Raw genomic sequence first — 72,089 nt, forward strand, 5'->3', positions numbered from 1 at the left:
ACACACACACAGATAAACTGAGACAATATGACAACACACACACACACACAGATAAACTGAGACAATATGACAACACACACACACACGTAAACTGAGACAATATGACAACACACACACACAGATAAACTGAGACAATACAACAACACACGTATAAACTGAGACAATACGACAACACACACACACACACAGATAAACTGAGACAATACGACAATACACACATATAAACTGAGACAATACGACAACACACACACACAGATAAACTGAGACAATACAACAACACACACACAGATAAACTGAGACAATACGACAACACACACACACACAGATAAACTGAGACAATATGACAACACACACACATAGATAAACTGAGACAATACGACAACACACACACAGATAAACTGAGACAATACGACAATACACACACACAGATAAACTGAGACAATACGACAACACACACACACACAGATAAACTGAGACAATACGACAACACACACACACAGATAAACTGAGACAATACGACAATACACACACACAGATAAACTGAGACAATACGACAACACACACACACACAGATAAACTGAGACAATACGACAACACACACACACACACAGATAAACTGAGACAATACGACAATACACACACACACAGATAAACTGAGACAATACGACAATACACACACACACACAGATAAACTGAGACAATACGACAACACACACACGCAGATAAACTGAGACAATACGACAACACACACACAGATAAACTGAGACAATACGACAATACACACACACACACAGATAAACTGAGACAATACGACAACACACACACGCAGATAAACTGAGACAATACGACAACACACACACAGATAAACTGAGACAATACGACAACACACACAGATAAACTGAGACAGTATGACAACACACACACACACACAGATAAACTGAGACAATACGACAACACACACACACACAGATAAACTGAGACAATACGACAACACACACTCACACACAGATAAACTGAGACAATACGACAACACACACACAGATAAACTGAGACAATACGACAACACACACAGATAAACTGAGACAGTATGACAACACACACACACACACAGATAAACTGAGACAATACGACAACACACACACACACAGATAAACTGAGACAATACGACAACACACACACACACACACAGATAAACTGAGACAATACGACAATACACACACACACACAGATAAACTGAGACAATACGACAACACACACACACACACAGATAAACTGAGACAATACGACAACACACACTCACACACAGATAAACTGAGACAATACGACAATACACACACACACAGATAAACTGAGACAATACGACAATACACACACACACACAGATAAACTGAGACAATACAACAGCACACACACGCAGATAAACTGAGACAATACGACAACACACACAGATAAACTGAGACAATACGACAACACACACACAGATAAACTGAGACAATACGACAACACACACACACACAGATAAACTGAGACAATACGACAATACACACACTCACACACACACAGATAAACTGAGGCAATACAACAATACACACACACACACACACACACATAAACTGAGACAATACGACAACACACACACACACACACACACAGATAAACTGAGACAATACAACAACACACACAGATAAACTGAGACAATACGACAACACACACACAGCTATACTGAGACAATACGACAACAACACACACACAGCTACACTGAGACAATACAACAACACACACACAGCTACACTGAGACAATACGACAACACACACAGACAACTACACTGAGACAATACAACAACATACACAGACACACGCACAGCTACACTGAGACAATACAACAACATACACACACACACTCACACACACACACAGCTACACTGAGACAATACGTCAACACACACACACAGCTACACTGAGACAATATGACAACACAGACACACACAGCTACACTGAGACAATGTGACAACACACACAGACAACTACACTGAGACAATACGACAACACACACACAACTACACTGAGACAATACGCGAACACACACACAACTAGACTGAGACAATACACGAACACACACACACAACTAGACTGAGACAATACGCGAACACACACACACAACTACACTGAGACAATATGACAACACACACACACAACTGCAGAGACAATATGCAAACACACAAACACAACTACACTGAGACAATACAACAACACACAGAGACACAGCTACACTGAGACAATACGACAACACACACACACACACAGCTACACTGAGACAATACAACAACACACACACACACACAACTACACTGAGACAATACGACAACACACACACACACAACTACACTGAGACAATACGACAACACACACACACACACACAGCTACACTGAGACAATACAACAACACACACACACACACAACTACACTGAGACAATACGACAACACACACACACACACACACACAACTACACTGAGACAATACGACAACACACACACACACAGCTACACTGAGACAATACAACAACACACACAGACACAGCTACACTGAGACAATACGACAACACACACACACACACACAACTACACTGAGACAATACGACAACACACACACACAACTGCAGAGACAATATGCGAACACACAAACACAACTACACTGAGACAATATGACAACACACACACACAACTACACTGATACAATACAACAACACACACACACAACTGCAGAGACAATATGCGAACACACAAACACAACTACACTGAGACAATATGACAATACACACACACAACTACACTGAGACAATATGACAACACACACACACAACTACACTGAGATAATACAACAACACACACACACACACACAGCTACACTGAGACAATATGACAATACACACACACAGCTACACTGAGACAATATGACAAAACACACACACACAGCTACACTGAGACAATACAACAACACACACAGACACAGCTACACTGAGACAATACGACAACACACACACACACAGCTACACCGAGACAATACAACAACACACACACAGCTACACTGAGACAATATGACAATACACACACACACACAGCTACACTGAGACAATACGACAAAACACACACACAGCTACACTGAGACAATACAACAACACACACAGACACAGCTACACTGAGACAATACGACAACACACACACACACAGCTACACTGAGACAATACGACAACACACACACACACAGCTACACTGAGACAATACGACAACACACACACACACACGCAGCTACACTGAGACAATACAACAACATACACACACATACAGACAGCTACACTGAGACAATACGTCAACACACACAGACAACTACACTGAGACAATACAACAACACACACACACACACACTCACACAGCTACACTGAGACAATACAACAACACACACAGCTACACTGAGACAATACGACAAAACACACAGCTACACTGAGACAATACGACAACACACACAAACACAGCTACACTGAGACAATACAACAATGTACACACACACACACACAGCTACACTGAGACAATACGTCAACACACACACAGCTACACTGAGACAATACGACAACACACACACACACACACACAGACAACTACACTGAGACAATACAACAACACACACACACACACAGCTACACTGAGACAATACAACAACATACACACACACACAGACACACAGCTACACTGAGACAATACAACACACACTCACACAGCTGCACTGAGACAGTATGACAACACCCACACACACACACACAGCTACACTGAGACAATACGACAACACACACACACAGATGCACTGAGACAATACAACAACACCCACACACACACACACACACACAAACACACAGCTACACTGAGACAATATGACAATACACACAACTACACTGAGACAATACGACAGCACACACACAACTAGACTGAGACAATACACAAACACACACACACAACTACACAGACAATACGCGAACACACACACACACAACTACACTGAGACAGTACGACAATACACACAAACAACTACACTGAGACAGTACGACAACACACACACACACAACTGCACTGAGACAATACATCAACACACACAGACAACTACACTGAGACAATACAACAACACCCCCCCACACACACGCACAACTACACTGAGACAATATGACAATACACACACACACAGCTATACTGAGACAATATATCAACACACACAGACAACTACACTGAGACAATACAACACCCCCCCACACACACACAGCTACACTGAGACAATACATCAACACACACAGACAACTACACTGAGACAATACAACACCCCCACACACACACACACACATACCATATTCCCAAAGTGACGTACCATATTCCCAAAGCCACATACCATATTCCTAAAGCCACATACCATATTCCTAAAGTCACATACCATATTCCCAAAGTGACATACTATATTTCCAAAGTCACATATCATATTCTCAAAGCGACGTACCACACTCCCAAAGTCACATAGCATATTCCCAAAGCCACGTACCATTTTCCCAAAGCCACATACCATATTCCCAAAGCCACATACCATATTCCGAAAGTCAGATACCATATTCCCAAAGCCACCTAGCACATTTCCAAAGCCACATACCATATTCCCAAAGTCACATACCATATTCCCAAAGCCACGTACCATTTTCCCAAAGCCACATACCATATTCCCAAAGCCACATACCATATTCCGAAAGTCAGATACCATATTCCCAAAGCCACCTAGCACATTTCCAAAGCCACATACCATATTCCCAAAGTCACATACCATATTCCCAAAGCCACGTACCATTTTCCCAAAGCCACATGCCATATTCCCAAAGCCACGTACCATATTCCCAAAGCCACCTAGCACATTTCCAAAGCCACATACCATATTCCCAAAGCCACCTACCATATTCCGAAAGTCAGATGCCATATTCCCAAAGCCACCTAGCTCATTTCCAAAGCCACATACCATATTCCCAAAGCCACGTACCATATTCCCAAAGCCACCTAGCACATTTCCAAAGTCACATACCATATTCCCAAAGTGACGTACACTGTTAGCAATTTTTGTAAATCACACACACAACTACACTGAGACAATATGACAATACACACACACAACTACACTGAGACAATATGACAATACACACACACACAGCTACACTGAGACAATACATCAACGCACACAGACAACTACACTGAGACAATACAACACCCCCACACACACACACACACATACCATATTCCCAAAGTGACGTACCATATTCCCAAAGCCACATACCATATTCCTAAAGTCACATACCATATTCCCAAAGTGACATACTATATTTCCAAAGTCACATATCATATTCTCAAAGCGACATACCACACTCCCAAAGTCACATACCATATTCCAAAAGCCACATACCATATTCCCAAAGCCACGTACCATATTCCCAAAGCCACATACCATATTCCCAAAGTCACATACCATATTCCAAAAGCCACATACCATATTCCCAAAGCCACATACCATATTCCCAAAGCCACGTACCATATTCCCAAAGCCACCTAGCACATTTCCAAAGCCACATACCATATTCCCAAAGCCACGTACCATATTCCAAAAGCCACGTACCATATTCCCAAAGCCACCTAGCACATTTCCAAAGCCACATACCATATTCCCAAAGCCACGTACCATATTCCAAAAGCCACATACCATATTCCCAAAGCCACGTACCATATTCCCAAAGCCACCTAGCACATTTCCAAAGTCTCATACCATAATCCCAAAGCCACGTACCATATTCCCAAAGCCACATACCATATTCCAAAAGCCACATACCATATTCCCAAAGCCACGTACCATATTCCAAAAGCCACATACCACATTCCTAAAGCCACGTACCATATTCCCAAAGCCACATACCATATTCCCAAAGCCACGTACCATATTCCAAAAGCCACATACCATAATCCCAAAGCCACATACCATATTCCCAAAGCCACCTAGCACATTTCCAAAGCAACATACCACATTTCCCAAAGCCACGTACCATTTTCCCAAAGCCACATACCATATTCCGAAAGTCAGATACCATATTCCCAAAGCCACCTAGCACATTTCCAAAGCCACATACCATATTCCCAAAGCCACGTACCATATTCCCAAAGCCACCTAGCACATTTCCAAAGTCACATACCATATTCCCAAAGTGACGTACACTGTTAGCAATTTTTGTAAATCACACAGTATTTAACTGTAAAATGAAATGTATTTTTCTGTAGGACAGTTATACAGTATGTTAGTTGCATTATGGGAAACATCCCCTTGGTGCCATTAAAATACAGTATTTTTCATTTACTGTAAATCGAAATACAGCAAAAAAAAAACCAAAAAACAATGAGCGCGAAACCTGACCAATCACAGAAAGGCATTTGTTTCATGCCTGGAGGAAGAAGAAAACCAAGACACAGATGCAAGAACCTAACAGCTGCAAAGGTGTATTAATATAAATATTCCTGCAATACTACTATATTTCTCCTATATATTATTATTTTGGTTTAATTCATTAAAAATAACTAAATAAAACAAAACAAAACTTGCTTCTGTATGTCACTTAATGACGCACAGTGGCCCACAGTGGTTAATCATGCAAAAGAGCACACAAACATGGTGGACTTCAGGTTTTTGTGTACAGTTTCTGAATGTCCATGCACGATTCAATTCAGACTTCTGATTAGACTTGGAGTTTACGATTTGATAGTAAGCATACCTATTTTAAACCGTGCGCCAGAAAATTGTGAGATTTCAGAAACCTGAGGAATACACTAGCAGAAAGACATCAATTAATGCAAGCCTATTTGAGTGCTGGCTCCATCTTTCCTCCAAATGTGCAAGTAGGTTAAGGGGATTTGTAACAACAACTGCTACATACAAAAGAACCACATACAAAACGTCAATGGTTGCTGTGGTAGATCACACTGATGATGTGTACACATTTGGGAAAATTGACATGATTCTGATTACACGTCTTCTTTGTTGTTGAAAAGTGTGAATCAGTAACGGTTATTGACCTGGGTCTGCCCCATCTGCAACAAGAGTCAAATCCTGAATATTTGTGTGTAAACGCAGAGTATTTAGCTGATTAATACCCTCTGCCAGTGTACAAACGCTTTGACGCTAATTTTGTTACACATCACCACTCTGTTTGTCTTAGGTAAAAAGGTAAATGATGGACGCTGTCATCAGAAGTGCCCTCCCAATGCAGGATAATGATCGGCTGAATGACTTGCTATCAGAATTGATGAGAATTGGTGTGAAAACAGATGTTGACCTCCAATATGTCACCTCAGATGACGTCAAAGACTTCCTTCCACCAATAGATTGCAGAGGGCAGAGATGTTGACCCAGGCCCTGCAGCTGTCCTGTTGATAATGGCCCACTTCAAAGAAAAGGAGGAATCACTCTTCCTTTCAGCTGATGTAAGTATCCTTTTTTTTTCATTTATATAATTTATAATTGATATAACTGACAGTTAGAAAAACTGTGTGTGTCTGTGTGTTTGTTTATGCGTGTTTAGGTCACAACAACTCCGGCAGATGCAGAGACCAGGCTTTCACTTCCTTCTACAGCAAGGTTGATCATCCTTTAATTCATGAGTTAAAGGGATGGTTCATGGCTCTCCATGTGTAACATTTTGCTTAAAATCTCCTCAAAAAGTTTTAAATAACAAGGATAAGTAAATGATGGTTGTCATTTTTTTGGTAAACTTTCCCTTAATGGGATAGTTTTTTTTTTGTAGGGAATTCTACTCTATGCAGCAAAAAATGGATGCTGGCGATTGAAGGCAAAGTCTTCTTTCCTGAATCTGACCTACAAGATATGTCATCTGCAATTGCTGTTCTTTTTGGTTCCTATTACGTGCTTAACATCGAATACCAAGTGGAAGCAGCCACTACTTTGGAGTTTATATTCTTTCAGTATGCTATAACATTAGGGTAAACTAGTGTTGTCAAAAGTACTCCTTATGTTGTTCCAAACACAAAAGACTTTTGTTCATCACAAATGAAAATATTTTTAATCTCTTATCATTTTTGTTCATCCTCTGATAGTCCACTCAACCAAAATATTCCAGTTCAGAAAGTGTAGAAAGACAAAGAAGTAATCCATAAGATTTACCAATTAGGTGTCTTAAACCTCTCAAATCATATGGATTAGTTTTATGCACTTGACACTAAAGACTTTGGTTGACTGGATAGATAAAAAAAAATAAGAGAGAATATTCTTTAGAGTCTTGAGAGTGAGTAAATTATTATATTAATAGTAAATTAATTATTAATCTCTGTTAAAATGTCAGAAAAATTAAGTTTGTTTCATGGCCTTTTAAGATGTTTAAAATTTCATTTATTACTACAGTTAAAGAAGAAAAATTAAACTTGTCATTTGCTCATCCTTATGTCGTACCAAACACAAAAGACTTTTGTTCAACTGTTTTGTTATTTCATTTTTTACAATTGAATTAAAAACAATTAATAACATATTACACCATTGTCATTGCTTATGATTATTATTTACTGAGACCTGATGAAATACAGTAATTTACACTGTGTACAGTTTTACAGTAAATAGACAAATGGGCAATGAATTACAAGTACATTTTTATTGTATTAAAATATATTACTGGAGAAAAGACAGTAAAATATTGTATGTTTTACAGTAAAAAAAATATACTATACTGTAATGTACTTTACTTTTTTCAGCAGGATCAACGGTACTGTAAATATTAATACAGTATTTTGCTATAAGTGTAATTTATAGTAAGGTGCTGCCAGTAAGTTACTGTAAATTCTACAGGATGTCTGTTATATTCCCAAAGCCATGTACCATATTCCCAAAGTGACTTACCATATTCCCAAAGCTAGGTACCATATTCCCAAAGCCATGTACCATATTCCCAAACCAACTTACCATATTCCCAAAGCCACATTCCATATTCCCAAAGCCATGTACCATATTCCCAAAGTGACATACTATATTCCCAAAGCCACATGCTATATTCCCAAAGCCATGTACCATATTCCCAAAGCCACATACCATATTCCCAAAGCCACATACTATATTCCCAAAGCCACATATCATATTCCCAACGCCACGGACCATATTCCCAAAGCCACATACCATATTCCCAAAGCCACATACCATATTTCCAAGGCCATGTACCATCTTCCCAAAGCCACATTCCATATTCCCAAAGCCACATTCCATATTCCCAAAGCCACATACCATATTCCCAAAGTGACGTATTATATTCCCAAAGCCACATTCCATATTCCCAAAGCCATGTACCATATTCCCAAAGCCACGGACCATATTCCCAAAGCCACATACCATATTCCCAAAGCCACATACCATATTCCCAAAGCCACGGACCATATTCCCAAAGCCACATACCACATTCCCAAAGCCACGGACCATATTCCCAAAGCCACATACCATATTCCCAAAGCCACATACCATATTTCCAAAGCCACATACCATATTTCCAAAGCCATGTACCATCTTCCCAAAGCCACATTCCATCTTCCCAAAGCCACATTCCATATTCCCAAAGCCACATACCATATTCCCAAAGTGACGTATTATATTCCCAAAGCCACATTCCATATTTCCAAAGCCATGTACCATCTTCCCAAAGCCACATACCATCTTCCCAAAGCCATATTCCATATTCCCAAAGCCACATTCCATCTTCCCAAAGCCACATTCCATATTTCCAAAGCCATATTCCCTCTTCCCAAAGCCACATACCATATTCCCAAAGCCATATTCCATCTTCCCAAAGCCACATTCCATCTTCCCAAAGCCACATTCCATCTTCCCAAAGCCACATTCCATATTCCCAAAGCCACATTCCATATTCCCAAAGCCACATACCATATTCCCAAAGTGACGTATTATATTCCCAAAGCCACATTCCATATTTCCAAAGCCATGTACCATCTTCCCAAAGCCACATACCATCTTCCCAAAGCCATATTCCATATTCCCAAAGCCACATACCATATTTCCAAAGCCACATTCCATTTTCCCAAAGCCACATTCCATATTCCCAAAGCCACATACCATATTCCCAAAGTGACATAGTATATTCCCAAAGCCACATTCCATATTCCCAAAGCCATGTCTTTCCAAGTTCCTACATTTACAGGATCCTCTGTACCCAGAGCCCTATATTTCTCTTAACTTTTCATGGTTCTCTGTCCCACAGGTCCACATTCCCAGTGTACTGCACTGCACCGACTTCCTAAGGGTTTGTGTTTCCTGAATGAAATGTTCTAGACACTTCTCCACTGCTTCTTCAGTCTTCTGCTGTATCAGACATCATTTATGAGGAGAAGACATTTAATCTGGTCATTTAACTCAAATCGAATCATTGATTAAATGCATGCTGTTTCTTGCAAAAAAAAAAAGCTCAGATCTGGATATTTTATTGAATTGAATACAGATATTTTGACATTGAGCCTTTTTTTCTCTCTAACTCTGTTGAATCAATTGGAAAGATTAAAAAATGTAAAGGTTGCTCAGGTCACTGACTCCTTTCACCCTTCTAGCTCTTTAAAGTCAAATGTCCTGGTGTCACCTCTGCTGATGAGAGAAGCTCGTTGATATCAACACTGCTACAGAATCGATAAATCCCTCATGCACTCGGCACGTTCGTTTACAGATTTTTTAGCCCTTTCTGGCAAGTTTCTGATTAAAATTTTCCAAAGTAAAGCAAAGTAGCTGTTTAAATATTTGCTATAAGAATGTGGCCTTCAATCTTTTCATTTCTCTCTCTCTCTCTCCCTCTCTCTCTCTCCCTCTGTCACACACACACACACACACACATTCGTGATCACTTATTAAATTTCCAGGCAATACCTGAGTTACCATGATTAAAGATATTTTTCCAGTCCAACCGTCAATCCCTCCAGATTTTAGTTAGTTATTAAATTCAAATTAAATCTAATTAATAGCTGTTCAATCCTCTTTATTCAAATCCACCGGCATAATTAATTTCATTAAAAACATTCTCCGAGTGTCTGATTCAAAACGATCCACGATATTCGTTACGTTTTTTTGGATAACAATTTGCATATTTCAGATCATCACAGACATACAGGATTTAAATATGGATTCGGCTCTCGGGGCAATAACAGAAAAAAAAAAATCCCTCTCAGGGTATCTGGCAACGTATCTTTCATTTTCGAGTTCATTTTCTAGCCTCGATAATCATATTTAAACACCCCGGATACCAATTTACATAGCAATCGAGGTGAGGTGCGCTTGGTGTCCAGGGAATGTTTTTTGGCCGATCGTTTCCTTTAACGGTGCAGAATTGATTCTGTTTCACTCGTAAGACGAAGAAATAAATGTAAATGGAATGTAAATGTAAACACTTCTCGGAGTGCTAACGGACAAGCGGCATGGAAAAACAAGAAGTCTTAGGAACGCGATGGAGGAAGACGTGTTTTGGGAAGCACTCAGACTAAAAATGGCTAACAAATCAGAGACCAAAATCTCCAATCAAATCATTTTCCTGCGCTTTATGCTAAATTCACACATTTTCTGCTCCACTGAGATACATTTAGGATCAGATTTAAATGTAGATATATGAAGAAAAAAGTTTGGCTTTTGTTAAGAATAAAACATGACGGGCTGAGACAGCTAGCGGTTCGCTCGGACAGGTTTCAGACGTCATTAAAAATGAAGGAGCGGAGTAACGAGTGATGAAAGCGTTCTTGTGGAAGGACGATGCGAAAGGGAAAAAGGTGTGTGGTGTAAAAGGCTGCATCGTTCCCATTCTGTCCAAGATGATCTCTTTGTACTGTTTGTGCTTTCGCACTACATGTAGGACAGGAGCTGAGTCATTTTCTAGCTGCTAGCACTGCAGCAGCCTTGTCACTTTATTCTAATGCCTCACTAGCCTAATCATGTTAATGCTAACACTGGATCAGCCTAAAATAGCCCGATCCTTGGCGATCTTATACGCATCTGAATAATGAGCCTAGACGCCGCAGGAACCAGATTTGCCATAATTAATGTGATCATCATGACTAGGACTATTCATGAAGGAATAGATATAAACACTGCTGGGGAAAAAAAACGAAGGGGAGACTTACATCACATGCTGGATCTCGATGAACGAAATATTCAAGTTGAAAATCTTTACTTAGATAAACTGTTTAATTCAGTGAGAACAAAATGATGCGGCGAGTCAGGCATTGTCATGCATTTTATATCCAAGAAAGAAAAAAAGAAAGAAAGAAAGAAAGAAAGAACAGTACAGTTATTACAGTCGTCACTACGGAGCCCATTACAGACACTATTACAAAGTTTATTACAGACACCAGTACAGATATTGTTATGAATCTAATAAAAAAAACACTGGATAATAATTTCACCGATTTTTGGATTAGTGTCTTTGCTGTGAAGTTATAACATGGCAGGTTGGATGCGGGCTTCGTTTGTGAAACGTCTTTTAAAATGTCACCTTTTCACATCATCAGGCTGAATTGCAGCTCAGTGGTCTCGGGGTGATAAAAGTGATGATTGCAAAGTCGTCTTCCTGCTGTCACACTCAAGCCAGGATGATTAGGAAAGCTGATTCTGTGACATTTTGATTTCTTTCTTTATTTAATTATTCAGGTCTAAAGCACAAAAGCTGGAAAGACAGCTCTGGAATATGAGCGAGGATCCGGCATGAAGCGGATTCTAATCAGGAGTGACGAATTAAAGGAAAAAAGGCAGAGTGTTTGCTTTGTGTTCAGACTAATCTGTTACTGAACACACACACTGGATTAAATGCGCTCTGTACACACACTACTGCATCTACACACACGTTCTTTCTCCTGCTGTGTGCTGATTGTCCTGGGGCTCATTTTACCTGAAAAATCGTGACGTTTCGCATCTCTGAGAGAATCGCTACGCCAGCGCTTCAAAAATCCCTGGCTTTTGTCTTCAAGCATCGTGACGGTACGATGAGCTGCAATTAGATCCTGGGAGAAGTTCACAAATAATTACTGCAATTATCTGCTGATGCAATCAATTAGCATTTCTGTTGTTTCAGGATGCAAAAGAGCTCAGGGAGAAAATAACTAAATTAATACATGCACAAAAGACAAAGACGAGACGGAGAGAAAGAACCAGACAGACAGACAGAGAGAAAGACAGATAAGCAGGCAGACAGACAGAAAGGCTAATAAATAGATAGACAGACAGATAGACAGACTGATAGACAAGCAGACAGACAGACAGAAATGCTAGACAGGTAGACAGGCAGGCAGACAGGCAGGCAGAGAGAAAGGCTAGACAGGTAGACAGAAATGCTATACAGATAGACAGGCAGACACACAAAACAGACAGAGAGACAGAAACTAGACAGATAGACAGACAGACAAACAAGCAGAAAGACAGATGCTAGACAGATAGATAGACACAATTATAGACAGACAGACAGTCACATGCACACACACAAAAAAAAGACAGAGAGAAAGGCTAGACAGACAGACAAGCAGACAGACAGAGAGAAAGTCTAGAGAGAAAGATAGGCAGATGGATAGGTTGACAGACAGACAGACACACTCAAAAAGAGACAGACAGAAACAAAGACAGTCAGACAGACAGACAGAAACAAGAGACAGAGAGGCGATCAGACAGACAGACTGAAAAACAGATATACTGATAGTCAGACTCAAAGAGAGACAGACAGGCAACATAAACAAACAGACAGACAGACAGAAAGCCATACAGACAGACAGGAAGACAGACAGACAGCTGAAAGGAGGGGGTGCAGGTGAGTAGTGAGGCGCAGCTCTGTGAATCGGAACCACTCGGCTAAATTAATGACATTTTTCAGGATAATTTGACGTCTCATTAATTTTTCCCTGAATGTCCTTCAATGTCTCTGCAGTGCGTTTAGACAGAGGAAGACGGGAAGACAAATGAAGAGGAGAGAGAGAGAGAGAGAGAGAGAGAGAGAGAGAGAGATGGGACGGACAGTGCATTGTAGTAGCTGTGGAACTTTATCAGTGTGTTGGTGTTATAGTTACAGATCTCCTGCCCTCTGCTGGTTTAACACATACACACACACACACACACACACACACACACACACACACACACAAGAAAGAAAGAAAGAAAGAAAGAAAGAAAGAAAGAAAGAAAGAAAGAAAGAAAGAAAGAAAGAAAGAAGACAACAAAAGCTACCTTTAGAAAGAAGAAAAAAATTAATAATAAAAAATTAAATAATGTTTAAAAAAGGCAGAAATGAACATCCGCTAGAAATAACGTTTTACATTTCACCTTTAAACATTTGCATTGGCACTTCAGTGGCTCATTCATTGTAAACACAGACACACACACACAAATCACCGGCCACGTCCACCTCACACCCACTCAGGAGATGAGCCGTGATTGGCCGTTTCAAGCAGAAGACGCTCATGCTCGCAGCTGATTGGCTGAAGATACCAAGCCCACAGTCTCTCATGCTGTTCGGTTTCCTCTGTGCCACTTCAAATTCTCACAGGATCAATAAAGCAAACTTTATTCGAGTGGTTTGCTTCTGTAGATGCATCAAAGTTGAACAAAAAATGTAACTTTAACTTCAATTTCAACTAAAAAATTTAAGCAGATAAAACTTGACTTCTCTACCTGTATAAGTACAAATTTCTATCAGCTTATTTATTTAGCATATTACACAGTAAAACACTTAATTTAAAAAGTAATAAACAATACATTAAAAGAATTCAGGTAGCTTCATTTCTGTAGCTAGCGCAACATTTTAGCTGCTATATTTCTCTTTCAGTAGCTACATATATTGTTAGTCGCTCAAATTTCAGTAGTAGTTCTATTTTTTAGTTCGGTTTCAGTGGATAGTTCAAATTCTGCTAGTTCTGAAGGTTTGTACTGTAACTAGCTTTAAATTGAAACAGAAATAGTTTTATTTTTGTAGCTAAATATATTATTGTGAGTAGCTTTCATGTTTCATTACATACAGAAACTTAAAATGTAAGTAGTAAAATTCTTTTTTGGGGGCGGGGGGTAGTAGATTAAAATCCTGGTAGCTAGCTAGCTTTTGAGCAGCTATATTTTTACTTGAATAATTTTAAGCTGTATTACACACACACACACACACACACACACAAAGAAATACACAAAGTTCTGAATCTTTAAAAAAAAAACTCAGGAGGTGCAGTGTGATTAGTCCGCGGGTAAAGCTATAGGCTGGTTATTCCAACAAGATGCAATGTGTGACACCATACACAGTTTTTTGTTAAATCATAAAACTTTTGGTTTTTAAAATGGAAATTTTTTTATTTGACATTTTTACTTTTTTTATATTTTATTCAGGTGCAAAAAAAAAAAAAAAACCATTGCGCAATTTTCTGTCACTGAAAGTCAAAATTTTCCATCCTGGAAACCCGACTAGCGCTTGCAATCCAAACTGAAAAATTCCTCCATCTAATTTTCCACATATTATATCCGACTTCCATGACGAGCCCCAGTCAGGCAATGAAATGTCATTTTCATGCCAACTTTTTTTAAGGCCTAAATCCTGTAAAATAGGATCAAATTGGCTCTTCCTAGTAATCCCTCTCCTCAAAAGATGGGATTAGGACATATTTCCGGCATGCGGCTTTGCCGGGCGGCAGCTGAGGATGGAAGAAAGTCAAATTCCCCACATGATGAGTCAATTTATCGCTTTAGCCGCTTTGATTATTTCATCATTTGTGGTTCATCTGGGATTTCGTTTGATGTGTCATAACTTCCTGCTGCTTTGGCTTCTCTGGCTTTACAGAGAGGGAACTGCTGGTGCGAGGTGTACGGATGATGAGGTGAGCGAGCTGGATATGTAAAAGAATTCATCAGAATACATTAAAGCTCTGCCGCATCATTGTGTTAGTGAGAAATTCCATTGCACCAATATCAAACAGAAATATACTTAAATTGCCAAAAGTTTTGGGACGTCTGCCTGTACACGTACATGAATGTAATATGGAGTTGTAACCCCGCCCTTTGCAGCTATAACAGCTTCAACTCTTCTGGGAAGGCTTTCCACAAGGTTTAGGAGTGTGTTTATGGGAATTTTTTGACCCTTCCTCTAGAAGTGCATTTGTGAGGTCAGGCACTGATGTTGGACAAGAAGGTCTGGCTCACAGTCTCCACTCTAATTCATCCCAAACTTCATCCCAATCCCAGACTCTACTTCATCACCAAACTCACTCATCCATGTCTGTATGGAGCTTCCTTTGTGCACTGGTGTGCAGTCATGTTGGAACAGGAAGGGGTCATCCCCAAACTGTTCCCACAAAGCATGACATTGTCCAAAATGTCTTGGTATGAAGCTGAAGCATTAAGAGTTCCTTTCACTGGAACAAAGGGGCTGATCTCAACCCCTGAAAAATAATACCTGAATTTAGAGGGGTGTCCCAAAACCTTTGGCAATATTGTGTACAAATAACATAATAAATAGAGCTATACCTTTAACTGAGAGTTTCATTACTAAATACAGTATATCCTAACCTTGCATGGTGACTTTGGTGTTAGATATCTCAGAGAAATTTCCGGCAATTAAACAAAGATAAGACAGAAACCCTGCTTGTTAGGAACTAGCTACTGAGAAACAGTTATTGCTTATCTAATCTCTTGGTATGAAGGCCATAAATTCCTCAGTTCCAAGAATTTTCCAAACAACACATTATCACCTCAGTGATATCAGAAAAGTCTGTACATAGCCTTCATACTTCTGATAACGGATGTACACAACAGGCTCTTTATTAGTGGAGCCATAATGATGCATCACATCCTCTTAACTCCATTCTACATTTCATTTCTGGCATTTTGGCAGACGGCCTTATCAAGAGCAACTTACAATTCATCTCATTTTATACAATTGAGGGTTCAGGGTCTTGCTCAGGGGCCCAGCAGTGGCAGCTTGGTGGACCTAGAATTTCAACTCACAACCTTCTGAGCAATAGCACAACACCATAACCACTAAGCTACCACTTTTTGAATTCGTTGGCCATCTATACCTCTTTTCAATGGATTTGAAGCTAGCTATGGTCCTTTTTTTTATTTAGCTTCCTGCGGATGGACACTACAAGATGTTTAAAGTATTTTTTTCTTTTTATAAAATGAGGTGTAAATCTTGAGATATGACCTTGTACAAAAGGGCTATACATGATCTTCGCTATAAATATGCAAATTAGTTGCATGTTTTCTGTGTTTTTTTGTGCATGGCCTTGGAAATTGATGCTACACCCAATTGCTCCATGTGGTGCACTAACAGCTGAAATAGGTGGGGGTGAAAATATGCTGTCGACCTCAGTGTTCATTGCTGACATGCAAAATTAGATGAAGTAGTCAAGGAGGATGTTCTGTTGCAGGACAGGGATGGTTCATCTCTTCCCTGCCCCCTAGTGGATATAAGAGAAAGCCCAGACTGGTTTGGTTTGACCCGAGAGGAAGGATGTGGTCTGAAATAACCACTCTTTACAGCTGTGCTGAGCAGAAAAGCGTCTCAGTACGCGCACTGACCCGAACATCAAAAGTCCACTCGTAGAATCAGATGCAACAAGCAGGAGAAAATCGCAGGCAAGGGTTTTTTTCAGTAGTGTTCCTATTAAAGTGACCAGTGTGTGTACATCTCATTCAGAAACCTCCATATTTTTTTTTTTTTTTTTTTACAGAAACCGGATTTCTAATATTCAATCCACCAGCTTCAGCATCCAAACTGGCCAAATTACCATCGTTTCATTTAAGCCAGACGTCCATCAAAGCTGTCCATCCCAGTCGCTGAAATAAGAGGATGAGAAAGCATGGAAGGAACTAAAGAAAGAAGAAGGAAGGACCTGAGGGAGTTTCATATCTTGCCTTGCTCCCTCGCTCTAGAAGCTCTTATCTCTCTCACACACATTGACCAGCAATGCATTTAGAATTGCTTATACACTCACTGGCCTCACATTTAAACCATTTCTGTGTAAAAAAAAAAAAAAACAAGTCAGAGTGTCTAGGAAAATAAAAAGCAGCCCACGTTTCTCTCTCGGGTGTAAGAGCCGAGCCAATGATTGAAGGAGTAAAGGTGAGAAAATGAGTGTGCGTCTTCCTATTCCTGGGTGAAGAAGTCTTATCACGGCTTGCTTGCTTTTCCTGTAATGTAGTTGTTGTTTTTTTTTTTTAATGTCATTCTGTGTGCTGAAATGTGGAATCCCCACAGGGACTGGTTTTCAGTTTCTTTTGGGGAAGAAACGAAAAGTACCCAGTGGTCTTTTTTTTCCCCCTGTCAGATAGAATCTATCATCAGAATATATTTATGTATATAACACATATAATATCTATATGTAATTTTTGGTAAAAATTTTGTGAATAATATCTCCAGAACGAGCATAACGAATATACCCTTAACAAATCCAGTGTTCAGATAACTTGCAAAAATACACTATACTGGCAAAAGTTTTGGGACGTCTGCCTTTACATGCACATGAATGTAATATGGAGTTGTTCCACCCTTTGCAGCTATAATATATAATCTTCAACTCTTCTGGGAAGGCTTTCCACAAGGTTTAGGAGTGTGTTTATGGGAATTTTTGACCATTCCTGTGTAAGTGCATTTGTGAGGTCAGGCACTGATGCTAGACGAGAAGGCCTGGCTCACAGTCTCCACTCTACTTCATCCCAAAGGTGTTCGATCAGGTTGAGGTCAGGACTCTGTGCAGGGCAGTCACGTTCCTCCACACCAAACTCACTCATCCATGTCTTTATGGACCTTGCTTTGGTCACTGGTGTGCAGTCATGTTGGAAAAGGAAGGGGTCATCCCCAAACTGTTCCCACAAAGCATGAAATTGTCCAAAACGTCTTGGTATGAAGCTGAAGCACTAAGAGTTCCTTTCACTGGAACTTATGGGCCGAGCCCAACCCCTGAAAAACAACACCTGAACTCAATTACTGGGAGGGGTGTCCCAAAACTTTTGGTAATATAGTGTAGCTAGAGCTACTGATACGTGGAACAGTATTTCGATTCTACACGTTAATTGAGGATGCGTTAAAATCCGAGACCCGTAATTATCAGGGACGAGGTTGTTAACTGTGCAGAAATTTGAAACTTCCAGTCAAAGTGCATTGACCTGCACACGCTGGATCTACCCATGATTCCTACAGTTAAGCAAAGCACAGTAAAGTTTTTACCTAACTTAGATCTTTTTGCTAGCTAGTTTAGTGTATTAGCATAATTTGAATGTTTAATACAGATTTAATGAAATAAACAAAGGTTAAATGTTGATACTTTTTGATGCATGTAGATTTTTGCCTTCATACTTTTGATACACAATCTATACATTTACTCAAGTACAGTTTCTCTTCTTTTTCCACCCTTAGCTAAATAAGCTAGCTAGCCATATATTCCCAAAGTAATTTTAGCTCATCTCAAGCTACCACACTAGAACAATGTGCAGTTGAATCTACTTTTAACCAGAAATTAAACAGATGTTAAATATAGTAATGTTTCCTAGATTTATATCTTTACTGGAACATTTTCCGGCCCAGTTTTAGTGCCCTCGTTCAACCTTCTTCATCGGCTCATCATCACGAGATGTAATAATCACACCCAGTGACCCGCTCACTCAGGGAAGTGTAAAGGTAGCAAAAGTCACTGAAAAAAAAACAACACTGTGGGCTCAGCAGCATCAGCCAATCGGCTGTCAGAATGAGCTGGTTGTTCGTGAATCAGCCAATCATGGCTCGTCTCCTGAGTGGGCGTGAGGTTGTTGTGTTTTTTTGGGGTTTTTTTCTAAACTAAATCCTCCGTAATAAACTGAATACGTCACAAAGTTAAACTTTAACTAAGGAAATGATCAACTACGCACAAGCATGTGCTTTATTTCTGTAAGGCAAACGTTATTAGCATTTTCAAACATCATGCTAACACCTGGTCAGAACACTCGTGTTTAAACAGCATGCAGTTGTTCGGTTCTCTTTGTGTCTTTCTGTAATGCATTGCTGTAATGGAAGGAGATGCTATCAAATAACTGGATCTCTGTTATATTTTTAGAACCACGCTGTCAAAGCAAACATTAAAAATAAAACTGCTTGAAATATGTACCGAGACTTTTCACTGAGAGAACTGAGAGAACTTCCTGTGCAGGACTGAAGAAATATCATACTTCCCTCTTAGGACAGAATTAAAATTAGCACCTTCGCAACTTATTCTAGGTTTCTGGGCCACAGAGGACCTGAAGAGGAAAAGATGGAGAGAGAGAGAGAGAGAGAGAGAGAGAGAGAGGATATGTGATTCTGGGTGCTGGAGGTTCATCTTGAGAACATTCCTTCTTTGCTACATAAGACTGTATCGAGCTTCGGGCGCTCCACCTGAGACTTTCCAGGAAAGTACAATGGGAAAAAAATCTGATGTATTGAGTGAGGCATGAGCAGTGACTGATGTATGGTAAAACTATAAAGCTATATTCTACCTCAATGAATGTAATGCTAGCTAGCTAGATATAGTTAATAACTTATTTCATGAAGTGATTAACTAGCTGACTATTTACAGTTAGCTAATATATTTAGAATTTACTGCTTTTGTTGTAAATGCTAGCTGGTTTACTTCATTCCATGCTAATGTAAGCTAGCTAGCATTAAAAAAAATAGATAGAAGACAAGAAAATGTAAGTCTAGCTGGATGACAGCTAGCTTTCTGACCTTTTAATGACGAGTAAAGATAAACAAGATGAATGACATTCGGTGATTGTGTCCTACTTTTTCCAAGTAAATACAAACCCACCAGTCTGTTATCTGTCATGTGGTTGTGCAAGATGTCCTGACACACATCACTGACATTTGTATTCACTTATTTTAACCGTTATTGATCCAGGTGAATGCCCTTTAGAGTAAAGAAAACAAAAAACATTTATGTGATCCAAGTGTTATGGTAACCAGTGAGAGAGGGATTGTTATGTAATAGCTGGCCAGGAAAGGAAGTAGAAAACAGAATGGAAATCACTCAGTCAGCTGAATGGACTAAACCGCTGACTATCCTGAGGCTAGTTCTGCTGTGAAGACTAAAAAAAAACTCACAGGATACTGAGGTTAGAATCTGTTCCTGAAGTAAAAAAAAAAAAAAATACATTAACAAATGCTTGGTCTGCTGTTTAACAACATGCTAATTGCTAGGTAAAGCCTAACATAAGCTCCTCAAACATGCATTTAAAAAAAACTATGGCACCCATTTTGATTACAAAACCGCTCCCCTTAACTTTCCCACTCAAATGTTAAAGATGACCTGAAAAATGGTTCCCCTGATGTAATTCCAACGCTCTACACCAAAAGCCCACAAGGGCAACCTGGTAGAGCTAAAAAAAAAACACAAAAAAAAAACAACAAAACAAACAACTATAGTGTATACGTGCCATTTCAGGCTACATCAGGGTCACGCGTTCCGTGATAACGCTCGACTTGGCACGTCGGGAAACTTCGCCTACATGACTTTGCACATATCTCTCTGTGAAAAAACAGAGCAGCTCCATATGTTTTACGATAGCGATAAGATGTGCCGCGTAGGTACTTCACAGGACACAACACACAGCAAATACCTAATACACTCTCATACTTTTTAGTACTATCACACTGATACCGTAGCTGACATGAACTAGATTTAACATATATCCACACACACACACAATACGTGGCCATGTAGTTTACACACTGTACTCTTAAACCGACTAGTTTGGTCTTAATTAATACTCATTTTTCACACCCTGTGTCTCGTTGTTACTATTTTACCTCAGAAACTCACATATATTGGTATGTACTAGCTTTACCTCACACAACACTCCCTTTTGGAAGCATTCTGAGGTAAAACTAGCTAAAAGTGTTTTTTTGGTGCACAAACGTTTTTTGTGTACGTGACAGATACGTGTGTGTGTGGATACAGTGTGTGAGGACAAAATGTAAACGTCAGTGGGGGTTTTTTTTTTTTTTTTGGTTTGTTTGTTTCAGCATGTAGGTTACACGAGGTAAAGTTATATGAGGTAAAGTTTATGTTTTCTACGCCATCTCAGGCTCCTCGTGCAGGAAAGGGGGAAGGAGGTGGCGTGGGGTGACGTCGTATGAGCTGCTGCCTTCTGATTGGCGCTGTGCGACTCACCAGACATCAGCGCGCGCTCGACTTCTGCCCGCCGCGTTGCCAGATTGGTGCGCAGTGTCTACAAAAACGTTTATTAATTTATTACAGGTGTCAGAAATGGCAATTTGTCTCAGATAGATTTTTTTTTCTGTTTACGTGAACGTTCCTGACATTTAAATGTCGCGGTAAATTAATAACATTTTGCGGAATTGTGGCGCGTTCGAGGGAAAAACACAAGGGGAGGGATTTCGCGGAGAGTCACAAATCTGGCAACCCGTAGCGTTGACTCACGTGAACGGTGGGAAGGCAAAGCTTTGAGATGATGATGATGTGAGCACGTGGGGGGTGAAATAAATCAGCTGGAACCCCATTCACTGGCTTTATAAGGTGCAAAAGTGCAAACGTGGACAGAAGTGGGTTTTTAGCTTTTAAATCTGGACAGAAAAGAACTACGGGACGTCTTGTTACCAAGGTCTGAAATGTAAAAACAATCTTGCTTTCTATTTTTATGTTGAGTTTTCGATTATTATTATTATTATTTATTATTTATTTATTATTTGTCTTTCCAGTGCCAAATGCCGAGACTCGAGGACCGCTGTTGGAGCTGCACCGGGGTGAAAGCGAAAGATTTGACAGATTTGTGGATCTGGATGGCTTTGAAAATGGGTGAAATGATGTCCGTGGTCACGTCAGTGCTGCTCCAGCTTCGCTCTGCTAACTTAATCCGTCGTGGACTTGTGTTATTTGCTGTCGGCGTGTTATTAGCCTTAGTGCTTTATTTCCTGCAAATACAACGCAAGGATGCTTTATTGCCCGGTGAAGTGCTGGACACTTTGTTTTCTTCAGCTTGGTGGATTCCTCTGTGCTGCGGAACAGCTGCCGGTGAGTTCGATTATAATCAATATCATTTATAGTGTGTTTTTTGGTGTTTTGTTTGAGCCTCTGATGGGGCTGGGGTTGTTTTGTTTTTAACGCCTCGAGCTCTGATTGTAAGAAAGAGAGGAAAAAAAAACACAACCTAAAGGAAGCAGCTGTATGTCGGTCCGCGTGCGCTGCTCTCTGATTGGCTCGCCTGAAAAACGGGTGAGCGGCGCAAACGCACGCTATTGGCCGACGGCTCGAACACGCCATTTAACGACAAAGAGAAACAAGGAAGCGTGCTCGCGCGCCATATAAGCGCTACGTCACTCGGTCACGCCCACATTCCAATTACCTCAGGCAGGGATGAGGTCTGAATTTTGCCTCTCAAATTATTCACATTAAAATGTTTACACACAAATAAACTTAACACTTTGTTTTAAATATGTTTTATAAAACATGATCATCACCAGGTTTTTATGGTTTTGATGAAGGGTTAGTGAAGTTAATATTCATGTAAACATTTATTTGGTTTCTCTTTAAATAAAATGAGACTTGTTTTAAAATGTTAACTAGTCTAATTCTGTTTATCATCACTTTCATCTCAGTCACCGAAATCACTCACTAGGTGTTATTTTAAAGCGTTAATATGTTTATTGTTCCTTTAATATAGTAGAATCGAGGGACACTTGCCTCGGAGTGAGCGCTGTTAAACAGAGGAAAAACACACTTTACCTCAAGCGAATATTCTGTCATATTACACGATAATAACATGGTAATAGTTATGATAATACCATTATCGAATGTCAAAACACTGAACAATACAAACATTACGACTTTAGTCATCCGCAGCCACAGATAATAAGTCCGAAATCTGCCATCCAGCTTGTTATTGATGAGTAGATCTGTAATTTCAGAGGGTTGGCTTTGTGCTTTAAAAAAACCAAACAAAAACACTTTGTGATGTCATAACTCGTGTTTTCATCTCCTGAATAGTGTTTAATTTTCACTGTCGTGTTTCACTGTAACCATAGAAACACGTGGCATGTAGACGGAGATCCTGTGGGATTGCTTCAACATTCCTGATCATTTTCTCATGGGGGTCGTGATTCGTCTCCTAAATCTTTTCTTCAGTTCTAGCAGATTTGTTAGCACCATTAGCGTCTCCGTAACTGACCCGTTCTAATGTTTTCTGTGTTGACATGTTTCCGCAGCTGTGGTCGGTTTGTTGTATCCGTATCTGGACAGCCACCTCGGAGAGCCGCACAAGTTTAAGCGCGAGTGGGCGAGTGTCATGCGCTGCATCGCCGTGTTTGTCGGCATCAACCACGCCAGTGCCGTATCCTTACCAAACCCCGCCCACTACACACACACACACACACACACACACACACACACTGATCATACCTGAGAGCTACACTGATAAATATCGCAAAAGCTTTTTACGTCTTTCTTCAGATTTCTATTATTTACTTCAAAATTCCTCATTTAATGTTTCAGATTTAAATTGTTTTTTGTTTTTTATTTTATTTTTTTTAATTTTCCAGACACATTTTCAATTTTTACTTTCCAGAAGTTTCTTTTCTTTCCTTTACACCTGACTTTTTAGTGGTTTTTTTTCTTCTTCATTTAAATATTTTCCATTTATATTGAAAATGTCATTTTTATTTTTTTGTAACTTTTTTAAAATTATTTTTTTGTTACTTTATTTTTTTACTTTTTACATTAACTTTATTGAATTTTTATTTAGAGATTTTATTTTTGCTCGTCTTATGACTCTTTTTTTTTTTTTTTTTTTTTTTTTTTTTTTTCTTTTTTTATTTATTCATTATTATTCTTAATTTGTTTTTGTTTATTGCTTGTACTATTTGTTACGGTCAGTTTTTAATTTTTATTATGGCTTCTTTTTTTAATTATTTCCTCTCGTCGTTTAATTTTTTTTTTCCTCTTATTTTATTTTATTTTGGTTGATTTTTTTACATCTTATTCCGGAATGTTCTGGAGCTTCAGACGAGTCTTTCATGGCCACTTGTCCTTAACTTTAGCTGTTTATCAGAAGCTGGACTTTGTGAATAATGTGCAGCTGTGTCTTACCCTGGCGGCTCTATCTCTGGGTCTGTGGTGGACGTTTGATCGCTCCAGGAGTGGATTTGGGTTGGGTCTGACCACCGCCTTCTTCGCCACACTCATCACACAGCTGTTAGTCTACAACGGCATCTACCAGTACGCCATCGCCGTCTGTTACACACTGATCTCACTATACTTTTTGTTTAAAGAAAATTTGTATTAAAGGTTTGTCTGATCTTTCTCCACAGGTTTCCGTCTCCACAGCTGGGCTACGTTCGCTCCTGGCTGCCCTGCATCTTCTTCTCTGGAGGGGTGACGGTGGGGAACATCGGCAGGCAGCTAGCCATGGTTAGACCTCTCTTTAACTAGCGTCTGTTCAATTAGCATCTGTGTCTTTTTATGCTAAAACGTCCTTAAACCATAATCATGCAATATTACGCAGTTTCTCTCATTTCCACTTTTGTGAGCATTTTGTAATGAAACTTTCCTCTTCTTCGTCTCTTCAGGTTACGAATGAGAAACCTCACAATGACTAGCGAGCAGCAGGGAGGGACCCTGAATACTACAGTGAGGAGGAATGAGACGCTTCCTGTTGCATTTCCACTCTAATCTCATAAGAGAAAATGGCGGGCGGGCCATGTGTGTGTGTGTGGACACAAGGCTGGACTACACAGAGCTCATCGTTGACTCATGGCGACGGTGTGTGAGAGACTTTTACTTCCTGTCACAGATCCAGTGGCTAAATCTGTACAGTATTTTTTCCCACTAAGCCCCGTCTCTCTCATCTTCCTAAAACCCCGCCCCTTTCCAAAACTCTACTGCCATATCCGTCTGTTTCCGCCTCCTCATCATCCACGTGCCATCCACGTGACTCCACCCCTGCCTGGCTCTGCCCCCCTTTAAATGTTACAATCAGGAGTTTTCACTCCAGAAGTTTCTTGCGATGTGATTGAGGATTCGCGGCAAGGATTTCGGACTCACGGAGGGATTTGTGAACTCCTGACCTTGTCATCGCGGTTACTTTGTAAAAGAACTCCGTGCAGTTATGTAGCACAACTGGGTTCAGTTGTTCACTTCTACAGTGTGTTAGACTCTAAAGTGTGTGTGTGTGTGTGTGTGTGTGTGTGTGAGCTATATACCGAATTCTGAAGGAGAAAATATGAGTGCATTAATTGTGTGTGTGTGTGTGTGTGTGTGAGTGTGTGAGATGGTGGCCAAAATACTTGCTTGATTGTTTGGATTTTTGTGCTGGAAAATGACGAAAGGGAAACGTTTCAAGGCTGCACAAAAAATGTCCGCCATCCAAACAAGCAGCACGGACTTTCTCTAATAATCTTGTTGTTATTATTAATAACAACTAGAACTAGTGTTACTTTACTGCGAGACTTGTTTGCCAAATGAAATTTGTCCACTTCTACACGACGTGTCGCCTGATGTCGATCAGCCTGCACGTACACTTCGCTTTTATGAAGGTTCCTTCGATTGGTTTGTATTGCAGCCTTGAAGATTTTGCAATCCGTGATTGCCTTTTGTATTATAGAACGAGTGCTTTTGTCACTTTTATGTTTTTTTTTCCTTCTTTTCATCCACAATTGTTTTTTTGCTCACCGCATGTTAATCCATTCTTCGTCTAATCGCACAAAAATAACGTGCCGTGTTTTCCAGGATAACTTGATTCAAATTCACTCTGGGCTCTGCCCACACGGGCTCTGATTGGCCAACGTGGTTGAGGTGTGATATAAATACATACGTTATATTTCCAAAAGTTTTGGGACATCTGCCTTTACATGCACATGAATGTAATATGGAGTTGTCCCACCCTTTGCAGTTTCAGCTCTTCTGGGAAGGCTTTCCACAAGGTTTAGGAGTGTGTTTATGAGAATTTTTGACCATTCCTCTAGAAACGCATTTGTGAGGTCAGGCATTGATGTTGGACGAGAAGGCCTGGCTCGCAGTCTCCGCTCTAATTCATCCCAAAGGTGTTCTATGGGGTTGAGGTCAGGACTCTGTGCAGTTCCTCCACACCAAACTCACTCATCCAGGTCTTTATGGAGCTTGCTTTGTGCACTGGTGTGCAGTCATGTTGGAACAGGAAGGGGTCATCCCCAAACTGTTCCCACAAAGCATGAAATTGTCCAAAATGTCTTGGTATGAAGCTGAAGCATTAAGTAAGGGGTTGAGTCCAAGCCCTGAAAAACAACACATTAATTCAATGATTTGAAGGGATGTCCCAAAACGTTTGGCAATATAGTGTATATAAATAATTTGTTGGCAAGACTTTGCAAGTAATTGAGATTCAGGCAGCTGCTTTCGGTACTGTACAGCTTTTCCTAAACTGTATATATGTTTATATATAATTAAAAGTTTAGATCAGATCTGAAGCTCGTCAGCCAATCAAAACGAGAGATTCCTCGTCCTCGCTGCATAACACGTTTCTAACAAGAGTTTCCGCCTTCTGTTTCCGGAAAATACGGCACTCTGGGAACTTGAGGAAAGATTTGAAGTGCAATCAGTTCTAATGAGCCTTGATATTTATTTGCGATTTGTCGTGTGTCATTAAAAGGATCGTATGCAGTACAAAGAAGCAATAACTCGCCTTCAGACCGATTACAATGACACCAATGACCACTTCTACTGTTCAGAGGAAGAAGAAAAAAAGTGTGTATGTTGTCACGTTTTACCTGTCAAGTTGTGTTAGTGAAGTGTGTGAAATGGAGGTGTGTGTGTGTGTGTGTGTGTGAAACGGCTGGAAGATAAAACTCACTAACAGGACTTCAGTTCAGGGATTCGATGAAGACTCAACGTGAACGAAAGCTTTATTTTATTTGAGGAATTTTCTTTTTTTTGTTCGACGTGTGTGTGTGTGTTGTGTTGTATTTTTTTTGGTCTGTGTTTACTGTTGTTAGTTGCATGATTTCTTTTACATTGTCTATAAAATAAAATGGAAGTTGAAAGTGTTGATTTTCCTGGTGAATTATTTTGAAGATGCTCTGCTTACGATCGACTCTGATTAGCTGAACACTTTAGCGTAAGTATTTAAACCCCCACACCCACACCCAAACCCACATCCAAACAACGTCAGTGTTAGAACCTGAAGCAGAAATGAACTAATCTGCTTTAAGGACATTGTGTATGAGGTCATTTTCAAGTTGTGTTAATGTCGTACTTCCACCTCGTGGTGTGCGAAGCGGGGAAACAAAAAACATTAAGACGCTAGCATGAAAGCGTGTCTTCTGTTTGTGGAGGACGTAATGCTAGCAACAAGCTAGCCGGCTAACATTAGTGCTAACAGTAATGTCGATGACTAGCTTCTCAGAACAGCGATTAGTTTAGTCAGTGTTCTAGATCTGAAGCTAAAACTTCTATAAACTCATTGAATTTTAGAGAATGGAGCAGCCATGTGGGTTTGATGTCAAAACCTTTATTGTTAAAGTGGAGTAAAAAGTGGTGGTCCATGTGGTTAAGGCTCTGGGTTATTGATCAGAAGATCAGGGTTCCAGCCCCAGTACAACTCCACTGTTGGGCAATTGGGCAAGACTCTTAACCCATATCATAACTGCTCTTGCCAACCTCCTCAGCTGGTATATGTGAATAAAAGTATTCCTCTGTGCTGTAATGGATGTGTGGAGATAATAAAGCCTTCTTGCCCTCAAGTTCTTCTTGTGAATGAGTTCGGTGCCATCAGAAAGGAATAAGGTGTCAGAAATGTGTCAGAAAATCAGGACCTTCTGTAGCGGGAAACAGAATTTGTGAGTGTTTGTTTTGGAAAGTGAACTGAAAGTTCCCTTTGGGATGAATAAAGTATCTATCTATCTATCTATCTATCTATCTATCTATCTATCTATCTATCTATCTATCTATCGGTCTGTCTGTCTGTCTGTCTGTCTGTCTGTCTGTCTATCTATCTATCTAAGTGACGTTCCCTTCTGGTGCTGTTGTGCTGCCTGCCACCAGATGGCAGCATTTCATCTCTCCATCTCACAGAGAGTGGTTGTCTCTGGAGTCTTCGTCCTGAAACGTTAGGGAATGTGGAACAACGCTCAAGCAGGTGTGTGAGGAATCCCCAGTGGGATGACCCTATGATCAGGACATTCCCAAGAGAGCAGGTATTTTCCCTGTTTGCTGGAGAACCCTGGAGGCTAGAAGATGGGGAAAACCTGTAAAATAGCTCCTGTCCTGTAGGTGGCGCTCTAGTCAACTGTTCCTTATTCCCAATACTTATAAATAAAATTTTCACTTCAGGGAGTCTTCAGACAGACAGACAGGTGGGAAACCTGGCGTGAGGCCGCACCAATGTGTCCAGCTTTTTTTTTTTTTTCCCTCACTCTCTTTCCCTTCCTGAGAAAGTTGCACTGGTCTTTTGTGCACTGCCAGTCGAGCGGAACGTCCTCTCTCCGTCCGCAGCTGCTTGCTTCCTGCTTTGTGAGGACCAAACAAATCCAGCGTCACTCACACCCCACCCACCCACACATACACACACACACACACACACGGATCTTTTATCCCCGACACACACTACCCTACACTACACTACCCCCTAGATTCTCTCTGCACTTCAGCTCGGATTTATATGATCCTGGGACAAAGACAGGCAGAGAGACAGATGGGTCAGAGGTCAGGAAGACACCTACCTGTGTACCTGACACATGGAACAATCACCAAAGCACTCCAATCTCAAAGATTTAGAAGCACTTTTTAACCATCACCACATACACTTTGTCAGGTAGAAACGGGGAACAGGTACATTCCAGGACCATTATTTCCCATTTATTTATTTTCCTTATGATGTACACACTTTTATATATATATATATACTGTATCGAAGGGTTAAATTCTGAATGATTTATATGTTACATATGCTGAAGATATTTTTTTCTTTTTCCTGGTATATCCTGGTGTGTGTTTACTGAGGTCCTTCTGTTTCTGAGGTCCTTTTCTTTTCTAATACAAACATCATTTTCATTACAAATGAGATTGTCCGCAACAAGTGAGGGAAACTTTTAAAATTGTCGAAATATTCTGATGAATTTTGATTTACTGATCTTTGATTTACAAAGATATGTTTTGAGGAAAATCTGACTTTTTATATGACATGGTTCGAGAAACACACGTTTGCTTCCATACTAAATACTGAATACGTCCTCAATACTGAATACACAAAATACTCAGGTTTTATTTTATAGATATTCCAAATTTTCTGCTTTTAAATAAAGAAATATTTCACTGCTTTATGTATTTATTTATTTATTTATTTACTCACAAACAGAATAACTTTCGATAAGTGTGATTTCTCAGGCTTCTGCTTTACGAGGACAAGTTTATCTACTTTGACCAGAACTCATTATTTTATTCCATTTTTCTCTGATGCTCTTAAAGTGAAATCTCCAATAACTTTATATTTTAAAGCATGCACTACACTGGGCCTGGTATTTTATACCTGACGAAGTGCACTTGTCTAGAAAAATTCCAGACAAATGAAATTAATAAACACAGATAAAAACATATAAAAACATTAATTTTTATGTAGTATCAGAGCATGTATAATTATTTTTTATATAAATGTTTCTTCTTTTTCATGTTCTTCTTCTTCTTCTTCTTCTTCTTCTTCTTCTTATTATTATTATTATTATTATTATTATTATTATTATTATTGTGAATTAGAAAAGACAAAAAACATTTGTTTCAGGAAAATCAGCCTTAGTGCACATTCTTTTAAACAAAAAAGAAAAGAAAAAATAAAATAAAATAAAATAAAATAAAATAAAATAAAATAAAATAAAATAAAATAAAATAAAATAAAATAAAATAAAATAAAATAAAGAAGAGTGAATCGAGGCTTAGTTTCCTCTCAGACAGTTTGTTAGTTTCCTAAATGGGTTCTACTTTGGAACAGGAATTTCTCATGTCTTGGGTTCTACACAGAACCTTTTAAAGGTTCTCCTGCAGAGGAAAGCAGAGGGGAAAAACCTCATTACGGGATCTGAAGACAAGCGATGAGGAAATGAAAACAAACCAAAAGATCAGCTACATTTAAAAACAGTAAAGTTGTACGAAAAAAATATGATTTAAAAAATACGATTTACAATTCTCTGCAGAATAATTAATAATAACAACAATAATAACATCATCATCATCAACAACAACAACAACAACAACAACAACAACAATAATAATAATAATAATAATAATAATAATAGGGTCGGATTTCTATTGTAGCACGAGCCACATTATTTTCATCCCGATATTAAACCTGATCAAACGAAATAATAATCCGACGTGTGTGTGTGTGTGTGTGTGTGTAATCGAATTAAAGCAGATAAACTGCGACTTTGCACGGTGAGAAATAAATAATAAAAAAAAACCGCATATGTGGCCCGTGTGTGAGGAAGAAGAAGAAGAAGAAGAAGAAGAAGAAGAAGAAGAAGAAGCAGATGATGATGATGATGATGATGATGATGTTTAGTAATTGATTTGTTATTTGCTTGCATTTTCTTTAGTGCGTTACAGAAATTTGCCATCAACAACAACAACAACAACAACAACACAGAGAAAATAATAAAGGAAACAAAAAAAAGTCGGAAAGAAAAGAGTCGGAAATTTATTTACTTATTTATTTATTTATGTGTTTATTTATTTATTATAGTTATTTACTCTTATTATAATTATAATTCATAACAAAGGCATGAATAAATTATTTATTTATTATACACAGAAAGGGAAACAGCTCTCAGACAAACAGAAGCATTTTTTTTTAACTTTAATTATATTTCATAATTTTATTATTTCTTGCCTTATTTGTCGCGGAAAAAATCGATGATAATGATAATAATAATAATAATAATAATAATAATAATAATAATAATAATAATAATAATAATAATAATAATAGTGAAAAAAAGTTTCACCATGTTTATTAAGACAAAATGTAAATCCAGTGTCAAACATTTATTGGTTTCGTTCACGCGCAAATTCAGCGCCGCTTCACCTCTCGTGACAGGAAACTGCTAAAAAAAAAAAAGTCGTGAAACCAACAAACAGTGACTGGTGTTTAATTCTTCCCGAAGAGGAGGAAGTGACGCTGAAGCAGCTGTTAATGGTGTTAATGGTGTTAATTATCCGCAATATTAAAGTGATTAAAGTAACTGTGTTTCATTCACTGCTTCACCAAGTCCTGACATAAACACCTCAAAGCTTTCTACTCATTATCCTCACACACACACACACACACACAGGCTGAATGAAGGCTTATCTACGCCACGCAGATCAAACACTTCAGATTATTAGTCGAGAATTAAAGCTCATCGTCTCTCTCTCTCTCTCTCTCTCTCTCTCTCTCGCTCTGTGTGTGTGTGTGTTTCATCTGAAACTTTTCTGTCTCTGAAACACACACAAAAAATAGTGTACTGAATGATTATAGTTTCTGAAGTCTTCATTACTGAGCTAATTAAAGTGTAACGTCTTTATGTGTGTGTGGGGGGGGTTTGGAGAGTGATGTGTATGCATGGAATGTGTGTGTTTGGAGTGCTAAGTGTGTGTGTGTGTGTGTGTTTGAAGCGTGATGTGTATGTATGGAATGTGTGCATTTTTGGAGCATGTGTGTTTTTGGAATGTTAAGTGTGTGTGTGTGTGTGTGTGTGTGTGTGTTTGGACTGTTAGAACGACAGATTGTAAGATTTGGGGTGTGATTTTTGTTCACATTTGGTCTTTGCATGCTGTCAGAACTCATATTGCACAAACCTTTGATTGGTGTGTGTGTGTGTGTGTGTGTAGAGAGACAGAAGGGGGGGGGTACATCCTACAGCAGATTGTGAGTTCGCTCAGTGATCAATGGGACACACACACACACACACACTTGCATACACACACACTATAGGCGTGCGTCCATTCACAAGTCCGCTCTCACTCACCATCTTTTGTAGAACGAAATGTCTGGAACAAGCGCTAAAGTAGCAGACAGACCGACAGACACCCCCCCACCCCCCACACCCCCACACACACTGTATGAAATGAGAATGTGCCCCTTTTAATTCTTCAGTATTTTAATCGCATGAAAGTTTATAGTCTCTGATTCGCTCCTCGGCTCCTGCGGGTTGCCAGATTCTTTAGATTTTAAAATTGCAGGGTTTCTCACCTGTGCAGGATTCTCTGGGATTAAACCCAGTTGTGAGTTAAAGGATACGTTTTTCCCTTTTTGATGAATAGTTTGTTGCGTAATATTCATTTAAAGTTGTTTTTCTAGAGTGTAGCGCTTCTACTGGCTTAGGGTCAATCTGGCAACCCTGCACGAGCCACGCCGTTTCTCTTACTCCAGCTTTGAGGTGAACCGTAAAACGTCTTAAAGAGACAGAGTCCCGTTTCAGCATCTCTCCATCCGTGTGTGTGTGCGCGCGCACGCGCGCGTGTGTGTGTGTGTGTGTGCGTGTGTGTGTGTGTTCTCACTTTATAAACTATTATTTTTCTATCGTTCATATATCTCCTGTATCACGTGCCACTACTGAGAGAAACAGAGATTCTCCTCCTGCACGTGAATTAGGAGGAAAAACTGACATCCTTCATTCATTCAATCCACTGGAGATGTTCACTGTCCACCTGCTCTGGGTGTTGGTCATATCATAAAGGCCTTTTTAATGCAGCATAAATACATAAAGAATAATAGATAGATAGATAGATAGATAGATAGATAGATAGATAGATAGATAGATAGATAGATAGATAGATAGATAGATAGATAGATAGATAGATAGGCAGGAATAGATAGATAGATAGATAGATAGATAGATAGATAGATAGATAGATAGATAGATAGATAGATAGATAGATAGATAGATAGATAGATAGATAGAGAGGCAGGCAGGCAGGAATAGATAGATAGATAGATAGATAGATAGATAGATAGATAGATAGATAGATAGATAGATAGATAGATAGATAGATAGACAAGCAGGAATAGATAGATAGATAGATAGATAGATAGATAGATAGATAGATAGATAGATAGATAGATAGATAGATAGATAGATAGACAGGCAGAGAGGCAGGCAGGCAGGCAGGAATAGATAGATAGATAGATAGATAGATAGATAGATAGATAGATAGATAGATAGATAGATAGATAGATAGATAGATAGATAGATAGATAGATAGACAGGCAGGCAGGAATAGATAGATAGATAGATAGATAGATAGATAGATAGATAGATAGATAGATAGATAGATAGATAGATAGATAGATAGATAGATAGATAGGCATAATGAAATAAATAATTAAAGAAGAAATATAAGACATATACGTGTATATACGTGTGTAAATACGTGTGTGTGTGCGTGTGTGTGTGTGTATATGTGTGTGTCTGCGCGCGCGCGTGCGCGTGCGTGCGTGATGTTGATAATTTGGTGTTCCGCTGCGTCTTTAAAGAAACATGAACGAAAACACTGCCCCGTTACTCCAGGAGCGTGGTCACGTGACAGACTCTCCTTCCGTTCCATTGGTCGAAGGCACGTGTCCTGGATACGGGAGTGAAACGTCACAGTGGGGCGGAGGACGGGGAGGGGGTCTCGTAATAAAAAAAAAAAAAAAGAACCAAAAAAAAAAAGAGAGAGAGAGAGAGAGAGAGAGAGAAAATCGGGAGTAAAAGTATTTGAGGAGGAGCGGATCCAGGAGGAAGACCCCCTCCTTCCTCCTCTGCCTCTTCTTCTTCTTCCTCTCCGGCCCGGAGTTTACTCACTCAGACCTGCTGTACACCCGCTTCACACGGATCACAGGTGTTTCTCTTTATTATTCATCACATTTCATTCGGGTTTGTTTTTTTTTTTTTAAGTTTTATATATTTATAATAGAGCACATTTTTGTTCTACGGGATCCGAAACTATGGTTCTTCTTTGTGAGCACGAGGCGCAGGAAGAAGATCTGTTTACAGTCCAAAATCCACGCTGATTACTATTAATATCACTATCTTATTATTATTGTTTTTACAATTTTTTTTTAAAGTGGAGCGCAGTAGCTCCGTGTTCTGTAAAGTGCCTGATAAGTGCGGTTAAAAGGGTTAAAGAGAGAGACCGAGGGGAGAGAGGGAGTGTGTGTGTGTCCTGGTCAGTATGGATGAGAATGAGCAGAGAGTCAGAGGAGACGCTCGGCGTGCGGGAGAGTCCGAGGTGAGAGCTCCGTCCCCGGGACACGCGCCTCCTCCTCCTCATCCTCATCCTCATCCTCCTCCTCCACCGCCGCCGCCACCGCCGCCTCCTCACCGCGTCACCAACTTCTTCATCGACAACATCCTGCGCCCGGATTTCGGACGCAAAAAGACGGAGGAAAGTGTGCTGAGACGCCACGAGAGCAGCGCGGGACAGCCGGGAGAGGTCGGACAGGTGGGACAGGTGTCCACGGAGAGCACCTCCACACCGCACGCCGGGAAGAAAGCCGACACGGTGACAGACGACGAGCCGGTGAAAGTGCGCGGAGAAAGCAAGGAGCAGTGCCTGAGCTCGGACTCGGAGCTTTCTCAACCCAACTCGTCCACTTTAACCCAGAACCAGCCCATGCTGTGGCCCGCCTGGGTTTACTGCACGCGCTACTCGGACAGACCCTCGGCAGGTAAACACCGCTCAGTCCTATTTCTTTATTTCAACCACTAAAAATATCATTCATGCTTTTAAACACTTAAATAAAAGTACTATCCCTCATCATCTGGAACTAACCCCGAAGTCACATAGAATTCAGGATTTCATAGTTTTTGTTCAGAAAATCGCGCAAGAGTCATGATGCCGCTCTGTGAAATAAAATAAATAAACAAATAAATACACGAGATAATTAAAAACAACTATTTATACAAAAAAAGCTAAATCCGATCACACATTTTTAGTTATCAACAATCCTAAAAGTAATAATAATAATAATAATAATAATTTGACATACCTGACTTAAAATAAAAATATTTACAAAAATAATAAGATAATAATACATACTTACAAATATTTATTATTATATTATTATTGCAAATATTTATTATTTTATTTTTATTTCATGAAAGAAACATTCTGGAATTTTCAGTCTCTCTTCTTTCTCTCTGTGAAAACAAAACAAATCTATAATTAATTTCTTCTGTTAAAATAAGTGTGTGATATTTAACTTGGGTAATAGTTAATAGTTGAAATCTAGATAATATATATATATATATATATATATATATATATATATATATATATATAATCCAAAGCAGTGTGGTGCACAAACAGTTAAAGTATAGAGTGAAGCTTATAGGCTGAAGCAGCGCCACTGAAACCTACAGCCTTAGCATCTACAGTGGAATGTATAGATTAGCATCGATTCATTCACACATTATAACATTAATAAATTAATAAACATTACATTAAAAAAAAAAAAGGAATAATGAGTCTGAATTGTGAACTGAAACGTAATGTTTTGTCACTGCTGTCGGCTTACCCAAGCAAAATCCTAAGGTTTAATTCACCCTTCCAGCTTCGAACGTACATGCTAAGCACACCTGAGGGGATGAATTGAAGCTAAATGTCTAGAATTAACCCTTTATGGTGCTGAATAATCACTTCAAATTCTCCAATACTCAATTTTCTTTCTCTTACTGTGGTATATATATATATATATTTGTCCAATTAGCATAGCGAGCATTACTAGCAAGAACGCTAGCGACGCTTTGCTAGCGTCTTCTTTTCTGAGGGGATTTTTCTGTAAAAGTTAAAAGATTACAGCGGAAACCTTTATCTTTTTTTTTCTTTTTTTTACATTATTAACGTGTATTAAAGGCATTTAAGCTACTTATATAACGAGAACTAATCTTTCTGCGAGGTTAAATTGTGTTGTTTGAGGGGAAACTAGCCTTAAAAAAAAAGAAAAGAAACGTCTCGAGTTTTTAATCAGTTTATCATCGCTATCATGTTATTTCGTTCAGTAGAATGTAATTAGCACGCCGCCAGCACACAAAAACTCAGTGATAATGTTTATTTCTTATTTCCCAATTTAAAAAAAAGGTTAATTCAGTTACAAATAAAAGTCGTGACATGACATATATTGCATAGATTGCTAGAGAATTTGTTCAGAGTGAGATAGCTAGCTAGCTCAAATGTACTGTTGAAAGAAAGAACCAAAACAACACGAAAATAAGGGGGAAATGTGGATTTTGTGGTAAATGATTTTTTAGCATTTTCTGCCATTATAGATAATATACCAAGTAGAAGTAAAATTGTCCTGTATAAAATAATACTAGCATGTGAGACTGTTTATATATTAGAAATATTTAACCAATTCAACCAAAAAACCAGAACCTAGCTGGCCTAGCCATCCAGATTTGATCTCCACCATAACTTCATGACCTGATACTTATACTACATCAGCTATTTCTATAGGTATAGATATAGATATATTTTTAAAAACATTTTTTCTATAACTATTTTGCAATATTAAAAGAATTGCATGAAGCAAGCTTAAAAGAGAAATCATTTCTTTCTCTGCGATGCCAGTCTTCCAAGTTCATTAGCATATTTTTGGGACAATGGACTGCAGGACGCCTCTGGCTGTCTCCATTATCCAAACTAAAAAAAAAAAACTGAATTAAGATGAGTTTAAGAATTCGTGTGTTTAAGACCTTCATTTATTTATTTTTTTTAAAGAAAAACGCAAGGGAAGGATAAATCATGCTTTAAATGCAGCGACTGCTTTAAATCCAAAACACAAAAAAAATCGACATTTTTTTAGCTACTGATGGTTATAAAAATAAATCTGTAAGTTATTTTAATTAGGCATTTCGGGGGAAATTTTGGCTGATGAAGCAGTTTTTTTCTGCGGAAAAAAAATATTTTGGCGACGAATGTTTGGTTTGAATTCATTTGCATGGCCAAATACATTTTGATAAATATATATTTTAGCTTTTAAAATGGGAATAAATGGAAAATATGGTATTGAATAAACATATAAACATCATTATCCTATTTACGGGAGTTTATTTTTTCTTCAAATCCGACGCTAAACATCAAACCTATTTTCTTTCCTTTTTAAATAAATGTATTTATTCATCGTATATCCCAAGGCCTAAATCACATAAAATACTGCATTTTTTTGTCTTTAAACACCAGAATGATGAAGACTGTCCAATCTCCAAGCCAAAATTTTCCACCATAGAGAAAAAAAAAACCGGCTCAAAATGGAGGAGCCCATCGTTAATATTCATGAATATTCCGCACAAGAGCTTTTTCCCCAGCAACAATAACTTTTATTACATCTATTATATTCTACAGGACGTGTCCTACCTTCACGACTAAACTGTTCACTTAAAATAAAAATAAAAAAAAAATCACTTTGACGCAGAATTTCGACAATTCGTTTCCTTCCATTTTGGTCGGCATTAAAGCTACCAGATCCCCGACCGATTCGTGATCAGAGATCATTAACCGTCACTCAAGCTGATCAGGTGGATCCTTAACGATCGAAAAACAAAATCGTTGAAAAATGTTCAACATCTGGAGCTTTGACGCTAACACGCTCATTATGAGGATTGTAAATTAAACTAATCGAGTTTCCTTTAAACACCGACATTCATAATGCTGTTTATAAACAGCTTATAGATGTGAATGAATGAGTGAATGAGTGAATGAATGAATGACACACAAAAAACAACAATTATGCAAATAAATCAGTTTCTAAATTTGTATATTTAAATATTCAAAATATATCCACAGTAAATATATATATATATATATATATATATATATATATATATATATATATATATATATATATATATATCCCACAGTATTAATTCATTCATAAGAATTCATGTGATCATCTTCTACTATGAATAATAACCAAGGTGAAGGTGAAGGTGAACCAGGGTGAGGGCCTGGGATGCTACTTCATTTTTATAAAATCCAATCAAATCGCTGTCACGTTTACGTTAAGAATTTGCTTGTACGTGACTCACACAGGAATAATATAGTGTATATAAGCGACGTCATGATACAAACATTGATATAACTTTCATAGAGCAGGAATAAAGAGTACAATAAAAATGGTGGATTTTGGGTAGATTTCCTCTAACAATTTATATTTTATAATATTATGTATGAATAAAATGAAGATCGTATAACGGACGGCGTGTAAATTCTAGCGTGTCGGTGATTAGGTTGGATTTTAAGGTAGGAAGAGAAGAGTGTCCTTGTCCTTAACCTTCACTTCACTTCATGTCACACAAGTGTTTTGGTTTTAGAACGTTTCTCAGCTGATTTACCGATTTTAAGACACAGAGCTCGGCTGAGCCGTTTCGACCTTAACGCTAATACAAAATGCTAAACTCAGCATTTTAGTCGTTAATGTAAGTGTTAGTTCAACTCCACGCAAACAGCCGTCGTTCGAAGCCTAAAAGTTCATTAAACGCCATAATTGTTCATTATACGCTTAACTGGAGGCGTTAATTGAACACAATAAGGGTTAAATCCAAGTGTTTAACACGCTCCGGACAAGGTGAGCTCTAATTCAGCACCGGAGGTGTTAAAAACCAACACTGTGAGGTTAAATTCAACATTTTTTCGAGTGTTAATTGGACTGAACAGAGTGTGGTGGTTTCGAGGTGTTAATTCGGCACTGTAAGGGTTAATCCACCACTGCTGATTTTGCTGAGTAAGGGATGCAACACTTAGCATGCTGTTTCCAAACTGCCTTGCCTTGCTGTTATTTATTCCAACTCAACATAGCCACGCCCACCGCAGGTCCCCGAACCCGCAGACCAAAGAAGAAGTGCAGCGGCAGCAGCAGCAGCAAGGAGGACAAGCGGCCGCGCACCGCCTTCACGGCCGAGCAGCTGCAGCGCCTGAAGGAAGAGTTCCAGTCCAACCGCTACCTGACGGAGCAGCGGCGCCAGAGCCTGGCTAACGAGCTGGGCCTTAACGAGTCGCAGATCAAAATCTGGTTCCAGAACAAGAGGGCCAAGATCAAAAAGGCTTCAGGAATCAAGAACACGCTGGCGCTGCACCTGATGGCCCAGGGCCTGTATAACCACGCTACCACCACCAAGGACGACAAATCAGACAGCGAGTGAGGGGTGGGGACAGGGTTTGGGGGGGGGGGTGAGAGAGGTTTGGGCAAGATACACAGGAGGTAGATGGAGTAAAAGAGGCGGAGAGAGAAAAGGAGAAGGAGAAGGAGGGGGAATGAGGACTATACAACCATGCCAACATCCTGATAGAGAGGGAGAGGTGGGGGGGGACAGGAAGAGAGACAGAAAGAAAGAGTGAGACAGGTGAGAGAGAGATGAAAGAAGTGACGGTTGTATTTCCAATGCAATAACTCTTAAGCATCAAGGGCCAGTGTACAAACATACCAGCATTAACCGAGGTTCCAATCAAAGTGTTATTATTCATCAGACTTGAACAAGACTTACTATTATTATTATTATAAAGAAAAAAAAACAAACAGGAAAAGCATGGCGGCCACGCTATTGGATTTGTGCTTCTGCTGTTTTATAAATAGAGCTTTTCACGGGCTGCATTATCACGACAGAGAGAGAGAGAGAGAGAGAGAGTGAGAGAGAAACATCCTGCTTCAATCCAAAGACTATTTCCTGCAACTGTGAATGAATACGAAAACATGAGGCATTGTTCCGATTATTCCGCAAAGGCATGTGCTGATATTCAGATGAAGTGATGAATTTCTCACGTCTTACGTTCCTGACCCAGGGTTCAGTGTTTTTGTTTATCCATCATCCAGATAATAATAATTATAACAATAACAAAAATGAACAATAATAATAATAATAAAGTGCGCTCACATTAGGATATTTGCGCGGTTTCGGGAATCGATCCCAAGCTAAAGGATAGTTGACGCTTTGCTTGTTTTTTTAAGCTAGAAAGCAAAACTGCACTATAACGTAACCGATACGCTTGTTACTAGAAGATTCTGTGAAATGTTACTTCAGAAATTCCAGCGATTTAAGATTTGTCAGGCAAAAAAAAAAGAGTAGCAAAGATGCTTATTAGCATGCCAGATACTCGGATTGTAGCTTGGGAAGATCCACAGTGCCTAAACACGCCTAGAAAAGAAGGATGACCGCGTTTCATAATAATAATAATAATAATAATAATAATAATAATAATAATAATAATAATAACAATAAAAACATGTTTAATATCATGATAACCCACGATTTATCGGCACATGCCTTTACTCCGCTCCTGTTTTTTTTTTTTTTTTTTTTACGTATTTTTTTTGGGGGGGAGGGGTTTTAATGTTTCGATTTCGATGCACGCATGCAGCGACCGTAGCGACGATTTTTAACCCAGCGCAAAATTGTATCGTAAAGCCGAGCGACGTGAGGAGCAGTAGAACTGTGATCGTTTATTTGAAAAAAAAAAAAAAAAAAGAGGCGGAGTGGAGACGTAATCAAATTACTGACACGCGCTGGACAGATCGAGCCTGCACGTATAAATCGATAAATATTTAAAAAAATAAAATAATAATAATAATAAAAAAAAACAACAACACAGTGCTTGGACCCCTAATCAACCGAAACGTCTTAAATCGCATAGAGTTTTTATGAAAGAGCAATATCTTTTTTATTTTTGGTTTGTATTTCTTTTGTAAAAATGTTGTACCGCTGCCTAGAGACGTGTAGCACTCGGACTTACGACGACATCATCTACAGAAGGATTATAAAAAAAATATATATACGATATATACGCAGGCAAACACTATGGAAAAAAAACAAAACAAACAAATGAAGCAAACCAGCATTCTAACAAAAATGACCATTTTATTGCTGTTATGTATTTATAGAAATATATGAAGAAGAAAAAAAAAAAAACTTTATCCGATGACCGGTTGTCGCTTTTTTTTCTGTTTCTTTGGAGAGTAGATTTTTTTAAAAGAAGAATAAAAAAAAGAAGTAATAATCTCTTTAAGAAAAATGGCATATTTATCATTGTGTATGTGAATGAAGCGGATCTCGAGGCCTTTTTGCATGAAAAGCTGATGATTAAAGGCATATTATAAAAGTTGGATGGATTCGTTTTGGGGTTTTTTTTATGTGTGTGTGTGTGTGATACAGTGTCATTAATAAATTCCTGACATGGACAGTCTGCGAAGGCTTGTTAAGTACGTGTCCATCTCCGGGACGTCGTCATGGTAACCAGTGACGTCATTAGGCACAGGTTTACCCTGTCGTTGTAATTCATTATTGTTTCTATATTAAAAAGTCACTTGTGATGCGTTCCATGTCCAGTGTCTGCGTTTTGGAGCAGTCAGAGGTGAGGCTCAGAGGTGAGGCTGGAATTGAAATTATTTAGCGTTTGTTGTTTTTTGTGGTTGATGAGGGAAAGTCTGTTTACAGCTGCTATAGCGTAAACGATTACAGGAAGCAACTGCTTTCAAAACATTAAACATAGCTACAAACTCCTCTCTTTAAACTCTCATCCATATCATCGTTTATTAGTTTAAAACAGAATCTTAAAACCACTGCAGGATGTTTTCCACATCGTGACCATCATCATCATTAACCTCATCATCATCATCATCTTCATCACCATAATCATCATCATCATCATAATCATCATTAACCTCATCATCATCATCATTAACCTCATCATCATCATCATCATCATCACCATAATCATCATTAACCTCATCACCATCATCATCACCACAATCATCATCATCATCATCATCATCACCATAATCATCATTAACCTCATCATCATCATCATTAACCTCATCATCATCACCATAATCATCATTAACCTCATCACCACCACCATCATCATCATCATCACCATAATCATCATCATCACCACAATCATCATCATCATCATCATCATCATCACCATAATCATCATCATCATCATCACCATAATCATCATTAACCTCATCACCATCATCATCACCACAATCATCATCATCATCATCACCATAATCATCATTAACCTCATCATCATCATCATTAACCTCATCATCATCATCATCATCATCACCATAATCATCATTAACCTCATCACCACCATCATCATCATCATCATCATCATCACCACAATCATCATCGTCATCATCATCATCATCATCACCATAATCATCATCATCATCACCATAATCCTCCTCCTCCTCCTCCTCATCATCATCATTATCCTCCTCCTCCTCCTAATCATCATCATCATCCTCATCAGCATTAACCTCATTATCATCATTAACCTCCTCCTCATCATCTTCATCATCATCATCATTATTCCCATCATCATCATCCTCCTCCTCCTCATCATCATCATTCTCATCCTCATAATTTTCATTATCCTCCTCCTCCTCCTCTTGATCATCATTCTCATCCTCATAATGATCATCATCCTCATAATCCTCCTCCACCTCCTTCTCATCATCATTCTTATCCTCATAATCATCATCATTATCCTTCTCCTCCTCATCATTCTCATCCTCATTATCATTATCCTCATCATAATCATTATCATCATCCTCATAATCATCATTATCCTCCTCCTCCTCATAATCAACATCACCATAATTCTCATCCTCATTATCACTATCCTCATCATTGTCATCATCCTCATAATCATCATCATTAACTACCTTCTCCTCCTCCTCCTCCTCATCATCATAATCATGGAACGTAACCTAATTTGCCTTAAAGTGCGAGTTTAACGCTGAAGGGATGATTTTCTCCTCAGCAGCTTAAGCACTTAAAACCACTGCACTAAGACGTCTTTTTTTTTCTTTTTTTTGTGTTTTTTGGTAAATAATTGCAGTGACTGTGCTATTTGAACTGGATAAACAGGAAGTCGATAAACAGGACGTGAATAAACAGGAAGGATGAAGAGCTTGGAGCGTGTCGCTGGTTTGCCTTCTTTGGAGGAATATTTGAGATAATGTTGGAGTTTAATACACTTTCTCTTATTCACGTGTCTGTTATTACGCTGTAATGAACACCTTTAACACCTTTATTACCATAACAACCTTCACACACTTCACACCTTTATTCATCTTCATCATCCTTTTATACATGAAAACACTTCACAGATACATCACCTCCTGAATGATTATTACACATGCATGTCCTGTAGAGAAGATGCTTATAAACATTTATGATGCTTTAATGACACGATCAGGACAAATAAAGCCTTCATGAACGCTTTACTGAAGGCTTATTACACATTCACAGAGGACCAGAGAAGCCTGAATTAACACTGAATTGCTGCTTATTACACTTTAATGAAGCCTTAATGAACCCTTTATTAAGTGTCAGACGCAAACTCATCTAAGACAATAATGAGCAGAAGAACTCTGTAAGCTGTAACATTTAACATTGTTATTAATGTTTATTCCTCTTTAATGATGCACTCAAGACAAATAAGCTCTCAGTGAAGATGTTTATTAACGTTTATAAACCTTCAGTGACATTCGTCTCAGTTGTTAACATTTATAAAGAACAAATTCAAACTTCAAGACTTTTATTGTGATTTAATGACAAGCATAGGACAAAGGAAGCCTTAATGAACGCTTTATACCGTTGTTATTATGACATCATGACACATACAGAAGAAATAAGATCTTACTTAACACGTTTATGAATGTTTATAACACTTTAGTGAGAAAGTCACACTCATTCAACTAATAATAATGAACGTTTATTACATTTTTCATGACACCATAGAAACAAATACTCTTTATTACACTGTAACGACACATAAGGAAGAAAGATGTTCGTAATAAACAGTGTTATTAATGTTTATTAAGCTTTAGTTACATATAGAAAACAAATAAAGCAGTTTTTCTGACACATACAAAACAAATAAAATGCTTTATGATGCTTCATCCAAATATATTACATAGTTATACATGTTTATTACATTGTAATGACATACAGAGAACAAATATGACACTTTTTATGATGTTCATTGCTGTTTCAAGGACAAAAGAAAACATTAGCTATCATTATTTCATGCCTTTTGATGAGATAAAGACCAAATAAAGGTGTTTATTATTGCTTATTACAACGTTTAGTGACAGAAACACCTCAAGTAACACTTTCGTTAGCGTTTATTACGCTGTAATGACACAGAATGAACACTTTTACTGACCAATCAAGCTAAAATAATGTGTGAATTACACTTTACTGACATAAACAGGACACACAAGACCTTATAATCAGAGTTTATTGGGTTTTAGTGATAGACTTAATCTCACTTAACACTTTAATTCACTTGATTCAGATAATATGACACTTATTCAGGTTTTAGTGAGAAACACACAGATCACACACCGAACACCAAGACGTTGTTATAAAAGGTGGTTATAAACATATTTACAAATAAACAAAGAATGTAAATTTGAGTAAACAGAATATCTACAGAAACGAATTTACATTTTCTGTAAGAAAAAGAAGCTGAAAGTGTCGAGTGGCTCTGGAAAACATGCTGTTAACATGGACGTTCTGGAGTCTTAAAGACCGTTATTTTCAGGATGTTTTATCCTTGAATGTTTTACTGCAATATTAAGTGTAACGAACACAGGGTGTAAAAGCAGTAAAATGATCTGACGTCTAAACTCCACTTGTGCTGAGAAAGAGAAAACACTTAAAAAATTCCATTTTACAAGGATCCATACATTTGGAAAATTCGGAAATTGTACATAAATTCATGGACAAGAGCTGAAAAACTTACAAAGCCATCACCACAGTGTCTCCAGCATCTCTAAAATAAAAAACAAAACAATGATCTATAAATAAATAAATAAATAAAACAATGTTCAGTCGAGTATTCAAGCTAATCTGGTCATGGATCTGATTTTTCTCTTCAAAATCCAAACCGTGAAATATATTTCTGTTAATTCCTCTCGATACACTGCAGCAATATGCAGAACGCTGTAAGGAAAAAGCTTTTTATATATAACCTCTACAGCTGAGAACTTCCATCACTGAAAGAGCACAGAAATCAGACTCACAGACGATTCTAAATACCCACATAAACACTGTGTATTAATTCCCACATAAACACCTCAACAACAGTTCCACATAAACACCTTGTTTATATTCCCACATAAACACCTCATTTACATTCCCACATAAACACCTTGTTTACATTCCCACATAAACACCTCGTCTAAATTCCCACATAAACACTTTGTTTACATTCCCACATCAACACCTCGTCTACATTCACACATAAACACCTCATTTACATTCCCACATAAACACCTTGTTTACATTCCCACATAAACACCTCGTCTACATTCCCACATAAACACTTTGTTTACATTCCCACATCAACACCTCGTCTACATTCCCACATAAACACCTCATTTACATTCCCACATAAACATCTTGTTTACATTCCCACATAAACGCCTCGTCTACATTCCCACATAACCACCTCGTTTACATTCCCACATAAACACGTTGTTTACATTCCCACATAAACACCTCGTTTACATTCCCACATAAACACCTTGTTTACATTCCCACATAAACACCTCGTCTAAATTCCCACATAAACACTTTGTTTACATTCCCACATCAACACCTCGTCTACATTCCCACATAAACACCTCATTTACATTCCCACATAAACACGTTGTTTACATTCCCACATAAACACCTCGTTTACATTCCCACATAAACACCTTGTTTACATTCCCACATAAACACCTCGTCTAAATTCCCACATAAACACTTTGTTTACATTCCCACATCAACACCTCGTCTACATTCCCACATAAACACCTCATTTACATTCCCACATAAACACCTCGTTTACATTCCCACATAAACACCACATCTACATTCACACATAAACACCTTGTTTACATTCGCACATAAACACCTTGTCTACATTCACACAAACACCTTGTTTACATTCCCACATAAACACTGTGTATTAATTCCCACATAAACCTCAACAACTTTTCCACATAAACACGTTGTTTACATTCCCACATAAACACCTTGTCTAAATTCCCACATAAACACCTTGTTTAAATTCCCACATAAACACCTCGTCTACATTCCCACATAAACACCTCATTTACATTCCCACATAAACACCTTGTTTACATACCCACATAAACACCTTGTTTACATACCCACATAAACACCTCGTCTACATTCACACAAACACCTTGTTTACATACCCACATAAACACCTCGTCTACATTCACACAAACACCTTGTTTACATTCGCACATAAACACCTTGTCTAAATTCCCACGTAAACACCTCGTCTACATTCCCACATAAACACCTTGTATAAATTCCCACATAAACACCTTGTATAAATTCCCACATAAACACCTCATCTACATTCCCAAATAAACACTTCATCTAAGACTTTGAGTAAACACCTCATCTACATTCCTACATAAACACCTCGCTTACATTCCCACATAAACACTTTGTTTACATTCACACAAACACCTCATCTAAAGTCCCACATAAACACCTTGATTACATTCCCACAGAAACACCTTGTTTACCTTCCCACATAAACACCTCAACAACGTTCCCACAAACACCTCGCTTACAGTCCCACATAAACACCTTGTTTACATTCCCACATAAACACCTCAACTACATTCCCACATAAACACTTTGTTTACATTCCCACATAAACGCCTCGTTTACATTCTCACATAAACACCTCATCTACATTCATACATAAACACCTTGTTTACATTCCCACATAAACACCTGAACAACATTTCCACATAAACACCTTGTTTACATTCACACATAAACACCTTGTTTACATTCCAACATAAACACCTCTTCTACATTCACAGATAAACACCTCATCTACATTCCCACAAACACCTCGTCTACATTCCCACATAAACACCTTGTTTACATTCCCACATAAACACCTTGTATAAAGTCCCATATAAACACCTCGTCTACATTCCCACATGAACACCTCGTCTACATTCCCACATAAGCACCTAGTTTAAATTCCCACATAAACACCTCGTCTACATTCCCAAATAAACACTTAATCTAAGACTTTGAGTAAACACCTCATCTACATTCTCTCATAAACACCTTGTATAAATTCTCATAAACAACTCAACAACATTCCTACATAAACATCTTGTCCACATAAACACCTTGATTACATTCCCACAGAAACACCTCATCTACATTCACACATCAACACCTCGTTTACATTCACACAAACACCTCGTCTGAATTCCCAAATAAACACCTTGTATAAAGTCCCATATAAACACCTTGTCTACATTTCCACATAAACACCTAGTTTAAATTCCCACATAAACACCTCGTCTACATTCCCAAATAAACACTTCATGTAACACCTCATCTACATTCTCTCATAAACACCCTGTATAAATTCTCATAAACAACTCAACAACATTCCTACATAAACACCTTGTCCACATAAACACCTTGTTAACATTAACACAAACACCTTGTTTACATTCCCACATAAACACCTTGTAAAAATTCCCATATAAACACCTCGTCTACATTCACACAAACACCTCATCTACATTCCCACATAAACACCTCGTCTACATTCCCACACAAACACCTCATCTACATTCCCACATAAACACCTCGTCTACATTCCCACATAAACACCTCATCTACATTCCCAAATAAACACTTCATCCAAGACTTTAAGTAAACACCTTATCTACATTCCCAAATAAACACTTCATCCAAGACTTTGAGTAAACACCTCATCTACATTCCTACATAAACGCATTGATTACATTCCCACAGAAACACCTTGTATAAATTACCACATAAACACCTCATCTACAACCCCACATAAACACCTCATCTACATTCCCAACATGAACACCTTGTTTACATTCCAACATAAAGACCTCGTCTACATTCACACAAACACCTCATCTACATTCCCACAAACACCTTGTCTACATTCCCACATAAACACCTCGTCTACATTCCCACATAAACACCTCGTCTACATTCCCACATAAACACCTTGTATAAATTCCCACATAAACACCTTGTATAAATTCCCACATAAACACCTCATCTACATTCCCAAATAAACACTTCATCTAAGACTTTGAGTAAACACCTCATCTACATTCCTACATAAACACCTTGATTACATTACCACATAAACACCTCGCTTACATTCCCACATAAACATCTCAACTACATTCCCACATAAACACCTCGTCTACATTCCCACACAAACACCTCATCTACATTCCCACATAAACACCTCGTCTACATTCCCACATAAACACCTCATCTACATTCCCACATAAACACCTCATCTACATTCCCAAATAAACACTTCATCTAAGACTTTGAGTAAACACCTCATCTACATTCCTACATAAACACATTGATTACATTCCCACAGAAACACCTCGTATAAATTACCACATAAACACCTCATCTACATTCCCACAAACACCTCGTCTACATTCCCACATAAACACCTCGTCTACATTCCCACATAAATACCTTGCAAAAATTCCCATATAAACACCTTGTCTACATTCCCACATAAGCACCTAGTTTAAATTCCCACATAAACACCTTGTCTACATTCCCAAATAAACACTTCATCTAAGACTTTGAGTAAACACCTCATCTACATTCTCTCATAAACACCTTGTATAAATTCTCATAAACAACTCAACAACATTCCTACATAAACACCTTGTCCACATAAACACCTTGATTACATTCCCACAGAAACACCTTGTTTACATTACCACATAAACACCTTGTTTACATTCCCACATAAACACCTTGTCTACATTCCCACATAAACACCTCGTCTACATTCCCACATAAACACCTCGTCTACATTCCCACATAAACACCTCGTCTACATTCCCACATAAACACCTTGTCTGAATTCCCACATAAACACCTCATCTGCATTCCCAAATAAACACTTCATCTAAGACTTTGAGTAAACACCTCATCTACATTCCTACATAAACACCTTGATTACATTACCACATAAACACCTCGCTTACATTCCCACATAAACACCTTGTCTACATTCCCACATGAACATCTCAACTACATTCCCACATAAACACCTAGTTTACATTCCCACATAAACACCTTGTCTACATTCCCAAATAAACACTTCATGTAAGACTTTGAGTAAACACCTCATCTACATTCTCTCATAAACACCTTGTATAAATTCTCATAAACAACTCAACAACATTCCTACATAAACACCTTGTCCACATAAACACCTTGATTACATTCCCACATAAAGACCTTAACAATGTTCCCACATAAACACTTTGTTTACATTCCCATATAAACACCTCGTCTACATTCCCACATAAACACCTTGTAAAAATTCCCATATAAACACCTTGTCTACATTCCCACATAAACACCTAGTTTAAATTCCCACATAAACACCTCAACTACATTCCCACATAAACACCTAGTTTAAATTCCCACATAAACACCTCGTCTACATTCCCAAATAAACACTTCATCTAAGACTTTGAGTAAACAACTCAACAACATTCCTACATAAACACCTTGTCCACTTAAACACCTTGATTACATTCCCACAGAAACACCTTGTTTACATTACCACATAAACACCTCATCTACATTCCCACAGAAACACCTCGTATACATTCCCACATAAACACCTCATCAACATTCCTACATAAACACCTCGTCTACATTCCCACATAAACACCTCGTCTACATTCCCACATAAACACCTCATCTACATTCACACAAACACCTTGTTTACATTCCCACATAAACACCTCATCTACATTCCCGCATAAACACCTTGTTTACATTCCCACATAAACACCTCAACTACATTCCCACATAAACACCTCGTCTACATTCCCACATAAACACCTCGTCTACATTCCCACATAAACACCTTGTCTACATTCCCACATAAACACCTCATCAACATTCCCACATAAACACCTCAACTACATTCCCACATAAACACCTAGTTTAAATTCCCACATAAACACCTTAACAACGTTCCCACAAACACCTTGTCTACATTCCTACATAAACACCTCATCTACATTCCCACATAAACACCTCGTATACATTCCCACATAAACACCTCATCAACATTCCCACATAAACACCTCGTCTACATTCCCACAAACACCTCGTCTACATTTCCACATAAACACCTCGTCTACATTCCCACATAAACACCTCATCAACATTCCCACATAAACACCTCATCTACATTCTCACAAACGCTTCGTCTATATTCCCACATAAACACCTCAACTACATTCCCACATAAACACCTTGTTTACATTCCCACATAAACACCTTGTTTACATTCCCACATAAACACCTCATTTACTTTACCACATAAACACCTTGTATAAATTCCCACATAAACACCTCGTTTACATTCCCACATAAACACCTTGTTTACATTCACACATAAACACCTTGTTTACATTCACACATAAACACCTTGTTTACATTCACACATAAACACCTCATTTACATTACCACATAAACACCTTGTATAAATTCCCACATAAACACCTCGTTTACATTCACACAAACACCTTGTTTACATTCACACATAAACACCTTGTATAAATTCCCACATAAACACCTCGTTTACATTCACACAAACACCTTGTTTACATTCGTACATAAACACCTCGTATAAATTCCCACATAAACGCCTTGTATAAATTCCCACATAAACACCTCATTTACATTCCCACATAAACACCTTGTTTACATTCACACAAACACCTTGTTTACATTCACACATAAACACCTTGTTTACATTCACACATAAACACCTTGTTTACATTCCCACATAAACACCTCGTTTACATTCACACAAACACCTTGTTTACATTCGTACATAAACACCTTGTATAAATTCCCACATAAACACCTTGTATAAATTCCCACATAAACACCTTGTATAAATTCCCACATAAACACCTCATTTACATTCCCACATAAACACCTTGTTTACATTCACACATAAACACCTTGTTTACATTCCCACATAAACACCTCGTTTACATTCACACAAACACCTTGTTTACATTTGTACATAAACACCTTGTATAAATTCCCACATAAACACCTTGTATAAATTCCCACATAAACACCTCATTTACATTCCCACATAAACACCTTGTTTACATTCACACATAAACACCTTGTTTACATTCACACATAAACACCTTGTTTACATTCACACAAACACCTTGTTTACATTCGTACATAAACACCTTGTCTACATTCACACAAACACCTTGTTTACATTCATACATAAACACCTTGTTTACATTCACACATAAACACCTTGTTTACATTCACACATAAACACCTTGTTTACATTCACACAAACACCTTGTTTACATTCGTACATAAACACCTCGTATAAATTCCCACATAAACACCTTGTATAAATTCCCACATAAACACTTCATCTAAGACTTTGAGTAAACACCTCATCTACATTCCTACATAAACACCTTGATTACATTACCACATAAACACCTTGTTTACATTCACACATAAACACCTTGTTTACATTCCCACATAAACACCTCGTTTACATTCACACAAACACCTTGTTTACATTTGTACATAAACACCTTGTATAAATTCCCACATAAACACCTTGTATAAATTCCCACATAAACACCTCATTTACATTCCCACATAAACACCTTGTTTACATTCACACATAAACACCTTGTTTACATTCACACATAAACACCTTGTTTACATTCACACAAACACCTTGTTTACATTCGTACATAAACACCTTGTCTACATTCACACAAACACCTTGTTTACATTCATACATAAACACCTTGTTTACATTCACACATAAACACCTTGTTTACATTCACACATAAACACCTTGTTTACATTCACACAAACACCTTGTTTACATTCACACATAAACACCTCAAGTTTCAGATGCCAGATGCTCCGTTAAGGGCAACAGGTTGCATGAATTATAGTCTCAGTGTAATAAAACACAACAATGAATCCTAATAATCCAAAAAAAATTGGAATGTGTACAGGACAGGAAACCAGAAGAAGAAAAAAGCAACAGGTGTTTTTTTTTAACCTGGATTTCTTTTATTTATCTTCTTTAACTTTTTGCACAGTTACACTTGGTTTGTTAAATACCCTAAAACTATCTATCTATCTATCTATCTATCTATCTATCTATCTATCTATCTATCTATCTATCTATCTATCTATCTATCTCTAGTTTTCATTTATTTAAAAAAACATTGGTTTGTTCATTTATTTATTTATTTAGATTTGGTTGATTATATTCTTTAAAATTATTATTATTATTTTTTTTACACAACTCTTTTATTTTTTTCCAGACATGTTAATATTAGAACATGTTCTACTTTCTTTTTTCTTCTTCTTAGTTTTCAGGGTGCACAAACTTTCGCACGGGGCTGTTAATCCCGTAACCGCATGTTAATGAAGCGTCCTACACGCTGCTCTGTTGACGAGGTCGCTAATAAAAGCAGGATTGAGTGTTTTCAGGATGTGTGTGTGTGTGTTGGGGGGGGGCGGTTTACAGCATTCCTCCCCCTGTATGGGACCGACGTGGAAGAAAAGCGCAGCAGTCAGGAAACGTGAGCATTGTGTCGGCTGTTAAACGTGCGGAGTCAGGAGGCAGCGTGGAGAAAGTCCACCTGTCCTGTGTGTCGTGTTCGAGGGGGAAACGTGTGAATGCCTCATCTACATTTCCTTTATCGAGGCGGTCGTGTTAGGAAACCACGGCCAGTGTGTGAGCACAGAGCTGACTCCCGTCTACAGACGTGTGTGTGTGTGAGAGAGAGAGAGAGAGAGATAAAGAAAAAAGAGAAAGAGAGAGAGAAAGAGAGCAAGACTCCAGATGAAGGTCAAAACCTCCTGTCATGGCCGCAGGTGTTTCACTTTTCCAGCAAAGCACACTCGCCAGCTCGGCTTCCCTCTCCATCTCTCTGTCTGTCACTCACACACACACACACACACACACACACTGTTTAACACTGTCACACACAAAATACAAAATCCAGCAAATCTCCAGCACTGGAACGATGATTCACAGGAAATAGAATTAGCATGTGCTCCTCTTGTTCATAACAAACAAACAAGTGATGATGATGATGATGATCTACAGAGTTTCCACTGTTGCTGTTTTACTCCTCTTATACAGCATCATTACAATGTTCCGTTGATTAAAGCTTGACTCTCTAGTTACATTTAATGTTTTTTTCGCTTCTCTCGCCATGACGTGCTGTATCTTTATCTCTGACACTGGAGACTCCTTCCTGCTGTTACTATAGAAACGGTAACGAGCTACAAGCAGAGAGTAAAGAGAAATGTGATGATGATGTGTATGATATGATTGTGTAGCTAGCATTAAGCTCCTCGTGAGCTCTTATTAACTCTGCGGCTTCTTCATGCTTGTTGGCTCGACCGCACGGCACGGCGTCGCGGTTATAAATAGCGGCGTGTTTGATGGCTGCGTCGGAGCTCGAGAATGAAAATCCCGTTCCTTTTGATGGCTGGGAATGGGCTGAGGGAGGAACGGGAAGGGAATTGGCCATTAAAGGGCACGTCTTGTCAGATGTCTCACGTGTTTGACACGCGGTAAACACCGTCAGAGTGAAAGCGCTCAGAACAGACACGCTAAACTGTCCTGGCGGACGTGGAGTTCTGTCAGTGTGTGTGTGTATGTGTGTGTGTGTGGGCTGAATGCTGATGTGTGTTCTGTTTACCATGTGCCAGAAATGTGTAACACACTCGTACCGTGTGACAAGAACATGCTTTTGGACAAATGTTATACAAATGCTGCGGCAAGCCGCTGCTGAATTCTGCGCTCTGATTGGCCAGAAGGTGCGGGGAGGATATGTTAATGCGCTCGCTTATGGTTTCTATGGTAACAGCTCGTGTTTCCTGTAAGGAGATGTTTAGTTAACGTCGGTGGGAGAGCTGTGTTTCTGGAGATGCTTACAGAGTGGGAGGGGCTTAGTCTCTATCTCTCGTTCTGTCTGTCTCTCTCTCTTTCACTCTCTCTCTCCCTGTCTCTCTCTCTCTGTGCCTGTCTCTCTTTTTCTCTCTCTGTCTGTCTCTTTCTCTCTGTCTCTCGCTCTCCCTGTTTGTCTCTCTCTGTATCTGTCTCTCTTTCTCTCTCGCTCCCTGTCTCTCTCTCATTGTCTCTATCTGTCTCTCTCTCACGCTGACTTTCTTTCATCGTCTCTGTCTGTCTCTCTCTCTCCCTGTCTGTCTCTCTGAGAGAGCGACAGTTTGCTGCTATAACGTAAATGTCAACAGGAACTTGTTTTATGGATACCATTACATCAGGTAACTATAGATGGATAAAAAGTAGACCATATTCTTTCATTGAATGAATAAAGTAACACAGGTGTTGTCCTCACGTGTCCCTGCCGTGTTTCACGCCGTATTTATTTACTGAACTCTATGGAAAATCGAACCTGGAGGCTCAGAAGGTCTCAATGTGTTTTTTTTCCTTCTCCAAAACTCTGTGATCAAAGTGAGGTAAGTGAAAGTGAGCAGGAGTGTCGCCGTGTCTCTGCTTGTCTGACTCCCTTATAAAAAGAGCAGGCGATCGGGACAACCCCCCAACACACACACACACACACATACAAACTACACAATAACACACACACTCCCCCACTGAGCCTTTTCAGCGAGCGCCCTAAACGCTTCCTGGAATGCAGGGTCGGAAACGGAGTGAGGGACGCTGGTGGACGAGAGAAAGGGACGACATCAGGCCGATTTCATAGCGCCGCTCGAACGGCCGGAGCTCCGCATCACGCGCCACAGATCAAAAAAAGCGGCGGGAGGAGACGGGTCGAGCCGAACACATAGGGTTTAATCTCGTTAGAATACAAGTTAACACCGAGGCCAGAGGAAGAGGAAGAGAAGGATGAGTCCAGTGACTTTCACCTTCCTGAACGTTCACTGTCTCAATACACACAAACGGAACCACAAAACAAAATGGCAGCCTGAGCATCACCCTGCTGACCTGCTCACCTGAATCCTGTCACCTAGGCCTCTGGCACAGACGTCTACTCATCTAGATGTCTAGTCCATGTAGTCTGCTGCACTACAGGTTCGTTATCTATTACATGTGTCTAAGCTCGGTTATAGTCCCATTACTTCACTAGCCTCGACATCTAAGTGACCAGCCGTCTATGCTCAAGGTCCAGACGTCTGACCTGGAGGGTTAATTGTATAAACTACACACCTAAACATCTAAGCAGGTTAACCTTAAAGCACTAGACTAGCAGACTGTCCAGTTGCTAGACATCTATACAAGACAAGATAAGGACTAGTTACTAGTTTAAACTAGACCACTAGAGCTGGAGGACTAGTGAGAAGGAGATTTAAACCTGGATTAGTGTCCTAACTCTAACTTTAAAAAGTAATGGACTAGTCATCTAAACTAGAGGACTAGATATAGATACTAAGGGACTAGACTAGATGTGTAAACTAGTTGAAACAACCAGTTGCTTTGTTCAGACGACCATAGTACGTGTATCTAAGACTAGATGTTTAGGTTAGAGGACTAGTGCTTTAAACTAGAGGACTGGATAACTAGATAGTTAAATCTAATCTCTCTCTCTCTCTCTCTCACACACACACACACACACACACACTGTGGGCAGGGGGCGGAGACTTTACCGACTGGGAAAAGGGAAAAGCTCCAGTGGTCGTGTCAGTGACCTCCAGAGGAACCACAGCAGGGCTCTGACAACCAAAGGAAATGAGACTGTGTGTGTGTGTGTGTGTGTGTGTGTGTAAGTGTGTGTGTCTACTAAGCACCTTGGCAACTCTTGATCTCCCATGTATGAGGCTCCAAAGAAGTCGACTCTGTGCAGCGGACAAAAGAAAGCAGATTCATTGTGGTGAAGATCCCCTCTGTCCGAGTGCACGCACACACACACACGCACACACACACACACACACACACATACACACAACTATAGCATGATCATGTCATATTAACCCCTGTGTGAGGAATAAAACACTGTGTGTGATTATTTTTCTAATATCACAGTAACCTTCTGGTTGTATAGAGTTAGTTGAGGAGACAGTATTGTTTGTTGATTTCCTGTTGATTTCCTGTTTATCTTTATTCCTTTCTGCATGTTTATATGCGAACACCATATTTGGGCGTGGAAGCAGAGATCTCAGCTGTCAATCATGCTTCAGTGACACACCCAATAGAGAACAGAAAACAACTCTTAGCTTCGCCATCTTCACCCGCCTCGGACAAAGAGGTTAATTAGTCGCTAACGAGGAAGTGGGAGGAGTTGGTATTGGAATTAAGGTGTGTGACCCATCAGCTGGTCAAACCAAATGACCTGACTCAAGAAAGTGTGGTCACAAAGGAGACGCTCGGCCGCGTGAAGCCCAGAGTATCCGCTGTTTATTCAGACACTAATGAAGAATGCGAGAAAGGAAAAGCCAAAATAAATAAATAAATTGTTCCAATAATTTTGAAAGTAGAGTTTTGTGGTTTAGATATTTAACGAACGCGAAGGAAAAAAAAGTAAAGCAGCAGAGTGACATGATAAAAATAACAAAGGAATGATTTTGTGAGATGCTCATTTCTTTTCATAGATTTTTTTGTGCTAGAATTTATGGTGCTAGGTGATGCTATGTCGTTTCATGAAGGTGGAATCTGACTCTACTGTTCAAGTTATGAACGTATTTTATATCTCAACATCTTCTCGCTGGGTGGAAGAGAAAGGGACGAGTGTCTGTCATGTATTAACACACAGGACGCAAACGAATCCGGGACGAATGAATGAATGAATTATGCATGCTGTGTTTTTTTCCGCGCAGGTGATTTCCAGACAAAACCTCACGCCGTCCGTCGCAGCTTTCGCCCGAATCAAAGCAGCCGAGGCTCTACAGCGTCTTATGGGATTGAAGGGAAGCGAAAATGGAGGAGTGGCTCCCACATATTAACTACACCTTCATTTCAATTCGGAGTTTCGAAAAGAGAAAGAAAGAGAAAGAAATGTTTCGTGCAGTAATGCAGCAGCGTGTCCTAACGCGCAATGATCCTGATGTGATGTAGTTTATCATAATCAGATGAAAGAAGCCGTAGCTTCGGTCGACTACACAAGTGGACGTGACTGAGGAAAGGAATGAAAATTCTGGTTGTAGGATTTGTAAATTCCGCAGATGGAATGATGGAAAGATCCTGAAAAATGGTTAAATCAGTGCAGTTTATTGTCCATATTGAGGGGAAAAAATGAGAGTATGAAAGATGAGAGGTGATGAAGAGGATGAAGAAATGATAGAAGGAAGAGTCAAGGAGAAGTGTGAATGACAGATAGATAGAAACTTGCAGCACATTTACACACTTGTGAGACTGGAACAGAGAGAGACAGAGAGATATGATGGAGGAAAGATAAAATGCTAATCACTGATATTTTTAGATATCTAGATACCTCACATTATCAACACACCAGCACCTAGCATCCGTATCTAGAGCGGAAGAAGAAATCCTCGATTTATTTTTTGAAGCATTTGCCATAAACGTGTGTGAGAACGAATGAAAAAGTTTCATGAAGATGAAAGATTATGTGAGAGTCACAGTATCCGGTATCAATGCTAGCAGTAACTAACGCTTTCGACTAGGAAGGATTGTTAAAGAGAAAAATGATGAAAGGAATGAAAGCTGGTTGCTAATCAAGGCTAACAGGGCGATATTTACCTCACGTAATCAAAATAAATATCAGCCACTAGATACAAGATCTATAGCTAGAGGAGATGTGTTGGAGTTATTTAGGGAGGAAATGTTAAAAAAAAAAATGTGTGAGGAAAGATGAAAAAAAAAAGATGGAGGAACGTGGAGTCAGTGGGGGTCAAAGAACGGAAATCAGAAGCAATATCAGTCACGGTGCTAGCAAAAGGTGACTAGCGCTTTTGGAGAGAGGGGGAAAGAAGGTGACTTGTTTCATTTGTTGAAATAAAAATGTTACAGAGACAGAGAGAGAGAGAGAGAGAGAGAGAGAGAGAGAGAGAGATGAAACAATGCTAGCTCAAAGGGGAAAATAGTTGATACTTTTTTAGATTTTTACCTCAGATAATCCAAAATATCAATTAAAGCTAGCAGCTAGCGACTGCATCTCCAACGTTGTTGATTTGTTTGCATAGTAAACATAAAAAAACTGTGAGAAAGAGAGAAAATGGAGAGAGAGAGATGAAAAATGCCGATTAAAGGTTGAAATGCAGATTAAAGGTTGAAAATAGTTGCTTATTAAGGATATTTTTTGTTTAGATTTTTACCTCAGATAATTCAAAATATCTACTAATGCTAGCAGCTAGCGACTATATCTCTAGCTTGAGGGGATGTATGTGATTTGTTTACATAGTAAATATTAAATAAAAAAAAAAACTGTGAGAAAGAGGGAATAAAAGACAGAAAAATGGAAAAGCAAACCAGTCACAAGGACAGCATTGACAAAATAAAAACATGCTAAAAAATGCTAGCAGTTTGGTGTAGAGAAAAAAGATGAAAAGATGAGCCTTTTAATTCCTTTAAATAAAACCGTGGGATTGATACAGCAAGAGAGAGAGCTTAAAGATAGATAAAGATAGTTGCTAATCAAGGATATTTTTTTTAGATTTTTACCTCAGATAATCCAAAATATCACCTAAAACTAGCAGCTAGCAACTGTATCTGTAGCTTGAGGGGATGTAGGTGATTTGTTTACGTAGTAAATATTAAAAAAAAAAAAAATGGTAGAAAGAGGGAATAAAAGATGGAGGAAATGGAAAAGCAAATCAGGCACCAGGAGAGCATTCACAATATAAAAACATGCTAAAAAATGCTAGCAGTTTGGTGTAGAGAAAAAAACTTATTACTTCATTTTCATCGGTGATATTTTAGACATTTCGCTCAGGTTTTATAAAACATCAACCAAAGGAACCATCAGAGCCGCAGCAAAACATTTAAAACCTTCGATTTATTGAGGATAGTAAACGTAAAAAATGAGTTGGAAAGATAGGGAAAAAAAAGGTTTGAGGTATTGAACGAAATTTCTTTGACTAGCAGGATAGTCGCCGGTTTATTTCATTTACTACATTATACAGAGAATGAGAAAGAACTAGAGAGAGAGAGATGAAAAATGATAAAGGGGATAAAAAATGGAGGCTATTCAGTTATATTTTACCTCAGACATCTAAACCACTAGCAGCTAGCAAACTTTAGAGTACGTTTAAATGAAATAAAAAACGTGAGAAAGAAAGAAAGAAAGAAAAGTGTTGTTTTTGTAAAGATGATGTGATCATGCAGCAGAAAACTCGGCCTGTTTGATGCACATGAATGACATCGTGGGATTATTCCAGGAACAGAGGAATTTTGTGAGGAATTTTATCATGTACATCTAAAAAAATTGAACACTCAATCAAAATGCTAACTAGCGGTTTAGTCCTCAGCGCTAATCACAAGGACCTCAGTGGATTTACACGCCGCCTTTTGTTTGGGGCTCAAAGCACTTTCTGTTAGTCTGAATTTTTGAGTCTGAGACTAAATCAATCTGAGTGACGTTCCACAGGGTCGGAGGCTCAGCGCTAGAAATTCTGTTTACGGTTTTTTTTAACACCACTAAGTAGCAGTTAGCAGCTAGCTCTTGCTACAACACCAAAAGCATGTGTCTGGGATTTTCGTGACCGGACGGAAAAGCTTGCTATTGGAACGCATGGTCGGAAAAATAGATAAAAAGTTCATCGCAGACGTCTACTTTTCATCTAATATTAATCTCAATCAGAGTGAGTGATTTGGATTAGTTTGATGGAAAAAAAAAAATAAAGTAATGGAAGATTGAGAGGTGGGGATGGGGAAATGGTGGTGGAGTGGGTGGAGCCATGCAGTGTTGCATTGCGGCTGCCATTTTATCGAAATCGGCTGTAAGAAGCGCTCCGGCTGATCTGAGTAGAAGAACGTGAGGAGGAGAGGGGTTTCTGAGTGAGAAAATAACAAGGCCCAACTTCTGAACACAAGAGAACTCGGTGTACCATCTCTACAGAACCCACGTTCTCACTAACATCCCACAAAGTGCTCCGAAAAGCAGCGCTAAGATTCGCCACCTAGCAACTGACTGCTTTTTTGTTTTAACTGGCTTAAAAAAAAATAGAGAAAAAAATTTCTAATTCTAGGAAATTTCTCATTTTATGTGTTTATTTTCAATTAAATTCGAGCCTAAATTAAAACATTTAAGTAAAAACATCAAAATAAAAACAATACATGAGCTGGATTATTGTTTAGCTTGGCCTCATTAAAACATTTTAAAATTTTTAAATTACGCACTCACTATAATACCAGGTTTTGTTTTTTTTAATCATTTTTCTTTTTTTAAAAAAAAAATTGTCCCTGTATAAATTTTCTAAAATTCGTAGATCTGGATGAAGAGTCATATTGAGAAAACGGGAAATAAAATCATGTCTGATTTTTTTTTTTTTTTTTTTTTAAAAAACAATAATCTAAAAGGCAGAATTTGATGCTGTAAAGAAAAATATTTTTTTTATTTTGTAAATAAATATAAAAATAATAAATATATCTATTATTATAAAGTAAAAAATATATATTATTATTATACAAATTATATAAATAAATTTTAAAAATGTGTTTGACAAATATCCCTTTTCTAAACTCCATTTCCTCTTCTTGCTCTAATATTTATGCTAGTTTTTCGTGTAATTATTGAAATATATTATTTAATAATAATCAGTTTTGAAGCATGGAGCTTAAACAGCTTCTAGAAGAATCTAAATATGGCTACGTTTTAAAAAAAATCAAGACATTTACACTGAGCTGAAGCAGTGGTACCGGAAACGTGCCACTAAAACAGGTTGAAAATTCAGGTGTAACAATATAGACCGAGAATTGAAGGTGATGTAACACAACGAGCCAAAAGAGGTACTTACAGGAAACGTGGAATTACACAATCACACCGGGGCAAGAAATAAACCATCCTCCCGGATTCCAGTTGCAAAAAAAGAAAAAGCAAAAATAAAACGATAAAGAAGGAAAGAAAAAAATATAATGAATTAAATTTTTAAAAGTAGAAAGATTTCAAAGAAAAAAAAATAAAGTTTAAGTTTTTCAGTATAGGTTTAACCTCACAAAAAAAAAAAAAGTTTCACGTCCGGACGTTAATGGAATAATCTTGAAATAATTTCAAGTAAATTAAAATAAAAATAAAAAAGAAAAGATGTAGCATGAAAAGGTCAGAATTCATTTGGCCTGCTTGGTTAGGATAAACAGAAACGGATAAGAGCGTCTAGACGGGTCAAGGTGGACGGCGTCGCGTCCCGAACACCCTCGTGCAACATTTCCACTTTCCCACTGTGGATGTTTCCGGAAGGAGGGGTCACCGGTGGACAAGTGCGCACTCCGGAGGGGGCGAGTGGTGGTGGGGGTCAATGGTGGTGGTAGTGGGGGTCAGGTTGGGGGGGGAGGGTGTCAGTGCTCCCTACTCGGCTAATCAAAGGCTACAGAGGGCAACGGGGCCAAAGAGAAAAGGGCAGAGCTGTGTGTTCGCTATTCTTTGTTTCCATTCAGGTCACTGAGACGAGCTTCCGCTGACATTTCACACACACACACACACCACCTGGGGCCTTCCTAAGCCAAAAGCTCCGTCCTTGATTATGGAACGTGTGTTTAAACAGACACGCACGATGGACACGGCAAACACACCCAAATGTCCCTCACAACCCTCATGAAAACCAAACGCCAAGCCTCTGTGTGTGAGAGAGAGACAGAGAGAGAGAGAGAGAGAGAGAGAGAGAGAGTAAATGGAAAATCATTAACATCTTCCATTCTCTTCCTTTGCCCTCAGAACAGCAGAAACGCTGATTAAACCCATCTAGGTATCAGGAGATCAGCTGCTGCTCTCTATGACGCATTTCAGTTTAAAAAACAGCACTATGATGTCATAAGGTTCATGATCGCTTGTGTGACGTTCTGTAACACTGCCTCGTGGACCTAATATTAATGATAGAAACTCGTCAAAAACATGTGTGTGTGATCTGGTGAAGGATCTATAAAGTATAAAGTAATAAAGTATAAAGCTATAAAGTAGCTTGAGACTCCTTTCATTAAAGCTACGGTCAGATCTGCTGTCCAATCAGCATCCAGGATTCATCCAGGAATGCCTCACTAAAAGAGTCTGAAGATCTTAAAGTTCAATCTCCGGTGTCGGAGATCTGAAAAGTCAGGAGGATTCTCCCACACACACACGTCTCCAGAAGTTGTGGGTTTCTCACTAAACATGACAGACTGCGTTTCACACTTCTTTCCCAGATGTTCCACAAGATGTTACACTAAAGGGATAAAAAGTACTGCTTTTTACGGAGTAATGAATGGAACATTGCTGTGGTGTGAGAGGAATAAAACAGTAACAGTCTCACACACACAAACACACACACACACACACCTGATGCTTTCAGCTGAGTTCTGAAGCTGCTGTAGGAGCCGAATCACGTCGTCGGATCAATCGGAAGATGAAAGCGAACGTCGCTTAGGTTGTGAGGAATCATTTATTATTCATGGCTTAATTATTATTTACCCAATAAAACAGTAAGCGTGTGACGCTTCGGGAAAACTAAACAACAGACAAGTCGGAAAAGAGAGAGAGAGAGAGAGAGAGAGAGAGAGAGAAAGAAAGGAAGAACTTCACATTTTTTGTCTGTAGTGTAGAACACACCCTGCTGAATTTTTTTCTCGATTGTTTAGATCATTTGTTTATTTTTTTGTTGATAAAAAAGCTGGGTTTTTTTGTCGCTGGGTTTTTGTGGTGATTGACAAAGCTGTGTGTTTGCCTGAAGCAGCTGCTTAATGAAAGTGTGAAAGTGTGTACCGTCGTCTTTATTAAACACACACACACGAAGAGGAGAATACCCCCCACCCCCACCCCCGAGTGGATGTGTGTTACACACTCGCACAATTAAACGGCGAGTGGGATTTCCCGTTACGGCCGAGGAGAACGCTGCGTGAGGAAGAGTGGGATAAAGTAAGGATCTTTTTTTTTTAATTATTATTATTATTACTCTCCTGTCAGAGGTTGACACAGAGGAAGACGATGGGAAGAACCCCCAAATCAGTTATCAATACATCTCACTGGAAAAAAAGAAAGGAAGGAAGGAAGGAATGGGATGCAAAGCAGAAATAAGAAAGAAACTTTACTACTCAACACCAGAAGATGAACAGAAACAGACTGGAACAGAAAACCTGCGAGAAACCTGCTGCATCAGAAAAATAATCAACACCAGAGTGAGGGAGTGATGGATTAATAGAGTGAGGGAGAGAAGGAGTGAGGGAGTGATGGATTTATGGAGGGATGGAGTGAGGAAGTGAGGGAGCGATGGATTGATAGTGTTGGAGTGTTTGAATGATAGAGTGATGGATTAATAGAGTGTTAGAGTGATGACATGATAGCTTGATGGAAGGATGGGGTGATAGAGTGATGGATTGGTGGAGCGAAAGAGTGATAGTGTGAAGTACTCATAGATTGATAGAGTGATGGATTGATGGAGTAATAGAGTAATGGATTAATAAAGTGACATGGTGTTGGAGTGATAGACTGATGGATTGATACAGTGATGGATTATTTGAGTAATAGAGTGAGGGATTGATTGAGTGATGGATTATTGGAGAAATAGAGTGATGGACTGATGGATTAATAGAATGATGGGTTGATGGAGTAATAGAGTAGTAGATTGATAGAGTGTTGGAGTGATGGAATGATAAAGTGATGGAGGGATGGAGTGATGGGTTGATGGAGTAATAGCGTAATAGTTTGATAGAGTGTTGGAGTGATAGAGTAATGGATTGATAAAGTTATAGTGTTGGAGTGATGGATTGATAAATTGATGGAGTGATAGAGTGTTAGAGTGATGGAGTAATAGAGTAATGGATTGATGGAGTAATGGGTTGATGGAGTGATAGAGTGATGGATTGTTGGAGTAATAGAATAATAGATTGATAGAGTGTTGGAGTAATAGAGTAATAGATTGATAGAGTGATATAGTGTTGGAGTGATGGAGTAAATGAGTAATGGATTGTTGGAGTAATAGAGTAATAGACTGATAGAGTTATAGAGTTTTGGATTGATGGAGTAATAGAGTAATGGATTGATTAACTGATAAAGTGTTGAAGTGATAGAGTGATAAAGTAATGGAGAGATGGAGTGATACAGTGATGGAGAGATAGAGTGATGGAGAGACTCCCTCATGTTCTCTGGTAGATTGAGAAACTTTCTCATGGTTAGAGTTAAAAAGCACTGACGCTGGAGACTCCTTCCACAGAAGCTCCATAAACCACACCCATCACACATCCTGTTTCTGTGGACCATGAGCTGTTACTATAGAAACCAGATCATGTGTTCTGCTCGGTGTCGGTTCTCCGCTGCTCCTCCATGTGTTCTTCCTCTGGATGAGGTTACAGCTGAGGTTTAGTTAAAGGAGTGAGAGTAGAGTGATGAGTGGAGAGGTGATGAGTGATGGAGTGCTGAGGTGACCTCTGCTATCTGTCAGGCTGGGGGCTAATCCTCTTCAGGCTCTAATTGATAGCTGATAACTCTGACCCCACCGCCCAGGCCGCGCTCGCTCCGAACCTGACGCTGTGTGTGCTGGAACGTGAAATTGATATTGTGTGTGTGTGTGTGCGCGCTCTGGCTTTGTGACAGTGTTTCAGTGCTCGAATTTAATCACTCTCGGTTCCTCTCTCACACCTGTTCTCAACACTGGACACCGCGTTAATGCCCTAAAGAGATGTGGGTCTGGTCCCTGGAATGTGCTGTAGATCTCACAGCTCTCTCTCTCTCGGTACAGACAGAGGTGACTGACCGCAGCAGTAAACTGCACCTGCACGTGAGCAAAGAAATCCAACCACTGAGGAGCATCACAACCTTCAACCAGTGGCAGGCATTAAAGAAGGAGAAGAAAAGCAAGAAAAAGGCAGAGTGGAGAGAGAGAAAGAGAGAAAGAAAGAAAGAAAGAAAGAAAGAAAGAAAGAAAGAAAGAAAGAAAATACAAAGGATAGAAATGAAGAAAAGGAAAGAGGATGTGATGAAAGAACCATGTAAATATTTCCAGAATTGAGAATATTTATTACATGTTTATGTTCTAGAGTTACCATAAAACAGGAAGTTGATTGGTGTATAGAACTGTAAACAGGAAGTTGATTAGTGTGTAGAACCTCGAACAGGAAGTTGATTGGTGTATAGAACTGTAAACAGGAAGTTGATTAGTTTGAAGAACCACAAACAGGAAGTTGATTAGTGTGTAGAACCTCAAACAGGAAGTTGATTAGTGTGTAGAACCTCAAACAGGAAGTTGATTAGTGTACAGAACCGTAAACAGGAAGTTGATTAGTGTGTAGAACCACAAACAGGAAGTTGATTAGTGTGTAGAACCACAAACAGGAAGTTGATTAGTGTACAGAACCGTAAACAGGAAGTTGATTAGTATATAAAACCGTAAACAGGAAGTTGATTAGTGTGTAGAACCGTAAACAGGAAGTTGATTAGTGTGTAGAACCACAAACAGGAAGTTGATTAGTGTACAGAACCATAAACAGGAAGTTGATTAGTATATAAAACCGTAAACAGGAAGTTGATTAGTGTGTAGAACCTCAAACAGGAAGTTGATTAGTGTACAGAACCACAAACAGGAAGTTGATTAGTGTACAGAACCGTAAACAGGAAGTTGATTAGTGTGTAGAACCACAAACAGGAAGTTGATTAGTGTGTAGAACCACAAACAGGAAGTTGATTAGTGTACAGAACCGTAAACAGGAAGTTGATTAGTATATAAAACCGTAAACAGGAAGTTGATTAGTGTGTAGAACCTCAAACAGGAAGTTGATTAGTGTACAGAACCGTAAACAGGAAGTTGATTAGTATATAAAACCGTAAACAGGAAGTTGATTAGTGTGTAGAACCGTAAACAGGAAGTTGATTAGTGTATAGAACTGTAAATAGGAAGTTGATTATTGTGTAGAAGCGTAAGGAGCAGAGCAGAAGAACAGGAAGCAGCAGAGAAAGAAACGGTTGATGGGCAGAATGTCCGGACTCAGTGGAACACGATGTCATGTTCGGCTCTAATTTGTGGCGTCGTGACCTGAGGAAGGTGAAGGCAGGAAGGTGATATCTCCCATCTAACAGGCTAACTGGCTAACAGGCTAACAGGTTGTTCAGCCGTGTCACGCCGTTCCTGAAACAAACTCCTCCACATTCCTCAGCAGCATTTCTAGCTCCTGCTGCATAAGTGACTTGTTTTAAAAGCAACTGACTTCAGGAGCACAAATATAGAGATGCAACTTAACTTATAACGAATACACGGATACAAACAACGAGAAAGAAGGAATCATTAAAATAGAATAAAAACCTTTTTTTTTTATTCCTTCCTTGTCTATTTGTTCGTCTGAAAGATGAATAAATGGAAGAGAGGATTTTTTTTGTCTGAGAGTAAGAAATCTGCTCACCTTAAATTCATAGGTATGCCTCTCTGGGTTTTCTAAAGAGAGCGCGAAACCTCTCCCCGGCTGAGCATCTCGTTATATTAGTGAAGCTAGTTTCATAATTAGAATTGCACGTTAGCATACTGACAGTTACACATGAGCCTCGCGGAGTGAGGGGTAAAAGGTAAGACTCGTCCAGACAGTAAGATCTGCACCCCAGGGTGTTTTCCCTGGATGCCGCTGTGTTTCGCGGAGCAATGCACGTATTTCAAGGACTACGCTTGCCAAAACACATCCTGAGACATGCGTCCTCGGTGGGAAGACTGAAAGGTAGAGAGAGAGAGAGACGTGAAGAGTCGCCTTCAAGCCATCGTGCAAGACAAGCGGCAAGGAAGAAAGGACTCCCTGGGGCACGGAAGCGCTTCCATCCTCTAAAGACTTCTTCAGAGGAACGTCAGAATAAAGATGAGACTCAGATAACTAATATATCCAGAGAGACAGAATGATGAAATACAGCAGGACTTGCGCAAGCCTGCAAATCTGGGTACCTTCACAATTTGGTCACTGGTGCCAACAGAATACGGTCTGACTAGCAGGGCAAGGTCTAAATGATTCTGTTGATTGGTGCATGTGATTATCTTCAGGTCTGAGAATTAAAGATTGTAGTCAGGGTTGAAACTGGAAGGAATCCCAATCAGGAATGCTGGGTGGAAGGTAAGGATACCCTCCGGATGATATTCCGGTCTATTGCTCAGCCTCATACACTTTTAAACACTCATCCTCCCGCCATCCTCAGATCTCCGCCAACTCTGGGACAATTCTGAGTTAAGATTGTCTACAAAGCTTTCTAGAGGCACCACAGAAAAGCCTTCATGCTATCAGCAAGAGATTGCAGTGATGCCACAGTTACCGTCAGTGGGGGTTCAAGGGAGCAGAAGTGGCTGGGATCGCTGGGCAGGATGAACTCAATCAAAGCGCCATCAAACAATCCAAGCCAAGTGATGCAGCATGAGCAACAGTTTAAAAAAAAGATAGAAGAACTTCTACTACGCTGTCATGTTAGCAATATTAGAGAGCAGCATAAGGATGGTTTTGGGAAGTGATGAGAAACTGAAGAACACAGATACAGGAGGAATGTCCAGGACCAAATCAAGGACCCTCGATTTGTAGGGAGTTGTACTACACCTTACCAGCATGTAGCAGTGCCTTCCGAGAGAGCCAGCTCAAGCCAGCTATTACACTTTCTGATGTAATACATGCAGAGAAAGATCTAACTCTGATTGACACAGGAGACACAGTTTGCCCCTCCCATTCAGACATTTTGCTCCCTTGTACCCCAGCCATGGTATCACTGTGATCTGATGATTTTGTGAAGGTTTTCCTGGTGTGCCGCCTTGTCTCCGAGTTGGTAAAGTTATGAGGATCTCTGCTTTTTCCAAGATTCCATTTCAGTTTAGGAAAGTTCTGGAAACTATCGCAAAGGAGTCACAAAGGAGATTGTCAACCATTTCTTCCTTCATCATCTACCTTGAGACATAAGTGTAGAGGCCAAAGGAAAAGAAAATGCTAAGATTGGTGAAAGATGCAAGTAAAGGTTCAGGTCTGAAGGTGTTTTTATTTATTTTCCATTTTCAATATTCTAGAAGATCAGGTGTGTCTCACTCAGTTCTCCACTGCTGACTCAAATATAGTGAAGATGGTCCCTAGTTTTTGTGGGGGGTTTTTAATGAGCAAACATTCCCCTTGAGACAGAACTCAAAATGGCTGACTTCCTGATCCGCACCCTGACTAGTGAACTAGGAAGCTGATTAAGATGCAGCCGTGGTTTCTATAGTAAAAACTTAGACTTTGCTGTGGTGAAGCTTCTCTTGTTAGGGGATGTGGCTTTATTGGTGGCTCAGGTGGTTAAGCGTTGTTGATCAGAGGATCAGGGTTCAACCTCCAGCACCACCAAGCTCCACTGTTGGGCAAATAAGCAAGGCTCTTAACCCTCCCTGGTCCATAGCTGCCCCTGCACTCTGACCCCAACTTCCTCAACTGGGATATGCGAAGAAAAGTATTCCACAGTGCTGTAATGTATGTGTGGAGATAATAAAGTCTTCATGCCTTCAGTTCTTTACCACTGATGGAAGGAGTCTCCAGTGTCAGCGCTGTGTACCAGTCAGAGGTAAAGCAGTGAAGGACTGGATGTTTATACCTGCTATAACATAAGTGAGAACAGGAACTAATTTGTTTCGTGTTTATTCCACAACATTAGACAGATAAAAAGCAGGAAACACATTCCCCCGAACAGGATATGGGATGATAGTTATGTGTGGTGAAAGTTGTGTAGCTATAAATACTGAAGGCATCTTCACAGCAGCAGTAAAGCTGAAGAGCGAGGAAAGAGGACTGATTTAGATTTCATGGCTAATGGGAAACTCGAGAGAGCGAAGAATCTTCTGGAACAGTGTGTACCTGAGTCAGTGAAGCAGCCACGTACTGGACAATAAGCTAGACGAAATTCCCCCCTCACACACACACACACACACTTATTGGCAACCCTTTTCTTTCCAGGGTTTTAATATCACACACTTCTCGCATCACAAAATCACAAAGAGACAAAACACCAAGCTTTTTCACCAACTGGGGAGACTTGAACAAAAGTTCTAAAAAAATAATAAAAAACTAAAGGAATCAATAATTGAACAGAAAGTTTTGAACAAGCTTTATGAATTCGTTTAATAAGGAATAAATAAATTCAGCAGTCACCAAGGAAAAAAAAGGATTAAATATAATGAACACATCATTAAAAAAAGAAAAAAACTCCAAACTCGTTGCTGAAAAATAAAAACAATCCTTTTTTTTTTTTTTTTATCAAGGACCCACCTACAGCCTCCGAAAAAAAAAAACCCTTAAAAATCATAAAATCCCAAATCCAAAAGCTGATCAGTTAATTACATGATTTATGATTTAATTAAAAGATTAAATAAGAAATTAAAGCTCATTAAAGATGACAATCTGCCTTTAAAAAAGAAAAAGCCTAAAAGCATGTAACAGGTTCTGAAAATTAAAAGAAACTGAATAGAAAAAAATAAATATATTCAGAGCACCTAGCTATAAGATATTTAAGTATCTGGAAAAAAAAATCAGAGTAAATTAAAGGTGCTATAAATGTAACCAGAAGAAATTTGTAAGAAAAAATAAATAAATAAAATGTTAAAAATAAATAATTAAGAGTATTTTGAGTATTTTCTTCTGATTTTCTTTATTTTTTATTTCGAACTGCCGTTCATTCCCTCGTTCTCGTTCTCCTTTCCCGTTCTTACGAAAGAACAAGAAAGTGAAGGAGAAGAGAATAAACAGGGCTGGAATAAAAACAGGGTGAAGACGAGGGAACTGAAAGGTTCGGTTTTTTTTATTTTCTCGAAGGGATATGACGACATTGTAGAAAAGCCAATGGTCAGAAAAAGCCTGTATGAGGAACATCAGACACCTCAGAACTGACCTCAAGGACTTGACCACAATCTTGATCAGTCGGTGCATCGGATGCTCGGCTCTTTTATCAGGACTGGTCGCTGCTGATTATCTGATTAAACTCAGCTGGAAGTTTTTCATTTTTCCATCTGATATTTAAACATTAAAAAAAACATTTAGAAAAAAATAAAAAATAAACGGCTCACAAACTTTGAAAATGATTCAAAAATAGAGATGTATTTTAAATAAATAAATAAATAAATAATCAATTAAATAATAAATATATACATGTTTTTTTAATTATAAACAAATAAATAAATATTTTTTAAATAAATAATTTTCAAATAAATAAATAAATAAATGGAAATAAATGAAAATTCGAATCTTTATGCAGTTTTTTTTGTATGTCGTTTCAGTCTCACATTCCTTCTCTTAAACTTTGGAAATAAAAAAAAAATCAAAACCTAGCAGGAGAAAAAAAAACCCATCCTACTTCTTACTCCTTTTTGTCGTTCACATTATCTGAAACTTATCTGAAACAGACACGATGAAGGCTTTAAGCTCCGCCCACTTTCTGAACACGTCATGCGGTTGGTCTACAGCACAGGGGAAAAAAGACGTTTCCTGTTGATTATTTTTTAGAAACTTACAAACTGCACTAAGCAAACAGCACTGAAATTAAACCGCACTGTATCCTGAAATTCCTCAAAATCTCACAAATAAATAAATCCTACATTTGAAACTAAAAAATCTCCATGACTTTTTCCACATAGTCTCCCATCCATCACATGAAGCTTAGCACACAGGAATGTTTCCAAAAAAAAAAAAAAAAGTTTCATCTTCTGACCAATCAGAGTCCAGAACTGAGCAGAGTCACTGCACCATACAGAAAACATCACTCTGCACGACTCAAGCTCCGCCTCTTGGTTGAATGGGCGTGGCTTCGGAGCCAGCTGTAGCTAAACAGTCTGAATGATGTGGATAAAAATTTGCGCAT

At 38.8% G+C, this 72,089-nt stretch overlaps 2 protein-coding genes and 1 long non-coding RNA gene across 5 annotated transcripts; 2 read left to right on the forward strand and 1 right to left on the reverse strand.

The window, feature by feature from the left end:
• The first annotated feature begins 22,530 nt into the window (after nucleotides 1-22,530).
• Nucleotides 22,531-28,095, forward strand: insig1 (insulin induced gene 1). Of its 2 annotated transcripts, none has more exons than XM_058395485.1 (6): nucleotides 22,531-22,685; nucleotides 22,783-23,095; nucleotides 24,286-24,410; nucleotides 25,128-25,294; nucleotides 25,387-25,486; nucleotides 25,645-28,095. In XM_058395485.1, the coding sequence occupies exons 2-6, from the start codon at nucleotides 22,789-22,791 to the stop codon at nucleotides 25,672-25,674; spliced, it is 729 nt and encodes a 242-aa protein (XP_058251468.1). In that variant the 5' UTR covers nucleotides 22,531-22,685; nucleotides 22,783-22,788; the 3' UTR covers nucleotides 25,675-28,095. The 2 variants fall into 2 exon arrangements, with proteins under 2 accessions (XP_058251468.1, XP_058251469.1); XM_058395486.1 differs by having other exon boundaries at nucleotides 22,544-22,694.
• Nucleotides 28,096-34,789: 6,694 nt separating this feature from the next.
• On the forward strand, nucleotides 34,790-42,102 carry en2a (engrailed homeobox 2a). Of its 2 annotated transcripts, none has more exons than XM_058394175.1 (2): nucleotides 34,790-35,729; nucleotides 39,857-42,102. In XM_058394175.1, the coding sequence occupies exons 1-2, from the start codon at nucleotides 35,234-35,236 to the stop codon at nucleotides 40,198-40,200; spliced, it is 840 nt and encodes a 279-aa protein (XP_058250158.1). In that variant the 5' UTR covers nucleotides 34,790-35,233; the 3' UTR covers nucleotides 40,201-42,102. The 2 variants fall into 2 exon arrangements, with proteins under 2 accessions (XP_058250158.1, XP_058250159.1); XM_058394176.1 differs by having other exon boundaries at nucleotides 39,872-42,102.
• A 2,460-nt stretch (nucleotides 42,103-44,562) lies between these two features.
• LOC131355769 (uncharacterized) lies at nucleotides 44,563-51,559 on the reverse strand. The gene is made up of 3 exons (XR_009204938.1): nucleotides 51,138-51,559; nucleotides 47,543-50,764; nucleotides 44,563-47,392 (listed from the first exon to the last, which is right to left on the reverse strand). It is a non-coding gene; the product is annotated as an uncharacterized LOC131355769 (long non-coding RNA).
• Nucleotides 51,560-72,089: the final 20,530 nt, after the last annotated feature.

Source organism: Hemibagrus wyckioides, linkage group LG07 (assembly GCF_019097595.1).
Source record: "Hemibagrus wyckioides isolate EC202008001 linkage group LG07, SWU_Hwy_1.0, whole genome shotgun sequence".
Classification (NCBI taxonomy): domain Eukaryota; kingdom Metazoa; phylum Chordata; class Actinopteri; order Siluriformes; family Bagridae; genus Hemibagrus; species Hemibagrus wyckioides.

Bases quoted from the DNA above. Each gene is read 5' to 3' on its own strand.
- insig1 (XM_058395485.1), top strand. From the start codon at position 22,789: ATGCCGAGACTCGAGGACCGCTGTTGGAGCTGCACCGGGGTGAAAGCG. The intron at 23,096-24,285 runs GTGAGTTCGATT...ATGTTTCCGCAG, and splicing joins GTGCTGCGGAACAGCTGCCG to CTGTGGTCGGTTTGTTGTAT. The intron at 25,295-25,386 runs GTACGCCATCGC...CTTTCTCCACAG, and splicing joins GTCTACAACGGCATCTACCA to GTTTCCGTCTCCACAGCTGG.
- en2a (XM_058394175.1), top strand. From the start codon at position 35,234: ATGGATGAGAATGAGCAGAGAGTCAGAGGAGACGCTCGGCGTGCGGGA. The intron at 35,730-39,856 runs GTAAACACCGCT...AACTCAACATAG, and splicing joins CTCGGACAGACCCTCGGCAG to CCACGCCCACCGCAGGTCCC.